Below are 72,089 nucleotides of genomic sequence, written 5' to 3' on the forward strand. Positions count from 1 at the left end.
GGATTCTGCCCTGACTGAACACTTTCAGCTGAATGATGAGGCCTTGCTTAAAACAGCAAAGCTTATAAAATGGTAACCCACTTGTCTACAAAAAAAAGTCTTCTCCTTTCAAGTTCTTGTGGGTTTCTTCTCCTTGTGGTAAAGGTCATATCCACTGGTCCAACCACACTGTAACATGATGTGAAGCCTGTTATTATCACCTTGTTATGATGTGAGGCCTGGGTTGCAACCACTTGTGGTTGGGATGGACTGCTACCTCAGAGACTGTCGTCTGCAATGGAAGATGATGTTGATATTTTTCTTGGGGGCTGGTGGTGTTCTGTGTAGTCAGAGCTAGGTAGTCAACAATTAGTAGCAATTGTCTGATAGTTTTTTGAGTTAGTTAAGAAGCAGCAGGTTAATTAGACAAACTACATAACTGTGACGGGTGGCAACACGGTGGCTCAGTGTTTAGCACTGCTGCCTCACAGCGCAAGGGACCCGGGTTCAATTTCAGCCTGAGGTAACTGGCCGTGCGGAGTTTACAAATTCTGCCCCGTGGGTTTCCACCAGGTACTCCGGATTCCACCCACCATCTAAAGATGTGCAAATCAGGTGGACTGGTCATGCTAACTTGCCCCATTGAGTTCAGGGATGTGCAGGCTAGGTTGCTTAACAATGGGAAAAGCAGGATTACAGGGATAGAGGGGGGAGCATGAGAGTCAGGCTGGTTACTGGATATCTCCAGCTCACTGCTTGCTCCTGCAGACCACCATCTTGGAGGCCCAACACCAATGTCTCAGGACACTCTCTGTGGGCAGCAGCTGCACACACCCCACAGACATTGGCATCTGACACATGCCAGACTCACCACCCGCCCCCCTCTCCATGAACCACTATAATATTAATCAGCCCTTACCACCAACCTCCTGGACCTGAATAGATTCCCCAGTCAAGAAGTACTGTTAAATACTTTTTAACTGGCCCATTATAGCTTTAAGAAACTAATTGACAAAACAGCGCTTCCATGAAATTGCATAAATGAATGAAACTCAGACTGGCAAATAGTAAATAAATCTCACAACCCAGCTGCAGCAGTCAGTTTACTATTCTTTGTTCTGTTATTAAGTACAGGTATAACTTCTCAAGTATTTAGAGCATATTGGCTTAGTACTTTTACTAACATTTATTAAGTTAAAAGACAAAAGGACTAACACCTGTTAATTATGCAAGCAGACTGGACAGACACTCTTAATCCCATCAGGAGTAGCAGCCAACATTTAGCACGTTTTAACCCATCTCCTGTCTCCCAGGACAGAAGCCCTTCAAATCTTTGTGTACTATAGAAAAAACAGTGATACACCATAGGAATGGAATTTTAATATCTGTAAGAACTGTATAAAGGGCTCTTGTAAGAAGTGTATTGTGTGATTCTATTGTCGCCTCGAGCTTGTGTTCTGATCGCTGATTAAAAGAGGCTATTTTCGCACACACTGATTTCGGATGTTATTTGAACACAATCCCAGACTAGAAAAAGGTGGTATACAGAGGAACCTCGATTTTCTGAAGAACACGGGCAGGGAGAATTTTGTTTGATTAATCAATTGCTGGATAATTCAGAACCAGATAGCGCAGTTAGCCAAGCATCAGGACCTTGCGACCTTGTTCAGATTAACCGAAATTTGGTTCATCAAATACTGGGTAATTGTGGGACTTCTGTAATAGCTGATTACATGAGGTGAGGAGAAAAAGGGTGAGCAAATGGGTGGAGGTGGATCCCAGAGAGAGAGAGAAAGACAGTTCACCAGACTAAGGGCTGGTTGATCCTAAGCCGGGGGAAGAAAAGCTGATTATGGGAACTGTGAGTAGGTAAAGATAGGTTGGCAATGCTAAAAGCAGCTCGTGTCATGCTGGGGAGGTTAAAGGATATAGAAGATCGCAGTGTTTCTAAGTGGGAAATGAGGTGCTGTTCTTTCAGCCGGCGCTGAGCTTCAGTGGAACACTGCGGCAAGCCTGAGACAGAGACATTGGCCAGGGAATAGAGTGGGGTGTTAAAATGGCAGGCAATTGGAAGCTCAGGGTCTTTTTTATGGACAAAGTCTAGGTGTTCTGTAAAGTGATTGCTCAGCCTGCATTTCATCTCCTCAGTGTGGAGGAGAGCACATTGTGAGTGGTGAGTACAGTAGACAAGGTAAAGTGAAGGGCAGGTAAATCGCTGCTTCACCTGGTACATGTGTCAAGAACCTTGGACAGTGAGCCGGGAGGGAGTAAGTGGATGGGTGATAACCCTCTGCTCTGGAAGATGTTGGAGAAGTTGTGAAGCACAGTGTCCCAGAGGGAAAAGTCACTACTGAATCCTGCCAAAGGATGGAGGGGAATATGTGGATAATGGTGGCATTCCACTGCAAGTAGCAATACAGCTGCTTATGATCCTTTGCGCGTGGATGTTGGTGTAGTGGAAAGTTCGGGTCAGGAGACACATTCGGTGATATGGGAGGGAGGAGAAGGAGTGAGGGCAGACATGCAGGAAATGGATCAGACATAACTGAGGGCCCCACCAATACAGTCATGGGAAATACTTGGTTGAGGAAAAAGGTGGACATTTCTGAGGCCTCCCCCTTGTGGAAGGTGGTATCGTCAGAACAGACACAACAGAGATGGTGAAACTGAGAGGATGGAATGGAGTCTTTACAAGAAGCAAGGTGTGAGGAAGGTTCTGGTTACATCATCGATGGTTAATAAGTAGGTGGGGAAAGTTGGCAAAGTCTCCCCAGCAAGTGAACAGGCAGCCCTGACAGCATTCTGGGTGGGTTCTATGAGTGAATTGGGTATGTGATGGAAGATGTTTCCAACAGGGTGCAGAGCAGAGATAGAGTCAATGTGAAGCATCAGAGAGAAGGTGGAAGTTAGTCTGGCAGAATAGAGTAGGTCATGATCTTCTTCTAACACTGTTGGGTGCTCCTCAAGATGATTGAGGCTGCACTGACCTGGATGGCAACATTGGAACAGGCTAGCAAGTTCAGACATCATGGGCTCCTCTGCCAGTCCTGGGACATGATGACATGCATCCCCTGAATTACTCTATCCACCAGAACTTGCACACTGGAGCATCAGCTTCATCTTTTCTGGCATGTCCAGAGTAGCTCTGTACTGACAGTTCCTGACAGGGTCCATAAATCAACAGCAGTGCCAGGAATCCTCAGATATCAGGCAATGGGGAGTAAGTTGCAGCTGCAGTGAGTGAGATCAGTGGTTAGCACTGCTGCCTCACAGCTCCAGGGACCTGGGTTCAATTCCAGCCTCAGGCAACTTCTGTGTGGAATTCCCACATACTCCCCATGTCTGCATGGGTTTCCTCTGGGTTCTCTGGTTTCCTCCCACAATCCAAAGATGTGCAGGTTAGGTGAATTGGCCATGCTAAATTGCCCATAGTGTTCAGGGATGTGTAGGTTAGGTGCACTAGTCAGAGGTAAATGTAGAGCAATAGGGTAGGGGAAGGTGTTTGGGTGGGATACACTTTGGAGGGTCACAGTGGACTTGTTGAGCCAAATGACTTGTTTCCACAATGTAGGGATTCTATGATTCTATGATTCTATGATTCTGCAATCGGTCCACCTTCAGATGAGATTGGTGCAATATGGGTGTGGTAGATGGTGATAGAGCAACTTTGAGACAACTGTGAGAGAAAATACACCACTCCTTGTGAAGAGAAACCCTCCATCAAACTCAACTAAAATGATACTGAGCCACGATATGGTAAGATACAGCCTCTGTTTACATCAGACAGATCTAGAGCCAGGTAGCTTGGTAAACCTCATTCTAAACTGATAGGCCTGTAACTATTGCAATGAATATAGAACAGTTTTTTAAGGCAGGGATTAGTGCTGATGGTGTCTCTTTCTCACACACTCTCTACTTCCTCTTCCATCTCTATCAGAAATGGCATTGATGAAGGCATCATACATTCCAGAGGGTCAACATTCCAGAGGGTCAACATTCACATTCTTTCAGTTTGAACTATGTTTTTGAACACAGTTGAAAATATCCAAGTACGTTGCTAATTGCTACCTGAAAGGTATATTGGTTTATAACAATAACCATATATCATGCTCATGTGCCTCCAGTTGATTACCATCAAATCAGTGCCATTTAATTCTTTAGTGGGTAGAGGGGAGATCTAGAATGGGGGAAAAAAATTGTTTCGCTTTGGGAGAACTGCCTGCGATGAAGGGTCAAGCTGAGTTGTGTCTGTGGTCTAGGAGCAAAGGTGCAGCATCCTGAAAAGGGGGTTATTAGAAAATAATGGCTCTCTTGGTCAAGTTGAGCAGGTTAACACCCATCTGTTTAACTTTGAGTCCTTGGCGGAAGTGCCTGGACTGGAGGGTCCCATACGTGTCCTGAGCAAACACATCCACAGTTCATGTCACCGCCTCAGTCCCCCAGCCTTTGAGCCACTGAGCTGGAGGTTGAAGACTCTGAGACATAAGAGATGGGGCAAATTAAGCATGGGGAAGTTTGGAGTGCAATCATAGTTTGTAGAGAGGTACAAGATTAGAAAGGGTTTGCTGTGACCATTTGAGTGCAAGGAACCACCAGGTGAAACTGAGAACAAAAATCTGCTGAATATCCAACTGGGGCGTGGAACACTCAAAGACTGTTCAAATAAACTAGAAACTGTAGGTCTGTTCCTTGTGAGCTCGGTAGGTTTTTTACTGTGTGTTACCAAACTGTGAATCTCATGACAGGTAGTATCACAAGTTTTTAATTTGTGGAGCTCTATTCTTGGCAGATGTTTCAAAATCTTTTCAGAGATTCCTATGGGGTTGAAGTAACTAGCCATTAAGATATGGAAAAAACATCAGATTACAGCCAAGTCTCTAGAAGGCACGCTCTCACATGCGCTGCTGCAGGGGACTCAGTGATGGTTTTGATGGCACTGTATGCAGATGTAAGCAGGCCCAGGGATACGGAAAGGAGAGTGGCCATAACTGGAAGCAAGTGAGCTGAGCAGAGTCCTTGAAGTCGAAATTAAGACCTTAATCACTCCCTGGGAACTCCAACAAGGAGCTGTACACACCTCATTACATTTCCACTGACTCAGCATCAATCAGCAGACATCAATCAGCAACTTACTTCAGAGTGGGTGCGAATTCTTTTAAAAGCTTTTGGAGGGATACTGAGGATATTGTAAGTGCTGTTGAATACTTGTTCGTTTGTGTAAGGTTGACAGAGGACATTAATGTTGAGGTGGAAAACAGCACTGTTCGAGTCAGATTAGGTCACACAAACTGATTACAATCTGCAAATTCTGCACATTCCCAGCATCTGTGTTATCAGCTTACTCACATTTGCACCTTGTACCCCGTTCACCTGAAGTGAGCACGTGCTGCACAGACATGATGCTGAACCTGAAATGACACCAGTAGCAATGAAAATACTACAAACATGATAGAAGATGTATAATTGGAGCCGAGAGTTAAGGAAAGAGTGATTGAGAATCGTGAACATTTTCAGCTAGGCAGATATGACAGGGATGTACGTGTATTATCTGATGAGGCAATGGAAATATTTGAAGAGGTTGAAGTCATAGGTAGGGAATGTCAATGGGTGTTACTAAGGTGAACTTCCAAAAGGCACTTAATCAAAGCCCTTATGAGGGACTGCTGGTTAAAGTTGAAACTCATGCAATCAAAACTGACTGTGGAACTGTCTCAGAATTAGGAAACAGAGAGTAGAGTTAATGGGCAGGTATTCTTAGGATGTGACTAGCCATGACTTATAGGATATTCATTCACAGCTTTGATGATGCAAGGAGAAAGCCAAATATCCAACTTTGCTACTGAACAGAGATAGGTAGAATTGTGAATGATGTAACTAAAAACATAAATTGCATAGATTCAGTTTGCAGATTAAATTAAGGCAGATTACTTTATAAATTGTGAATATAGAGAAACAGTGGATGTTCAGAGATTGAAATATGTCCATACACTGGTCAGATGAAGAAAAGCAAGCTATGCATCGATGTTTGTAGCAAAATAAGTGAAGTGACATGTAGAGCAGGTACTGAAAGCTGACTTTGACTCAGCATAGCTTAAACTGGCAGATTGAATCAACAGCGGAAAATATAGGGTCATCCACTAAGAAAGGTAGGTCTGAATAATCTTAAAACACATTTTATGTACTGCAAGCAATAAAAGTAGTGTCCAGGTACAAGAAAGGATCAGAGGTGAATGCATTGTTAGGAATGTAATAGGTAAAAGGAATTCTCTAAACAATTTCATTCCTGCTATAGAGTTTGCTTTAAATGTTGTGTTTTATAACAGGGTATGTTCTTCCATACTTAGAAAGAAAGGCTTTAAGACAAAAGTTACTGTGTGTCATTTTTGATGATGTTTTGGCTACAAAGAATTAGTTTGTGCTTGTAAATGATAAAAGTCAGACATTGACTCCGCTGGAGATCAGAGACAAATACAGGGACAGATGCCAATACTGATAGGAGCAAATTACTACAGATACTGGAATTTGTACTGAAAACACCCAGTCCTGGAGATCACAGCAGGTCAGACAGCATCTATGGAGAGAGAGCAAGCTAATATATTGAGTCGAGATGACACTCCATCAGAGTCACCTGCTGTGATCTCCAGCACGTATTGTTTTCAGCACCAAAATTGATATGTTGGAGATACCAAAGTCAGTGAGCAAGTTAAAATGTAAAGAGGTTATTTAGAACTAAACCACTATAAGTCATGGATAGACATATGCAAGTGCAGTGTGTTCAATAATTCTGTCTTCCTTCAAAACCGTACTTTATTGATTGGAATTAGTGCATTTGACCATAACTGTTGCACATTGTATTAAATTGCTGTTAGACGATCTAGCTTTGTGAATAGTATTTTCACAGATATTGAAAGATTCTCAGTGAAAAAGATGTCAGCATCTGGTTCAGGGCTGAGGACAATACTATTGTAATGATCCTGAGTGCAGCTACAAATAAATTTCAAGCAACATCAGGCAATCAGATGCAGAGAACAATTAGGGTAACAATGAACACCCACTGAACAGGAGCAGATTGGAATTTGAAATGTGGGTGTCATTTCTATGGCTTGAGAGTTATTGGAGAAGAAAAGTCAAATATACACACCAGTGACCATCTAGAGAGAGAGAGAGAGAGAGACTCATGGACTGTCACCTCTAAAGATGTAAGGGGAAATTCAAACAACTACCCTTCAAAGGGGAAGAGGGAAGTAAAAACAGACTGGACTCTGATCTTGTGAGTCTACAGTGACGATGAGTCCCTCATCTACAACCAGACACCCTACAGATTCTTAAGTAGAGAAGTATTTTGAGTTGTTCCCTTTGAAAAATACACAAGGCCAGGCATTACAAAAACTATTTTGATTTTTTCTGCTAATGAGGCTGAAACAAAAACTCTGGGGTTCTCCCGGTGTATCGATCCCTCCTAACGAAAATCACTCAATTAGATTATCCCAGGCAGTATCTCAACTTTACTAGGATAGTAAAGGGAGCAGTTACAATGATAGTTGATGCACTGATGTTAATCATCGAAGAATATTTAGGTTCTGTAAAATTCCTAGAGGATTATAACCTACCAATGCAGCACCATAACACATAAAGAGAGTGAGGCAAAACAGACCTCACAATAGGACAAATTAGTTTAACATCCGTCATTGTGAAACATTTTAAATTCTGATATAATGGATGTAATAGCTGAGCATTTAAATTGCTTTATGGAACCAAGCAGATTTATCAGGCAATTTGGTTTAAATTGTTTTGATGAGATGACAGTCAGAATACATACAGGATTGGCAAACTGGCAAAAGCCTGAGACCTGGGTTAAGGTAGGCATGTTCAGGATGGTCATCTGTAATTTTTGGAGAGCCAAAGGGATCAGTAATACATGAGTGGGAACAAACTTGCAGCCGTTGTTGTGGGTGTGTTCGCCGAGTTGGGAAGTTGATTTGCAGACATTTCATCCCCTGTCTAGGTGACATCTTCAGTGCTCTGAAGACTCCTGTGAAGCACTGCTGCACTGTCTCTTCTGGAATTTATTTGGTTCCCTTCCTTTTGCTTCCGGTTGTCTGTTCCAATTATTTGTTGTAGTGGCCAGTATAACGGTCCACGTGCTTTTTGATGGAGTGCGTGGATGAGTGCCATGCTGCTGGAAATGCTCTGGCTCTCCTCTGTTTAGCTTGTCCTATGATTGTTGTGTTGTCACAGTTGACTTTGTGGTCCTTGTCATCTGTGCGTGTGAATGTGAGGGCCAGCTGGTCATGGTATTTCGTGGCTAGTTGGTGGATGTAGTTAAACTTGTTGGATTATAACATGTGATATTTAAATTTGGCCATACCAGTCCAACACCAGCATCTCCAATTCGTGGATGCAGATTGTTAGTTGTCTGCCTGTTTGTCCTATATTGTGTTTCAAGCATTCTTTACATGGAATCCTGAAAATTACATTAGTCTTACACATGATAGGTATAAGATCTTATGTCCTGGTGAGTTATCTGAGCGCGGTTGTCGGTTTATGGGCTGTCATGAATCCCAATGATCAGGGAAGTCTGGCTGTCGGTTCTGAGATGTTTTTCATATAAGATAGTGTGGCTAGTGAGTTAGGTCACAGTCTGTCCTCATCAATCACATTGTTTGTCTGTTAGGCATCTGCAGATGAAGTTGCGAGGATATCCATTCTTGGCAAATACTTGGGAGAGGTCTTCTTCTTCTTCTCTTTGTAGGCCGGGAGTGCTGCAGTGTGTTGAGGCCCTTTTGAACAGGGTCCAAATGCAGCTTCGCTTGTGTGTGCTTGGGTGGTTGCTGTTGGAGTTCAGGACCTGCCCCGTGTGTGTGACATTCCTGTACACCTTTGTAGTGCATTCAGTGTTCTGTGTTCTTTGTACCATCACATCCAGAAATGGGAGTTGAGTGTTGACTTCCTCTTCTTTCATAAATCTGATGCCTGTGAGTATGGTGTTGATAATCTGGTGTGTGTTCTCAATTTCTGTTCTTTTAATGGTGACAAGCGTGTCATCTATGTATCTGATTCAGAGTTTGGGTCATCTTATTAGTGGATCCAAACACTCCATACAATCATCATAGGAATTCCTAGACATCAAGAAAATTAGCATAGACAAGGATGAAGCAATGGTCTCATTTCATGTAATGGCACTGTTCACTTCAATTGACAAAACTCTAGCCAGAGAGAGAATAGCCAACATCCTGGACTGGCAGAACAGACAACATCATGGGGAACCTACCAACAAGGACTGCATCCTTAATCTACTAGACTTGTGCTTGCCAGATCTGGCAACTGGAAGCAGCAGAAACGGAACCAAATAAATTCCAAAGTACAGCAGCGCTACATTAGAGGCTCCAATGCACTGAGGATATCACCTCGACGTAATGTCTGCATTACGTAACTTCCCAGCTCAGCGAGCATACCCACAACCACAACAACTGGCACCCGAGCTACAAGTCTTGCAGATTGAATATAAAGTGGGAAAATATGAAGTTACGCAATTTGGCAGGAGTAACAGTAAAACTAAATATCAGGTAACTGACGAAAGACTGCATTTGGGCATTGTCATGGATGAATCATAAAATGGAAGGTAAATGGAATGTTGGCCTTTATGTCAAAGAATGAGCGGATAAAAAATGGAGGTCTTATGAGAACTATTCAAGGCCTGAGTCAGATCACGGCAAGAACCGTATGCAGTTTAGCTTCCCTTACCCGGGGAAAATCACTGGATTGATCCTGGGTCTAGACAAATTGTCTGTTGAGGAGTGCTTGAGTAGGTTGGTTTGATACTCACTACAGTTTAAGAATGAGAGGTATCCTTAGTAAAACGTATATGATTCTTATGGGTTTGACAGGGTGAATGTGAAAAGGTTGATTCCCACGTGGGGAGAGATTAGGACCAGAGGTCATGACCGCAGAATACAGGGTTGCACATTTCAGACACAGGTTAGTAGGAGTTTCTTTTCCCAGAGAGTAATAAATCTGTGAATTTTTTTTACCACAAGGGCTTTCAAGGCTCAGACATTAAACATATTCAAACAGACACAGACAGAGTTTTAATCAGCAAAGGAATCAATGGTTAAAAGGAAATGGATGTTTAGATCAGCCATGTCCTCACTGAATGGGCTGAATGGCCTTCTTCTCCCCCTTTATCAATGAACTAACTATCACATTGTGCTGTATGGAAGCTTGCTGTGCACAAACAGCCTGCCACATTTCCTGTATTGCAATGATGACTACACTTTGAAAGCAGTTTATTAGCAGGACCCTAGTATTTCGGAGAGTTGTAAAAGACATTCAAAAATGCAAGCCTTTCTAGAAGATAATCTCTCCCTCATTTTGATGAATTAAAGCTGAGTAGTCAGTATTGGAGAGTGTTGGAAACCTCATATCAGACACTCACTCTTCAGAGACGATCCTCACCATCCTCCTGTTCCCCACCAAGACCTCTGCTGTACATTGAGAAGTTGATGTGAAATGGAGGGATGCCAGGAATGGACTGAGTTCCTTTACTTGCAACTGACATATAACCAACCAGTGTGAGAGTGGCAGCAGTAAAGGTAGCAAAGCAGCAGAACACTTTTTAGACAGAGCTGGCACAGCAGTGGGCACCTCTCAATCTCTTTTGTCCATAATCACTACATTTAACCAAACCCCAACTCATTTTGAGGTGGTCCATGAAATGTAATTGCGAATCCTTGGATAGTGTTTCTTCCTGTTTGTGGTGACACTTCCCCTTTCTGCTGTTGCTCTGCAATGCCACAACCTGCCGACTGGCTGAGCTGGATTACAGAATCTTGGAATTCCTGCAGCGCAGATAGAAGAGTCCACTCAGCCCATCAAGTCTGCATCAATACTCTGAAGCGCATCCAATCAATACCCACCATATCCCTGTAAATCCACATTTCCCATGGTTAATCCATCTAGCCTAGACATTCCTGGACACTATGGGCAATTTAGCATGGCCAAACCACTTTAGCCTGCACATCATTGGACTGTGGGAGGGGGCCGGAGCTTCCAAAGGAAACCCATGCAGACATGGGAAGAATGTGCAAATTTCATACAGACTGACACCCAAAGGTTGGAATTGAACCCGGGTCCCTGTGAGGCAGCAATGCTAACCACTGAGCCACTGTTCCTGGGAATAGAATCGGTCAGTTCACAGTAGAGTCAGAACATGACTTGGAAGAACCCACGTGATTGACATCTGAACTGGAAGATAAACTGTTAAAGCAAAGATAAATCCTGTTGTGCCACATGAGAACAAATTTCATCTAAGTTCCTTGAGAAAGCTGTGCATAACTTGTTGTCGAACCTTTATTGTACACAGAGTGCATGTCCTTACTCTGTCTGTTGCAATGGTGATTAGCCTGGCTCATAGTCAGCAGGTTGCCTGTGGTGAATCCTGATTGACAGAGTGTTATTATAACTGTCAATATGAGGAATAAGCTAATTTTAGAATTAGCACTCATAATTTAGTGGGGAATTCTGTTTCAGAATGGAATGCAACAGTAAGAAGGACAAACCCAACAGGCAGATTGAGTACTTAACCCATTGCTTTTCTTTAAATGACTGAGAGTAGGAGTCCTGCACAGTAGGTGAGTTGATTACTGAGCCTGCAGCAAATACATCAGCCAGAATTAAAAGACACAAGGAGGAAATGAGTTAAGTTTTTGGAGATATGATAATTCATTTTGTAAACAAACTGGGTGAAGGAGGGACAGAACTTCAGTTGGGTATGGTTAATTTTATTCTCTTGTAGTCACACACCGAAAGATTTATTGAAAGAGAAGTTTAATTAACTTCAATGTCACTTCACGTGGACTCCACAGAAAGAAACCATTGACCTGGATGATATGAAACACCGATTAGAAGATTCAATACAGGCTGGTGTGAAATATCAAGCCAGATCTTACAAACATCTCGCCTTTATAAACAGTCTACAAGGAAACTGTGAAGAGGCAATTCAGAATTTAAAGGAAGCTGAAAGGATTCTGAGGGAGAGACATGAAGATGGATTTGAGAAGAGAATCTTGGTCACCTATGGAAACTATGCCTGGGTTTATTATCACATGGACCGACTGGAGGAGGCTCAGTCCTACCTCGACAAGCTGGAGACAGTCTGTAAACTATTTCCTGAAGCCTCTCGGTTTGCAGCAATGATACCTGAGGTTTACGGGGAGAAGGGCTGGTCATTGTTGACTACAGCCGCTCAACATTATAAAGAGGCCAAAGAATGTTTTACAAAGGCCCTGGAGGAAGATCCTGACAACATTGAGTGGAATGTTGGCTATGCCACTGTACTGTCCCGTCTGGAAGGATTTTCTGGGACCCCAGAGAGTTGGAGGCCCCTGGAATCAGTGACGTGGTTTAGACGTGTGCTGGAGCTGGATCCCAATGATTCTGTATCCATGGTGCTGTTGGCTCTCAAACTACAACAAGGCACTCGCTTTAGTTGAACGAGCATTGAAGAAGTCCCCTGATCTTCCGTATGTGCTTCGATACGCAGCACAATTTTACAGAAATTGCATCAATGTGGAAAAGGCTGTGGAGCTGTTGAAGAGAGGATTAGAAATTAGCCCACACTCCACCTTCATACATCATAAAATAGGCCAATGCTACAGAACCAAATTGTACCAAGTGATCAACTATCCAGGCAGTAAAGATCCTCGCAATCCGGCATTTCAGCAGAAAGCTGAGCTGATTAATAAATGCAAGTACCATTTTGAAAAGTCTTTTGAGAAACACCCATTGACATCTACTAATGCAGGAATTTGACCTTCGAATGAAGAATATGACAAAGCATAGGAAATCAGCAGCCATCTCCTGACACTGAGCAGTATTTGAGAGAGTGGTGCAGTATTTGACACTGTGGAGTATTTGAGTTGATAAGCAAAGCAGGTCAGGCAGCATCCGAGGAGCAGGAAAATCAAAGCAAGAGCTCTTCGTCGGGAATGAGGCTTATTCCTGATGAAAGGCTATGCTTAAACGTCGATTCTCCTGCTCCTCAGATGCTGCCTGACCTGCTGTGCTTTTCCAGCAACACACTCTCGACTCTGATCTCCAGCATCTGCAGTCCTCACTTTCTCCGACTGGAATGTATTCGTCCAGAGAATAAGCAAGCACAATGTTTAGCAGTCGGGCTATTTGAGCTGAATCACAAGAATTCAGAATCAAACACCATCCGACATTTTCTGGCTCAATTATGCCTCAGTGGAACAGAAAAAGTGCCGTGAAAACCTGGAGATGATTGCAGCAAGACAACTTCGCAGGAATCCAGGAGACAGTGAGGCCCTTAGAGTTCGGGGATTCCTACACCAGCTGGATGGGAAGAAGAGTAAAGCGATTGAATGCTTTGAAAAGGCTTTAGAGTTTGATCCTGACAATGATGAATATCTCAATGCTCTTTGTGAATTATGCCTTTCCATCGAGGTCAGAAGCAACCTTCCCAACAAAAACTAAACAATTTGTTGGCAATGCTTTAATTCCCCGGAACTACACACTCTCATTTAGTCAGCTTCATTTTCATTTATGTACGATAGGCAGTTTCTTTGAAGTGAGCAATTTACTCCACACTCTTCAATTTTCACAAACCTCTTATTGCACTAATTCTAAAAATGCTTCATTCAGGAATATTGATTGTAGTTTAACTAACCAAATCACATTTTCTTTTTATTGTTAAAGATTTAGCTTGTGTGTGAACAGAAACAAAATAATGTCACTTATGAGGAAATAGAAAAATTGAACCAAATGGACAGATTTACAATAATTTTTGGGGGGAGTTATATGAATGCAGATATTTAAAACAATCATAAAATAGCCTGGGCCTGAATTAAACTCCAGATGGGTTTTAGGTGTTTGATTAGATTAGATTTCCTACAGTGCAGAAACAGGCCCTTCGGCCCAACCAGTCCACACCGACCCTCCAAAGAGTAACTCACCCAGACCCATTTCCCTCTGACTAATGTACCTAGCACTATGGGCAATTTAGCATGGCCAATTCACCTGACCTACAAATCTTTGTGACTGTGGGAGGAAGCCGGAGCACCCGGAGGAAACCCAAGCAGACACAGGGAGAATGTGCAAACTCCACATAGACAGTCATATGAGATTGGAATCGAACCCGGAACCCTGGTGCTGTGAGGCCACAGTGCTAACCACTGAGTGACGGTGCCATTTGGTGAGAGCATTTCAAAACAAAATATTTTTTCTATTTCCCAACTTGGGCTCAGGTCAGAATTAATATCACAGGATGGCCAGAAGATATTGAGCATGAAGGTTAGAAAAATGTGTTAAGAGCATTAAAATACAATGGCCACATGTACTGAATTTCCGGACAAATTATAATTGTAATTGCATTATCAGCAGTTATATGTCAAAGTAACCAATAAAATTACACAGTGGCTAACATTCCATTTATGTTGTCGATGTGGGTGAATGAAAACAGTTAATGTGGTGCACTCTGCATTAACCCATAATGGGGATTAAATTAACAAAGTAATTTCTAGCAGTCTGTCAGATTTCTAGATCTTGTCACCATTTGGAAAACTACCACACTTGCTTCTAGTCAACACAGAACAACTTGTCTAAAAACTGTGAATGGAAATTGGAGACATCTTAACCAAAGAGGGCATTGCAAAGGGACAAAAGCTTGTGATGATATAAATATTTCAGGATCATTAAAACCTCACCATTACACACACTGATTCCATCAACACAAGCCCCACTTGTCAATGAGGCTTGTCTCCTGGAGCCTAGACCACAATGATTTTCCACCAATGGAGATGGGTTCCTATCGCTACTTACATCTTTAGCATTTATTTAAAATTAATTGTAACTTTGGATTTCTCTCAGTAATCGATTCCCTGCTGCTGATGAGAACAAAAGTGTTTTAAATGATAAAATAATCATTAATTCCCAATGGAAGTAAATAAAATTGACTAAATGTTCCTTTCTTTTCATTCAAAATATGAAAAGAAATTCCAATCACAATATTGATCCCTAACTAAAAGGAAATGCAGCAAATAAGTTGCAACCAGGGGTTTGGGGTTCACATCCATTTTGTTGTTTGTTTCATTTTTATTTTGGAAAGGTTTTGGTGAGCTTACACAATTTTTTGAGGTTTGGCAAAGTAGCTGTGGTTGGCTGGTGAAGGATGGGTTTAGACAGTAGTGTGGTGCCCCATGTGGTTAAATAACCTGCTACAGTCACTGGTCTCCACATAAACAATCAAACCCACAGTGAGAGACTGGTTTGAGATCAGTGCCTATGGGTTTGAGACTAACCAGCGAGTCAATGTCTCTAGGATGTAATTTCAGATACCAGATAGGCAACAAGTACATTTCCAATTAAACTAATTGTTGTAATTTCTGGAAAGTATGCACCATTGTATAGTTGCACAAAATTGCCAAGCAACCATTGAAGTGGTAATCACAACATCATACAATTGTATGTTGCCTCAGCCAGTTATGTATGGCTCTGTACCTTTAGCTTTAAAGTACCTAACAGGTGCTTTAAGGTCTGATCAAAATGAAGACAAGAAGATACAATTGCTTCAAATATCAAATTTATTAGCTCATTCTACTTTATATACAAACTAATGAGCAAATGTTTTCAATTAACTTTATAACTGTGGAAGCCAATGAACCTCTTGCAATAACTGACATTTGCAGCTCTATCTCAGAATCTATGGCCCTAGTCTTGCGATTCCCAGCCCATAGTGAATGTATATTGTGTGGGACAAGGTTTCTGCTTTAATACTGTTCAGAATCTAATGTTACATGCTGTATCACTATTTTGTAGCATTTTCCATACTTTTCCAGGTATTCTATTGTCCTAAAAACAAATTGAAAAACACTTCTGCGTATCTCTGTGTTAATTGCATAATGTTCTAGTTTCTCTCCCAGCCAGGGTCATGCAGTTACCGCCCAGACAAATAAGAACAGACGAAATAGGAGCAGGAGTTGACCATCTGGGTGACCAGCCTGCTCCGCCATTCAATAACATCCACTCCACTCACCCACAACCACTCACCATAACCTTTAATTCCTTCGCTGTTCAAAAATCTTTGCCTTAAAAACATTCAATGAGGTAGCCTCAACTACTTCACTGGGCAGGGAGCTCTGCAGATTCACAGCCCTTTGGATGAAGAAGTTCTTCCTCAACTCAGCCCCTATGTCTCACTCCCCCTTATTTTGAGGCTATGTCCCCTTGTTCTAGTTCGCCAGTGAGTGGAAACAACCTCCCTGTTTCTATCTTACTGATCCCCTTCATAATTTTATATACAGTAGCGCCTCGATATACGAACGACCCCATTCACATACAAATCGGTTCACGCACAGGATTGTACGTAAAGTTTTGCTTCAATGTACGTACAAAATTCAAGGTACGAACGCAAAAAGCCCGTGTGCGACCACGTGGTTTCATTGTTCTGCTTTGCTACGCACTTGTTGGACACAAAAGCTCTCGGGCCCCGCATGATCTCATTCAGTTCGTCTTTGGAGCGTGCGCTGTGAGCAGCCGTCCAAGCATTCTTACACTATTCGAACAATGGGAAAAATGGATTCAGTTCGCAAACTTTTCGGTTCGCGAACCGGGTCCCGGAACGGATTAAGTTCGTAAGTCAAGGTGCTACTGTATTTCTGTAAGATCCTCTCCCACCCCCATCTTTCTTCTCAGGCTGTGTCTACACTAGGCTTGCTTTCCATGTAATTTTCTACTTGATACAATTACTCATTTTCCTGTCCAATTAACCCTTCATGATTAATACTTAACAATCAAATTTTATGCCTGACACTATGCACCACCCTTTGATATCTTCCAACAGATGAACAAAACCCATAACAAGCACATACATATTGTTCAATAGTTGCACGTTGGTCATGTGATAAAGTGAACAGGCCATTACTGTTCAAAAATGTTTGCCTAAAAACATTCAGTGAAGTAGCCTCAATTAGGGGTGGCATAGTGGCTCAGTCGTTAGCACTGCTGCCTTGCAGCACCTGGAACCTGGTTCAATTCCACCCTTGGGCAGCTATTTATATGGAGTTTACACATTCTGCCGTGTCTGTATGGGTTTCGTCCTACAGTTCAACGATGTGCAGGTTAGGTGGATTGACCGTATTAAGTTGGTCATAGTGTCCAGGAATATGTAGGTTAGGTGGATTAGCCATGGGAAAAAAATGCATGGTTACAGGGGCAGGGAATGAGGGTGAGTCTGGATGCGCTGCATGTCAGAGGGTTGGTGTGAACTTGTTGGGCTGAATGTTTCCACTCTTCTAGGGATTCTATTCTATGGATTACACAGAAACGAGAAGTTAACAATGCTACAACAACCAGGTGTCATAAAATGGAGAGTACTGCTGAAGCTTTAATTGAGCAGTCCTTAAACATGTCCCACCAATGATGCACAGTAAGGGATTCCTCAACTGACTGCTTTGTGAATCAATTAATCAGGGCTGTAAGTTATGGCAGTTTCTTGCTGTCAGAGTCCATGGTGTATTGTTGCCAAATGAGAACACGTCTGCAGATGCTGTGCAAGGAAAACACACAATCTCCTAAATGTCACATATGGGGTTCGGGCCTCCTATTCTTTGATTATTAGAGTTTATGTCTAATTGAATCATAGATAGCATTAAGTCTGTCTGTACATAAGTTAATAGGTCATTCTTCTCTCTTATTGTTAAGATAGTATGTGTGCTAGTCACACACATATGATTAGGGCCAATTTTATGAATGATTGTATCATTAAGTTGTAGCATCCTCCATATGCAGGTATCTCTGCTATAGTGTGATGTACATAGTTCAAAGATAGGGGAATGGAAGGCCCTTGTTCACAATCATCCTGTTGTTGGGTTTGGCTGTTATCATCCATCTATTTGCTATAAAATATAGATGTCCATAACAAACAGATGGGATACAGTAATAAACTGGCTCCATATATGTTGCTGTGATGGACTGAAAATCAAAAAGATAGCATTGCATACTGTGGCATTACAATTAGTCTTAAACAAATCAGGATTCAGCACTAAGTCAGCTTGGGAAATTAAATAATCAACTCCAAGACAACAAATGCCCAGATAACAAAGAAGTGGCTCGTTCATGTCAGTGTGTCAAACCACATAGCTCTAAAAAAACACAGTGCACTCAATAGGCTTCAGCGCCATCACAGGCTGTGATACATTTCCCAGACCATGCTATTAGTAAACTTCCAAATATATTGGCCAGAAACCAATTTACCAAATCCCTATGTGCTAATGGTTCAGTCCATACAGCAAATAATTTATTTTTCTTTTTTTCCCAACACAATCAGTTCCTAAAACTGAGGGGATTCTAAATCTCTTGGTTATATATGTTGTTTTCTCCATGTTTGATTAGATGAGATTCCCCTACAGTGTAGAAACAAGACCTCCAGCCCAAACCGACCCTCTGAAGAGTGAGCCACCCCCCTCTGACTAATGCACCTACCACCATGGGCAATTTTAGCACCGGACTTGCACACCTTTGGACTGTGGGAGGAAACCGGAGCAAACCCACACAGACGTGGGGAGAATGTACAAACTCCACACAGACAGACAGTCAGCCGAGGCTGGAATTGAACCTGGGGCCCTGGTGCTGTGAGGCTGCAGTGCTAACCATTGAGCCACCATGCCACCCATTGTGAGCATGTAGGTGTAGGACACAGTGAAGAACAACAAGTGCGTAAATCTTTATTTATATTTCAATAAATAGGTTTAATAGCTTCCCTAGTTAACTGCCAATCTTGGTAATCTTATTTTGTAGGGTCTCAACATTCATAGAATTGAATGCATCTGTTCCTGCTCCCAACTAGGCAGCAAACATTTCATTTTGTGCTTTCTCCTGCTTACATTTATTTTCCTAAGGTTCCCTTAGTCCACTCTTCTGTACCACCTCAACCTTCTTTCACATTCTCCAACTGTTCTAAGACATTCCAAATTCACCAACTACTTTAAAGGTTGGCACATGTACAACTGCTGAAGGTAAGTAACACATTAGATGGGTCACCTAACGGACCCTTCCACATACCACTCTGTAACCCTCCCCTCATCCCCAGGGTCCACTTGTTCCAATTTTTGAAGATGAGAATCTTGGGGAAATTGCGTTATAGCTTAGCATGGCTCAGTGAAATAAAAATCATGTTTGGGAATAACCTGTTTGCAGAAGGTGGGATGATTCCAGATAAGATTTTCAGTTTATGTAAACTTGTGTGATTTGGCCCAGCACCAATACAGAGGGAATGATCAGCAGTTGGGAACAAAAGTTATCTGCAGTACAGCAGTTAGTCGTGTTAGAATACTCATGAGAAGGAACAGAGAGTCCAAAAACCAAACAACAATCAGAGAAAATGAAATCAATGAGGCTATTGTGACATGATGATATTACATGATTAATTTGAGCAGTCATGAGATAACAAGAATTCCGCAGACTAGATTACAGCCAGGGTATAAGTCAATAGAGTTTACTGAAGGGATATGGTTATTCGTGTCTTTAATCTGTTAAGCTATGATGAGATCAGTGTGGCATGTGGCTACTGTGGCACAAGTATATATAAATATGCTGTATTTGATTGGGACTGTTAAGAGTATCTTACAGACTGCATCCTGAGATGTCTCCCATGCTATTGCTAAAGAGTTCCAAACAAAGATCGAATTGTACCATTGAACATGGGACTCAAGACTTCTCTTTGACAATTTCATGTAACATAGCTTCTTGTCACCAATATCAATTTTGTTGTTATAAAGGCAATTTCTCTATAGTAATGATGAGTCAATGCCTCATCAATTAAACTATTCTTTTTTAATTCTCAAAGCCGCAATGACCACTTTGTCAAGTAGGTGTACATCTGTGACCCGTTCTTCTGCACATTTACATCACATGTTCCCTCGTGTTCGTAATGCCAGGATGGGAGGGTTTGAACTGTGTGGAGAGGCTGAATAGGCCGAGGATTGTTTCTGTGGAGTGTCGAAAATGTGGGTGATCTTTCAGAGGTTGATAAAATAATAAGGGGCGTGGATAGGGTGAATAGCCAAGAATGTTTTCCTGAGGTGGAGGAGTTCAAAACTAGAGAACATGGTTTAAGGTGAGAGGGCAAGAATTGGAAAAGGATCTGAGGGGTAATCTTTTCATGAAGAGGGTAGTGTGTGTGGAGCGAATTGCCAGAGAAAGTGGGAGAGACTGGTACAATTACAACATTTGAAAAGCATCTGGATGGGCATATGAATAGAAAGGATTTTAATGAATATGGGCCAAATGCTGGCAAATGGGGCTAGGTCAGATTGGGATGCCTGGTCAGCATGGATGATTTGGACCGAAAGGTCTGTTTCCTTGTTGTATGACTCTATAACTCTATGACTTCAGATGTAACAATCCCTTCTGCACACTTACATCAGTACCCCAAGATCATGCCATTACTCCTCGAATTTTAACTGATCTTTTGGAAGCTCAAAGATCCGTGGATCGTGCCTGTGTGTTGTAAGACTTCCAGCTACATTGTTGTGTTCTTGATACCTGCTCAAGAAACAAAATCCACTGTGGGCCCTCGGACTTCAGTGTTGTTACGAGGAGAGATTATATAAATCAGGTCTGTTTCCACAAGAATTTAGAAGGTTAGGGGGTGATCTGGTCAAAGCCTTCATGATGTTTAGCAGGAAAAGTTAGGGCAGATAGAGATAATTTTTTTTCTACTGATTGCAGATTCTAGAACTCATGAGCACAGCTCAAAAGGTGAGGAAAGGCCATTCCTGATGAACATAAGGGAGCATTTCTACACACAAAGAGTAGCTGAGCTTTGAAACTCTCTTCCACAAATGGCAATTGATGCTGGATCCCTTGCTCATCTTAAATCTTAGATGGATACATTTTTATTAGGCAGAAATATTAAGAGAAATGGTGCAAATGTAGGTACATGGAGTTAGGCCACAATCATGGAATAGTGGAACAGGCTGGAGAGGCGGATTAGCCTACTCCTCTTCCTATGTTCCTAGTCTTGATAAGGACCTGATGGTGAAATGGCATCAAGAGAATGGTGTACTGTTTGTGTTCCTTCTGTAAGGAGGGAGTTGTATCGACACTGGAAGAGCTCTCTTATCAAGTCCTACATTTGTAACACTGTGTTTCTTACCCTACAACATTTAATAAGCTCAGCAGAACTATCACAGGACACTGCGCTTATCTTAACTGCCTTTCCAATTTCACTCCCAGGTCAGACATTAACTCACTTTTTCCTTATTCTTTCATGGGAAGTGTATATCACTGATTAGGTTGGTATTGGATGCCCATGTCCAAATGTCCTTGGACTGTAACCTATCCCTCTGCCATCTCTGGATCTGATTCTAAATTCTAACATTACAAATATTATTGGAATATCTTGCTTTTCACTCTCCATCCTCTCTAATTCTTCAATCTCATAGAAATATCTTTGCAGCCTTTCAGTTCACTGATTTCACCAAATTCTGCAGTTCCACCTGTGTGATAAACTTCAGGATGAGGAGTAGTGCTTGCAATGAGTGCGGGGACCAGTGGGCTGTTGGGTAAGTACATTTCCCTCCAAAAGCACTTACCTCAAGAGTCAGGGTCCTCCATTTGCAGCAGCAGGAATGGTGAGAGTGAGGAGCTGAGTGGGAGCAGTTGGCTTACGCTCTGAGAAGGTGAGTGAACTGATTTTGCTGCAGCATAGAATTCACTGTGAATCATAGACGCCCTACAGTATGGAAACAGGCCCTTCGACCCAACAAGTCCCTCTGATTGGCCAAATCACCTAACCTGCACATCTTTGGATTGTGGGAGGAAACCGTGCAGACACGGGGAGAATGTGCAAACTAAACAAAGACAGTCACCCAAGGCTGGAATTGAACCCAGGTCCCCGGTGCTGTGAGGCAGCAGTGTTAACCACTGAGCCACCAAGCTAACCAGCAGCAGCAGAAGCGATGGGAGCGGTTGAATTGCACTCTGGGAAGGTGAGTGAACTAATATATTTGGGCAGCAGCTGAACTCAAGACACTACAGGTGCAGTGTCTCCCACCCGCCCTCCTCATCTAACCAAAACAAAACTCTGTGGTGTGTTGATAATTTAAACCTTTTCTATTTCCTTTTTATCATGTGATTGGTAAAAAAAAGTTCCTTTCTTTTTTTCTCACTTATCTATTATTTGATATTACAGGTGGAAAGCATGTTTAACGAATTGGTCACACCACAGATGAGGATTGCTGAGGGAGAAAGGGAAGGGGTGACCAACAGGCAGAGAAAGAGCAGGAAGGCAGTGCAGATGTCACCTGCGGTCATCTCCCTCCAAAACAGGTATACCATTTTGAATACTGTTAGGGGAGATGGCTCATTAGGGGAAATCAGGTTCATGGCACCGTGCCTGGTTTTGCTGTACTGAAAGGTGGGAAAAAGAGTGGAAAGGCCATAGTCATAGGGGATTCATTTGTAGGGGGAGTAGATAGGTGATTCTGTGGTCGAAAATGAGACTCCCGAATGGCATGTTGCCTCCCATGTGCACGGGTCAGGAATGTCTCAGATCGACTGGAGAAAATTCTGAAGGGGGAGGGTGAGCTGCCAGCTGTCGTGGTCCATATAGGCACCAATGATATAGGTACAAAATGGGATGAGGTCCTGCAAGCAGAATTTAGGGAGTTAGGAGCCAAGTTAAAAAGTAGGACCTCAGGGGTAGTAATCTCAGGATTGCTGCCAGTGCCATGTGCTAGTCAAGAGTAGAAATTAAAAAAAAAGGCAGGATGAATGTATGGCTCGAGAGTTGTGCTGGAGGGAGGGATTGGTTCTGGGGGAGGTAGGACTATCCCAAACTGGATGGTCTACACCCAGGCTGGACTGGAACCAATGTCCTAGGGGCTGCTTTTGCTAACACTGTCGGAGAGAGTTTAAACTAATGTGGCAGGAGATGGGAACCAAATGAGGAGATTCATGAACAGTAAGGAGGTAGAAACGGAAACCTGTAGGTAACAAAGTTAGTGCGACTGAGGGAAGAATATGCAAGGAGCAGATGATGAACAACTGGTTGTCTGAGATGCATTTGGCTTAATACGAGAAGTGTAGTAGGTAAGGCAGCTGAACTTCGGGCTTAGATTAGTAGCTGGGAGTATGATGTTATTGCTATTGCTGAGACTTGGTCGAGGGAAGGGCATGATTTGCAACTAAATATCCCAGGATTTCGATGCTTCAGTTGGGATAGAGAGGGAGGTAAACGGGGTAGAGGAGTTGCATTACTGGTGAGAGATGATATCACAGCTGTGCTGAAGGAGGGCATTCTGGAGGACTTGAGCAGTGAGGCAATTTGGACAGAGCTCAGAAATAGGAAGGGTGCAGTAACAATGATGTAGCTGTACTACAGGGCTCCCAACAGTGAGCTTGAGAGAGAGGTAAAAATACCTAAACAGATTATGCAAAGATGTAGGAGCAACAAGGTGGTGGTGATAAGAGATTTTAATTTTTCCAACATTGACTGGGATTCACTAAGTGTTAGTGGTGGAGATGGAGCAGAATTTGTAAGGAGCATCCAGGAGGGTTTCATAGAGCAGTATGTAAATAGTCCAACTCAGGAAGGGGCCATACTGGAACTGATGTTGGGGAATGAGCCTGGCCAAGTAATTGAAGTTTCATTAGGGGATTACTTTGGGAATAGAGATCACAATTCCATAAGTGTTAGAATACTCATGGACAAAGATGAGCGTGGTTCTAAAGGAAGTGTGCTCAACTGGGGGAAAGCCAACAATATCAAAATTCAGCAGGAGCTGGGGAATATGGATTGTGAGCTGCTGTTTGAAGATAATTCCACATTTGATATGGGGGAGGCTTTTAAAGAGAGGTTGATTAGAGTGCAGAACAGATATGTCCCTGTGAAAATGAGGGATAGAATTGGCAAGATTAGGGAACCTTGGATGACAGGTGAAATGATGAGAGTAGCTAAGAAGAAAAAAGAAGCATACATAAGGCCCAGGTGACTGAAAACAGACGAAGATTTGCAAGAATATCGAGAAAGTAGGACCAATCTGAAATGAGACATTAAGAGGGTTAAAATGGGTCATGAAATATCTTTAGCAAATAGGGTTAAGGAAAATCCCAAAGCCTTTTATTTGTATATAAGGTGCAAGTGGTTAACTCGAGAATGGGTTGATCTACTCAAGGAGAAAGCAGGAAGGTTATGCGTGGAGTCAGAGAAAATGGGTGAGATTCTTAACGAGTACTTTGCGTTGGTGTCCTTCACCGAGGAGAGGGACATGACAGATATTAAGGTTAAGGATAGATGTTTATTCCTCTAGGTCAAGTTGGCATAAGGAGGGGGGAAGCATTAGGTATTCAAAAAGACATTAAGGTGGACAAGTCCCCAGGTCCAGATGGGATCTATCCCCCATTACTGAGAGAAGCAAGAGAGGAAATAGCTGGGGTCTTAACAGCATCCTTGAACACGGGTGAGGTCCCGGAGAACTGGAGAATTGCTAATGTTGTCCCCTTGCTTAAGAAGGATAACAGGGATAATCCAGATAATTATAGACCAGTGAACCTGACATCAGTGGTAGGGAAGCTGCTGGAGGAGATACTGAGGGGTAGGATCTATGTACGTTTGGAAGAAAGTGGGCTCATCAGTGAGAGACAACAGGGTTTTATGCAGGGAAGGTCATGCCTTACCAATTTAGTAGAATTATTTGAGGAAGTGACAAAGTTGATTGAAGGAAGGGCTGTAGATATCATATACATGGACTTAAGTCAGGTGTTTGATAAGGCTGATGCAGAAAGTAAAGTCACATGGGGTCCAGGTTGTACTAGCTAGATGGCTAAATGACTGGCTGGGCAGCAGGAAACAGAGAGTAATAGTGGAAAGGAGTTTCTCAAAATGGAAAACTGTGACCAGTGGTGTTCCACAGGGATCCATGCTGGGACCACAGTTGTTTGTTACATACATAAATGAACTGGAGGAAAGCATAGATGGTCTGATTAGCAAGTTTGTAGATGACATTGAGTTTGGTGGAGTAGCAAATAGTGAAGGGGGCTGTCAAAGAATGGAGTAGAACATAGACAGATTGGAGAGTTGGGTGGAGAAATGGCAAATGGAGTTCAATCTGGGCAAATGTAAAGTGATGCATTTTGGAAGATCCAATTCAAGAGTAAACTATACGATAAATGGAAAAGCCCTGAGGAAAGTTGATGTCCAGAGAGATTTGGATGTCCATTGTACCCTGAAGGTGGCAACGCAGGTTGATAGGGTGGTCAAGAAGGCATTGGGGAAGCTTTCCTTCATCAGACGAGATATTGAGTACAAGAGTTGGCAAGTCATGTTATAAAGTTGAGTAGTAGTTTGGTTTGACTGCATTTGGAATACTGCATACAGTTCAGGTTGCCATATTACCAAAAGGACGTGAATGCTTTGGTGAGGGTGCAGAGGAGGTTCATCATAATGTTGCCTGGTATGGAGGACGCTAGCCATGAAGAGAGGTTGAGTAGTTTTGGATTCTTTTCATTAGAAAGATGGAGGTTGGGGATGGTGGAGGGCGCGGGTAGGGGTGGGGTGGGGGTGGGGGGGTGGTGGGCACGGAGTGATGGTGTCCTGATTGAGGTCTACAAATTATGAGAGATGTAGACAGGGTGGATAGCATAAAGCTTTTCCCAGAGTAGGGGACTCAATTACTAGGGGTCACAAGTTCAAGCTGTGAGGGGAAAAGTTTAATTTTAATGCATGGAAAATTCTTTACACAGAGGGTGGTGAGTGCCTGGAACAGGTTGCCAGTGGAAGTGGTGGAGACAGACATGATAGCATCATTTAAGGTGTATCTAAACAGATAGATAAATGGACAGGGAGCAGAGGCATACAGTTCCTTAGTAAATAAGCGACAGGTTTAGATAGAGGATCTGGATCAATGCAGGCCTAAGGATCTGTTTCTCTGCTGTAAGTTTCTTTGTTCTTTGCTTCTGGCACTGCCCGAGATGGTCTAGGTGCAGAATGACCTGTCACACAGGCTGTGCTGGATGCTGGAGGAGCAGCACGGCCCCATTACAGCATCACTGCCTCCTGATAGACCCCACTGTGTTACAGAGCCAGACCCTGTTCTCTGTCTAATTCTCATTCATATTCAACAGTAATCAGGGAAGGCTGAGTGATTTTTGAAACCTGAACCTGAACAGTGAACTGGCTTCAATTCCGTGTTGCTGATGCATTTCTATAAGGATTATCTGATTACAGTGCAATGTGAAGGGCGTGTTTGGTCTGTGTACGTGAGCTTATGTGTGGGTGCGTCTTTGGAAAGTGAGCACCTTTCATTCTGATCATCCAGTTCCTCAGACAACAGAAGGAAAAGTAAACCAACAGCCAACGTATCCTCTGAGATCACCATGGGGTAAGTGAGATCTTCATGTGTCCATACCGTGTACAGAAAAGAGAAAGTGTGTCCCCAAATTTAGGATGTAAAGCATTCCATGATATAAATCAAAGAAAAGCTAGGAGAATTCTTTAATTGTTTATCTCTTACCCAAATCATTGAATCATATTATCTAGACAGTATCTCAACCTCACTAGGATAAGAAAGGGAGCAGTTGCAGAGATCATTGATGCGCTGATGGTAATAATCTAACAATTTTGGTTCTATAGAAGTCCGACAGGATTAAAAGCTACCGATATAGCACCATAATACAAAAGAGAGTGAGACAAAACTGACTTAAGAGTTGGACAAATTAGCTTAACATCCATCATTGTGGAAATTTTATATTCTGATATAATGGATGTAACAGTAGAACATCTACATTGCAAAATGCAACCAAGCAGGCGGGAAAATCATACTCAACAAATTGGTTTAAATTGATTTGAGGAAGTAACTATCAGAATTCATAGGGGATTGGCAAACTGGTAGCAGCCTGAAAGGTAGGGTAAGGGAGGCAGTTTCAGGATGGTAATCTGTAATTATTGATGAGCCAAACGGGTCAGTATGAAGCGAGTGCAAAAACATTATTTAAGGAATATAATGTGGGAAGTTATGCAATTTGGCAGGAATAATAATAAAACTAAACTTCATCAAGTAAATGAAGAAAGACTGCATTTGGGGGTCTTCGTGGATGAATCATAAAATGGAAGGCAAATGGAATATTGGGGATTCTGTCTGGGCCCATCGCTTTCCTTGAGTTGAATCCCAGGAAGACCAATCTGATGTCTGCAGCAGTGACTGAGAGAACATTCACGTCTGGGGCTTTCAGGACAGGTGACACCACAGACCGTCACTGGCATTCTGCTCGAACTGAAAGCATTGAGCATGTCAGGGGCTGGGGTTACATGTTTGTCCGCTCTCTTGCTCTGCTTCATTTTGTATCCCATTACATCCTGGAGGTTTTGGCACAGGCAGCGGGTAACCACATGATTGGTTTGGGTCTCTAACTTGGTCTTATACTGCCTCTTGGCATCTCTGATGGCTTTGTGGAGACCACATCTGGATTTCCTGTATAGATCTGGGTTGTCCAACTTGAAACCTCTTGTCACTTGTCTTCAGAAGGCAATGGATTTCCCAGTTCGTCCAAGGTTTCCAGTTGGGGAAAGCAGAGTTTTAATCAGCAAAGGAACCAAAGGTTAAAGGGAAAAGGCAGGAATGTGGATGATCAAATCAGCCATGTCCTCACTGAATGGGCTAAATGGCCTTCTTCTCCCCCTTTGTCAATGGACTAACTATCATTGTGCTATATGGAAGCTTGCTGTGCACAAACAGCCTGCCACATTTCCTGTCTTGCAATAATGACTACACTTAGAAAGCAGTTTATTGGCAGGACACAAGTATTTCAGCATCCTGAGGGCTGTGAAAGACATTCAAAAACGCAAGTCTTTCTAGAAGATATTCTTTCCCATAATTTGACGAATTAAAGCTGAGTAGACAAGTTTGGAAAGTGTTGGAAACCTCACATCACAGCTCCACTCTTCAGGGACCATCCTCACAAACCTCCCGCTCCACCCCCACGCCCCCAATAATCATTACATTTAACCAAACCCCAACTCATTTCGAGGTGGACCATGAAATATAATTGCAAATCCTTGGGTAGTGTTTCTTCCTGTTTGTGGTGACACTTCCCCTTCCTGCTGTTGCTCTGCAATGCCACAACTGCCGACTGGCTGAGCTGGATTACAGAATCATAGAATTCCTGCAGTGCAGAAAGAGTCCACTCAGCCCATCAAGTCTGCACCAACCCTCTGAAGAGCATCCCACCCAGACCCACCATATCCCTGTAAATCCACATTTAGCATGGCCAATCCACTTAACTTGCACATCTTTGGATTGTGGGAGGAAACCGGAACATCCAGAGGAAACCCGTGCAGACACAGGGAGAAAGTGCAAACTCCATAGAGACAGTTGCCTGAGGCAGGAATCGCGGCCTTTTCTGTGGTGCAAATGCAAATGTTATTTTCCATTTGTTAGCCATCATTTCCCGGTGATCTCCCCTCCACTGCCTCAAAACACATTGTCCCAGGCCCCACACTGCTTGGTTCTACCAGCTCCCCAAGATCCACAAGCCCAACTATGCTGGCCAACCCATTGTCTTGGCATGTTCCTGCCCCACTGAACTCATCTCGTCCTACTTCGACTCCGTGCCTTCCCACCTACATCCACAACACCAACCACGCCCTCCATCTCTTCAAAATCCTCCAGTTCCCCAGCCCCCAGCGCTTTCTCTTCACTATGGAATGTAGCCTTATACATGTCCATACCCCACAAGGTGGCCTCCAGGTCCTCCGCTTCTTCCTCTCCAGCAGAGCCATCCAATCCCCCTCCATCAACACCCTCCTCCACCTCGCCAAACTGCTCCTCACTCTCAACAACGTTTCCTTTAACTCCTCCCATTTCCTCCAAATTCAGCAGGGGGTTGAGCCCCAGCTAGCCCTGCCTGGTTGTCGGCTGTGTCGAGCAATCCCTCTTCAGTACCTACATAGGCACTGTGCCCCAACTCTTCTTTGTATCACTGAGAGCGGGTGGCCCTGTATAACTGCACATGAGGGAAGTAAACCATTGAACCTGCAGCAAAAATATCAGCTAGAGTTAAAAATAAAAGGATGAGCTAAGGCAAGTTTTTGAACTCATTGGATGGAGGGGAGACAGTACTTCAGTTGATACGAGATGAATTTTGATTACTGTTATTTTCTTGCAGTGACACACAGGAAGATTTGTTGAAAGTGAATCTCGATTGGCTTCAGTGTCACTTCACGTGGACTCCACAGAAAGAAACCATTGACCTGGATGATATGAAACAAAGATTAGAAGATTCAATAGAGGCTGGTGTGAAATATCAAGCCAGGTCTTACAACCATCTCGCCTTTATAAACTGTCTGCAAGGAAACTGTGAAGAGGCAATTCAGAATTTAAAGGAAGCTGAAAAGATTCTGAGGGAGAGACATGAAGATGAATTTGAAAAGAGAATCTTGGTCACCTATGGAAACTATGCCTGGGTTTATTATCACATGGACCGACTGGAGGAGGCTCAGTCCTACCTCGACAAACTGGAGACCGTCTGTAAACTATTTCCTGAAGCCTCTCGGTTTACAGCAATGATACCTGAGGTTTACGGGGAGAAGGGCTGGTCACTGTTGACTACAGCCGCTCAACATTATGAAGAGGCAAAGGAATGTTTTACAAAGGCCCTGGAGGAAGATCCTGACAACATTGAGTGGAATGTTGGCTATGCCACTGTAATGTTCCGTCTGGAAGGATTTTCTGGGACCCCAGAGAGCTGGAGGCCCCTGGAATCAGTGACTTGGTTTAGACGTGTGCTGGAGCTGGATCCTGATGATTCTGTATCCATGGTGCTGTTGGCTCTCAAACTACAACAAAGCCGGAGAAACGATGAAGCATTCGCTTTAGTTGAACGAGCATTGAAGAAGTCCCCTGATCTTCTGTATGTGCTTCGATACGCAGCACAATTTTACAGAAATTGCAACAATGTGGAAAAGGCTATGGAGCTGTTGAAGAGAGGATTAGAAATTAGCCCACACTCCACCTTCATACATCATAAAATAGGCCAATGCTACAGAACCAAATTGTACCAAGTGATCAACTATCCAGGCAGTAAAGATCCTCGCAATCCAGCATTTCAGCAGAAAGCTGAGCTGATTAATAAATGCAAGTACCATTTTGAAAAGTCTTTTGAGAAACGAATGCTGACATCTACTAAATGCCACCTTGATTTTGCTCAAATTTGCTTATTAAATGAAGAATATGACAAAGCACAGGAAATCTACAGTCACCTCCTGACACTGGAAGGTATTCGTCCAGAGAATAAGCAAGCGATATGTTTAGCAGTCGGGTTATTTGAGCTAAAGTACAAGAATTCAGAATCAAACGCCATCCGACATTTTCTGGTGGGAATGAAAGTCGATTATGCTTCAGTGGAACGGAAAAGGTGCCGTGAAAACCTGGAGATGATTGCAGCAAGACAACTTCGCAGGAATCCTGGAGACAGTGAGACCCTTGGAGTTCGGGGATTCCTCCACCAGCTGGATGGGGAGAAGAATAAAGCGATTAAATGCTTTGAAAAGGCTTTAGAGATTGATCCTGATAATGACGAATATCTCAGTGCTCTTTGTGAATTACGCCTTTCCATCGAGGTCAGAAGCAACCTTCCCAACAAAAACTAAACAACTTTGTGAAGTGCATCAACTCCTCTGAGTTATAAACAGATTTATTTCATTCACAGAGAAATTCAGGAGGTCTGGCAGCATCTGTGAAGAGAAGACATAGTTAATATTTCGAGTCCAGTGATCCTTTTATCTTCACAGATGCAGTCAAACCCACTGAGTTTCTCAAGTAATTTCTGTCTTTGTTTTAGAACTCCAATATCTGCACTTCTTTATTTTGCATTTTCATTAATAAACGTTTCACAAATTCTTTGAAGTGCTCACTTTATTCCTATATGTTTAATTTTCTCAAGGCTCTAAATGCAATAATTCTAAGGGTGCTTCAGCAATATTGATCACACTGTCGAACTAATCAAATTATTATCATTTCTTTATTGTTAGAGATTTGAGTTTGAATTGGTAAAAATATAATGTTGGGCATAGGAGAACAGAGTTTATTTAACCAGTTGGACCAATCCACCATAATTTTTTTTATATGTGTTACGTGAACTTGTTTAAAGCAATAATAAACGAATATGAGCCTGATTTTAATTCCAGTTGGGTTCTGGGTGTGAAGGGAGGGCATTCCAAAACTACAGAATTTCTCTAGTTCCTGCCTTGGGTTCAGGAGATCGTTAATACCAGGGTCAGAGAATGTTGGGGAAAATGATATCGAATTTGGTTCACAATTTAATTGGCCTGTGGCACAGCGAAGACCTTGAAAGTCCTAACATTTAAAAAAAATTATCAGAAAAACTGCTAGATCAAAAGGTTACCTATGTAACAGGTTACTTTGGAAGAGTAAAGTCCATGACTCAGGTGACTAGGAGCAGAATACATCACTCATATCATTCCCACAATCCAATTGGAATAATCAACGTCTCTAGGCGTTCCTTTGTCCTACCCACCTATTTGGATTGTTTATTAGCTCCGCTGCCACAAAACCTCTCACCAGTGGGTGACTATAACTTCAGTGATCTCACCCTTCTGTTCTTTAGTGTGGTGTACTATCTGAGTAAAGATCTTATGGGCACTAATCATTTATAATCAGACCTGATCCAATCTCTCCAGCAGGAGTTTTATTCCTGTCGTATATTACTAAGTATTTCTCAACTGTAACGTTTAATTTGTCACATGCATCAACGAGAGTCACTTCCTTTCTGTGATCATCAGTCAGTTTGATTTGACCTATTCGTGCGGGGATGTGAGGACAATTATTGAAAGTGATGCTGGGAACATTAGGGATTACTGCTCCATCCCTGTATTCCTTAAGTGATGCTATGACACAATATTTACCCTCCTCACTGCAGACAACTCCAGTGACATTGGTTGTCAGGCTCCGAACCTTGCTTGTCCTGAATCCACAGAGTGCACCTTTATTCAAGTAGACTGGATACAGGCGTGCAATGATCTGATCGGTTTGGTCACAGTTGCTCAGACTGGTCCCCGTCAATCTCACTTCCTTGTCGACTATATTTGGCAGAATGTCCCTATTCCATCCTGTCCTGCCCCATGAAAATAGCTAGGCCATAGGTCAGGTCTCCTTTCCTGGGAATATCCGGGGCTGGTCTGGGTTGCCTTTGTACCTCCCCATTCCCAGTATCAGGACTCTCCCAAGTCCAGTGCAGATAAAACATGGACAGGGAAGGCACCACTCCAGCAGTTGATATGCACTGGACACCAATGCCCTCTTTCTAATTCCTTCCCTGAGTCATGAGTGAAGCAGCCTATTTCTGTGCACCTGTTTTTGGAAGATCCTTACCAATCCTCTGTGATCCCGGCACTGACATAACCAAGGGTGGAACTCCCATTGGGTTTCCAGCACATTGTGAATTGGTTACAACTGTTATAGACCAGTGATGTTATAGACCCCCTCAAAACATTTCAAGAAAGTAACCCAGACCCTAACTTTGCTTGTTGTTTTAAACAGGTGTACAGCGGATATTTCAGGAGGGACGCAGTTGATCAAACCACTTCGTTTCAAACAAAACAGAATTTATATCCAAGATTACCGAATGAAACACAAACAAAAAGAGATCAGCATACTGAATAGCAACCTATCTGAAAACCCAACAGATCATCTCAGATTAGTGATGCTGTTCCAAATACTTGCAACGGTCCTCATAAACACTCGTAGGCACAAAATTTAAAACCAAACACAGGGTCTTACAGGAAAGAGGTCAGAGTGAGGGAGGGTCAGCATGGACCTGCTTCTCTTGGGTCCAGCAGCTACACAACTGCCTGACTACTTTCAGGGAATAACCAGACAAAACAAACCAAACCAGAGAAAAGCTGCGCTGGGAGAACTGGCCACTCTCCTTTTGTTGTACAAGTGTATTTTTCTAAAAGCTTGAAAGCCTTTTGCCTCAGGCAGTATCTGTTTGCTCTAATCAAATGGGCCCTAAAACCCTTCAAACGTAGACTTTTCTAAATCTGTGCCTTTTACAACCTCTGTGAAAAAAGACAAGGACATCATAACCCAGTTAAAGGAGCAGCATCATCACACAACCAAAAGGGACCATTTCGGCCAGGTGACCCTACAGAACCCATCAAATCCTATGGATTAACTACAGATACTCTGGGTGCCTGGGTATGACCACACAGCACAACAACTGTACACACACCAATACCTGTGCGGATGGAGAAGAATACATTGAACACAGTTCTTCTGTTTTCTTGTCAATCTCTTTGAGATAGGCTACCTGACAGAAAACAACTGCAGTTTCTGTGTGTAACTCAGTTTAATCTCTGAGTCCCTTCATCATTTTAATGTACAGAAAGTTTGAAAGTCTAAAATTCCATTAAATTTCAGAATACAAATACCATCACCTATCTTATTTTAAAATTCAAATCAGTGCCATCACCATACAGATCTAATAGAGTCATAAAGGTGTACAACATGGAAACAGACCCTTCAGTCCAACTTGTCCATGCTGGCCAGATATCCTAACCTTGTCCTATTTGCAGCACTTGACCCATATACCCATCCAGATACCTTTTAAATGTTGTAATTGTACTAGCCTCCGCCAATTCCCCTGACAGCTCATTCCACACATGCACCACTGTCTGCATGAAAAAGCTGCCCCTTAAGTCCCTTTTATACTTTCCCCGCTCACTCTAAATTTATGCACTCTCATTCTGGTCTCACTCACCCCAAGGAAAAGACTTTGTCTATTTATCTGATCCATGCCCATCATGATTTTATAAACTGCTATAAGGTCACCCCTCAACCTCCAACACTCCAGAGAAAACAGGGCCAGCCTTTCCTGATAACTCAAATCCTCCAACCCTGGCAACATCCTTGTAAACCTTTTCAGAACCCTTTCACGTGTTACAACGTCCTTCCGATAGGAGGGAGACCAGAACTGCACACAATATTCCAGCAGTGGCCTAACCAATGTCCTGTACAGCCGGAACATGACATCCCAACTCCTGTACTCAATACTCTAACCAATAAAGGAAAGCATTCCAAATGCCGCCTTCACTATCCTATTTACCTGCAACTCTCTTTCAAGGAGCTATGAACCTGCACTCCAAGGTCACTTTGTTCAGCAACACTCCCCAGGATCTTGCCATAAGTGTATAAGTCCTGCTCTGATTTGCTTTTCCAAAATGCAGCATCTTGTATTTATCTGAATTAAACTCCATCTGCCACTCCTCAGCCCATTTGATCAAGATCTCATTGTACTCTGAGCTAACCCTCTTCGCTGTCTACTACACCTCCAATTTTGGCGTCATCTGCAAACTTACTAACTGTACCTTTTATGCTCACATCCAAATTATTTCTATAGATGACAAAACATAGTGGACCCAGCACTGATCCTTGTGGCACTCCATTGGTCACGGGCCTCCAGTCTGGAAAACAACCCTCCACCACCCGCCCACTGGCTTATACCTTCAAGCCAGTTCTGTATCCAAATGGCTAGTTCTCCCTGTATTCCATGAGATCCAATCTTGCTAACCAGTCTCCTATGGGGAACCTTTTCGAACACCTTACTGAAATCCACATAGATCACATCTACCACTCTGCCCTCATTAATTCTCTTTGTTACTTCTTCAAAAATCTCAATCAAGTTTGTGAGACATGATTTCCCACGCACAAAGCCATGCTGGCTATCCCTAATCAGTCCTTGCTTTTCCAAATACATGTAAATCCTGTCCTTCAGGATTCTTCCAACAATTTGCACACCACCGATGTCATGCTCACTGGTCTATGATTCCATAGTTTTTCCTTACCACCTTTCTTAAACAGTGGCACCACGTTAGCCAACCTCCAGTCTTCTGGCACTTCACCTGTGTCTGTCGATGATACAAATATCTCAGCAAAGGGCCCAACAATCATTTCCCTAGCGTTCCACATATTTCTAGGGTACACCTGATCAGGTCCTGCGGATTTCTCTACTTTTATGCGTTTCAAGACATTCAGCATTTCCTCCTCTGTAATATGGACATTTTTCAAGATGTCACCATTTATTTTCCCTTATTCTATATCTTCCATGTCCTTCTCCACAGTAAACACTGATGCAAGATACTTGTTCAGCATCTCCCCCATCTCCTGCAGTTCTACACAAAGGCTGCCTTGCTGATCTTTGAGGGGCCCTATTCTCTCCCTAGTTACCCTTTTATCCTTAATGTATTTATACAATGTTTTTGGATTATACTTAACCCTATTTGCCAAACCTATCTCATGATCCCCTCTGGATCAGGAGAGAGCAATCAGTGAAGTGGGCTTGTTTGATATCAGTGGCCCACCCTCCCTTTTCCTTTCTCCTCCTCCTGTAGCAGAAACTCTTGAGGTGAATTTCTAGGGGGAGGTGACTGTCTGTCTCTCTCTCTCTCTCCCTATCTGTTCAGGGAAGAACTCTGAAGGGTGTGGGGGTGGGGGGGAGGGGGGAAGTGGGAGGGAGCTGGTGGGCAGAGCAGAGCATTGGGAAGGAAGCATGCCCATTGGTTCAATTCATAGGTTGCCTTTGGCCTGAGACTCCTTCTCTGGGGCATCAATCTGTACACGAGCTGGGTGACAATGTATGGGTTGGCCCTTGAACAACTTGAGCTGATTTAAGCCGTTCCTGTTTGCCTACTTTCAGCTGTAATTTGTAGACTGAAGGACTCAATTTTTCAATGATCTGATTGGACCCGGCACTCTCTGGATGCAGGAACGTTCTGGGTTCAAGCACCCGAAGCACCATTCTGTCCCCTATTTTATCGGCCACGGGGTTCATGTGTTCCTCCCACAGAAGCTTCTGAGTTTGTCTTGCCTTCCCTAATCTGGGTGCTGCCACAATACTGGTCCCTAAATCTTCTATTGGCTTAATAGGTTCAACCTTTTCTGTCTGTCCTGTCCCTTTATGCCATACTATCCCAGTATGTGCTTCTTCGTTGGCCAGTGCATGTGCTATTTTATTGGGGTCTTACAGTGGGCTTTCACATTCTCTGGAATGGTTATGCCACCTTAAGCTGCTGTGAACACATACTTTGACAGATCACTGCCTTTCTCCTGAAAAGCTCCTGTTATTTTACCACAAAAGCTACAGCTGCCAATTCTGCTCATTGTGCCCCCAGATTTGTGGGTACATTGACTTCCCCTTCTCTCATCCCTCACTTCGACTTATGCATATGAAAACCTAACCCTGTACACCTATTACATAAGAGGAGTCGTCAATGAATGTTTTTGGAATTTCCTTGTCAGTATCACAAATCTCCCCGTCAATATCACTCCCCTGGTTCAGTTGTGGTTCAAAAGGACTTGTTAGGGTTTATGGTACTGAAATTGACCATTCATGAAGCTGAAGTGTGATCTCCAAGCCCAGATCCCCATATTCTGTATGAGTTATGTATCTGGTGCTCACCTTCCAGGGCCTGAGGGGTGCAATTCCTTCTTCCAGGATGGGAGCCCTGTTGAGGACACTCCTCGGCAAAGTGTCCTACCTTGCCACACACACAAAGTGGGGATTGTCACCTCGACTTGCCCTTCGTTCAACAAAGCACTGAGCTGCTGGAATGGACCCCTTCCTTTGTCCGGCCCCTCATTCCTCCAAGCCACAGGAACTATCTGCTGGGCTGTTTTTCTTTTCAACATTGCCCTTTCCCATCTCCTTGCTGTCTGATGTAGTAGCCATGCTTCTGTGTGAGCAATCTCCATTGGGATGGGGATGGTCACATGCTGCCTGAGCCTGTGGTGGGTTATGGGAGATCAGGCTTCAGAGTCAAATGGATTTCCTTTCCTTTTGGGTTCTCCCTTTGGCGAGCTGGCCCATAGAAAGCATTGAAAGCAGCAAACAAATCAATTTCAAAGGCTGTAGGGTCTTCTCCGTTCCTCTGTCAAATTTGGTGAAGATCCTCACCCTGATTTTACCCAGTGTATCTTTAATGGCTGTTTTCAGACCTTCTCAAGTCCCTCTGCTGTGTTTTTGAGTTTCCGGGAGAGCTGATCAGACACTCGTGTCACAGACCAACAAAACAAGTTTCTTTTCCCCCCTCTTCATCAGATCTCTGTTCGAGGTGGACCTGATGCATTTGGTGAAGAATTCTTCTACTGGATCACCTACTCTCTCAGCATGTCCCACAACTGGTTGACACTAAACGGCGTGTTGTAATACAGGGATCTGTGGGAATATTCAGCAGTCCTCACTTTGCTGGATCTAATGGCAACCATGGAGTTCATTGGCAAGCTGTCGGGGGCAATGTACTTTTCAGGGGATGTGGATGGGGTGTTGGATCCATTCGCTGGAGGTGGGTCTGCGGTCAATAGCTCATACCGATCTGCGTGACTTGTGTCTCACCCAGATTGCCAGACAGCCTCAGCGAGGGCATCCCGATCAGATTCATTCTCACCCCTTTTGTCCGACAAAGCACAAACTTTGCCCCACTCGCTTTTAGCTGCGCTTTTAATCGCTGAATCTCCCAGAAGCATTTTTATATGGTCTACTGCCTTTCCTTGCTTGGTCCTTATAGACATCTGCTATACTGCCCGTGCCCCGCTCTGTAGATCTTCACACTGGTCTCACAGTTGAGTGATTTGTTGCTGGTCCTGCTGTCTTAATAATCCTGCCCTTTCTTTCTGATGACCCAAGCTGTCAATCATATTTTGGTGATCCTCCATGCAGGCAACATATCCTGAACACTTTTGCCCACTTCTCCCCCACCACTTTGGTCAATTCTTCAATTCTTCAATTAGCTGCAGCTTCCTCACCCTGCAGAATTTGGACACTCTGATGGCAAGCTGTCAACTTTAGTTACAGCCCTCGCTATTGCAGTCCCTTTTCTCACTCTATCCTTTACTTTACCTTTAACATGGTCTCCCTGCAAACTATCCCTCGGCCCCTGGACTCTGGACGGTAGATGAGGAGATGTTGGTGTTGGACTGGGTGGACAAAGTCAACACCAGGTTATAGTCCAACAGGCTTATTCAAAATCACAAGCTTTCACAGCACTGCCCCTTCAGGTCAAGTGAGAGAGACACACGCAGGCACAGAATTTACAGGCAGAGAAGTCAAAAGGTCATAGACATCGGGTGAGTGGGGTGTCAAATAATCAATCTCTGCAGATGATCAAAAGTGTCTGACAGTGTGAATAAAGTGTCAACAGCTGAATAACAAGTGAAGGAATGACCTATAATCCAATTAAATGAGGCAGAGAGATCATTACAAAAAATTAAAAATGCGTTTGTGCTGGAAACAAACCAAATGGCTGGAAAAACACGATAGGTCTAAAAGTCTCATGGCGAGGGTCTAACCAAAGTGATAAGTAATCCAAAACTGTACGAATTAATTAAAGTAGAGAGATCATATCAATTTATCTAAGTGATGGTGTCTAAACAGGACAGTAAGGAAGATTTTACAGATACATAACAGTGTGGTGGGGTCACATGTGGTACAACATGATCAAAGTTGAGGCTGTCTCCATGGGTACGGACCTGGCTGTCAGTTCCTGCTTGGTGATTCAGCATCATTGTGTATTTCGAAGGCTGCCTTGGAGCGTGCTCACCCAAAGATCAGAGACTGAATGTCCTCAACCACCGAAGTGTTCCCTGAATGGGGAGAGAATATTCTTGTCTGGGCGATTGTTGTGCAGTGTCCATTCATCCCTGGTTATAATATCTGCATGATCTTGCCAATATACCATGCCTCGGGGCAAACTTGCCTGCAGTGTTTAAAACAGACAACATTGGCCAAGTCACATGAGTATCTGCTGTGTGTGTGGTGGGTAGTGTTCCCACGTGTGATGGTACTATCCACGTCGGTGACTTGACATGCCTTGCATTGGTTGATATGGCAGAGTTGTGTGGTGTTGTGGTTGATGTTGCCGTGAATGATGGCCAGTTTGCTGCGAACGATGGTCTGTTTAAAGTTTGGTGGTTGTTTGAAGGTTAAAAATGGATGCATAGGGATGATCTTGGCAAAATGCTCATTGTCATCAATGACATGTTGAAAACTGCAAAAACCACGGCGTAGTTTCTCTGCTCCAGGGCAGTACTGAACAACAAAGGGTATGCTATCAGTTGTATCCCGTGTCTGTCTCCTGAGAAGGTGTTTGCGGTTTTTCATGGTGCATCATACCCCATCCTTATGAGGGCGTCCTTCTTAATCTTTAGGTGTCCACCACATCCCTCCTCATCTGAGCAGATCCTTTGTATGTGCAGGGCTTGTCCGTAATATGTTTACAGTGTGCAGCATCGTGAGGTTATCAGTGGGCCTGCGTGGGAGTGTCGCACTGAGGTGTCCGTCCTTGATGGAGATGCATGTGTCCAAGAATGAGACTGATTCTGAAGAGTAGTCCTTAAAAGTCTGATGGTCAGATGAAACTTGTCGATGTCTCTATGTAGTCATTTCAGTGATTCCTCACCATGAATCCAAAGGAAGAAAATATCATGGGCGGCACGGTGGCACAGTGGTTAGCACTGCTGCCTCACAGCGCCTGAAGACCCGGGTTCAATTCCCGACTCAGGCGACTGACTGTGTGGAGTTTGCACGTTCTCCCCGTGTCTGCGTGGGTTTCCTCCGGGTGCTCCGGTTTCCTCCCACAGTCCAAAGATGTGCGGGTCAGGTGAATTGGCCATGCTAAATTGCCCGTAGTGTTAGGTAAGGGGTAATGTAGGGGTATGGGTGGGTTTCGCTTCGGCGGGTCGGTGTGGACTTGTTGGGCCGAAGGGCCTGTTTCCACACTGTAAGTCTAATCATCGATGTATCTGGTGCATACCATGGGTTAGACGTCCTGTGCAGCAAAGAGTCTTGTGTGTGAAAATGTTGGCACACTGGGGTGCACATTTGGTCCCCATGGCTGTTCTATGTGTCTGGATGAAGAACTGGTTGTCGAAGGTGAAGACGTTGTGATCGAGGATAAAGCAGATGAGTTGTAGGATGGTGCTTGGAGATTGGCAGTTGTTGGTGTTGAGTACTGAGGCTGTTGCAGCGATGCCATCATCGTGGGGGATGCTGGCTCAGAGTGCGGAAACATTTTGTGTACTGAGGAATGTTCCTGGTTCGACTGGTCTGTGGGTGCTGAGTTTCTGTAAGAAATCTGTAGTGATGCGATAGGAGGCCTGCAATTCCCCTGTGCAATGGGTTTCAAGATGCCCTTGACATAGCCAGAGAGGTTCTCAAACAGGGTCCCATTGCCTGATATGATTGGACATCCAAGTGTTTTGGCATTTGTATCTTTGAAGATACTGCCTTCTTTCTCAACCAATTTCACCCCATCGAGCTTGGGCCTAAGACTTTTACTACAATCAGTGGTGACTGAACTAGCTGCTTCTCATAAGAGACCTGAACTGACGATGTACCCTTAATTTATTAAGGTTCCCGGTATTCGCTCTCAGTCTAGCTAAGGTCTTGGAGTCCAGAATTAATTTTGTTAAAGACTGGTTCTGTGATCACTGAAAAGGCTACACCGGCATTGACCTTCATTAGAACTGGGTGACTATTATTTTGATTGGTTCTAATTTGAATGCTGCTAAGCAATTTAGCTGTTCCAAACCAGATGCAAGTGGATTATCCAGAGTGTGCACTCTCCTGGATACTGGCCTATGAGTTCTCTTACTCAGTTTAGATCTAGTGGGATTTGTTGATGTCTCAAGCCCACATACCGACAGCAACTACAATGGCCCACCGGTCTAAATTCTTGAGAAAATTCTAACCATTTGGCTGAAACTTGTCTTTGTTTTGGGGTTTTGTTGTGGGTTGACCGATAGTCCCAATGTTCAGGATATGTGCTGAGTGAGGTTACGCAATTGCCTTCCATTAAGTGGTGTTCCCCAAGCTCAGTCAGACTGGCAGGGGAGTCTAGTTCCGTCGGAATATCCTGCAACTCATATGCTCCACTTCCCACAATTTCTACTGACAAAACCAGTTGTAGTGTCTGTTTGAAGTCCAGTTTGGTTTCAGCTAGCAGGTGGTTTTGCATGGTTGCATCATTAATCTGACTCTCTTCGCCACTGAAATAACTCCACAGAGGCTGGTATCCTCTCACCAAATCACCCTTTATTTACATGTGCAATGTTTTTGACACTGTGCCAGCTACCCCCAGAGCCAGCTCTCAGTGAACAGAACCTCCGACACTCCTTTCTTTATCTGTCAGCCAAGACTCCCTGATTGGACCAGATTAACAGCCCCAATCAGGGAACTCATATTCTATGGAGTCCACCTTGGCTGACCTTGTTACAATCACTACAGTCCATGTTTAAAACAAGACTGCTAATGAGGGAAGGTGCTGAGTGCGTCTATGGAATCCACCTGAACATCAGTGAGCAGGTTATTACCAAACAAATGCTTTTGCTGACACCTTCCATGCTTTTAATGATGATAAAGAGCAGGCTAATTCTATGAGTTTTAAAATTGTGATGGAAAAGGATAGGCCAGATCTAACAGCTGAAATTCTAAATTGGAGGAAGGCCAATTTTGATGGTATTAGGCACAAACTTTCAAAAGTTGATTAGAGATGGTTTGAAGGTTTAAGGCAGAGGGAGATAGTGGAGGATTACTTTTCAGACTGGAGAGCTGTGACCAGTGGAGTGCCACAAGGATCAGTGCTGGGTCTAGTGCTTTTCATCATTTATATAAACATAGAAATATAGTGAGTAAGTTTGCAAATGACACCAAAATTGGAGGTGTAGAGGACAGTGAAGAAGGTTACCTTAGAGTATATTTGGATCTTGATCAGATGGGCCAGTGGGCTGAGGAGTGACAGATGGAGTTTAATTTCAATACATATGAGGTGCTGCATTTTGGAAAAGCAAATCAGAGCAGGACATATATTTAATGGTAATTCCTGGGTAGTGTTACTGACCAAAGAGACCTTGGAGTGCAGGTTCGTAGTCCTTGAAAGGTTGGTATGCTTTCCCTTATTGGGGATGAAGGTCGGTAAGGACCTGGAAACAATCATTATTACATAAGAGGTAGCATTGGGCAAACTAATGGAGCCAAGGATAAACAAGTCTCCTGGCCTTGATGGAATGCATTCCAAAGTACTAAAAGAGATGGCAGGAGAAATAGCAAGTGCACTTGTGGCAATTTTCCAAATTTCGCCATCTCTCCGGCAGGTTAACAGACGTCACTGTTTAAAACGGGTGGTAGACAAAAGTTGGAGAATGATAGACCAGTTAGCTTAACCTCTGTAATGGGGAAGACGCTTGAGTCTATTATCAAGAAAGAAATAGCAAGGTATCCAGATAGAAATTGTCTTGTTGGCCTGATGCAGCATGGGTTCATGAAGGGCAGATCATCCTTAGCAAGTCTTTTGGAATTCTGTGAAGACATTATGTGCACATTGGACAATGGGGACCCAGTGGATGTGGTGTACCTAGATTTACAAAAGGCCTTTGACAAGATACCACACAAGAGGCTGCTGCATAAAATAAGGATGCATGGTGTTATGGGTAAAGTATTAGCATAGGCAGAGGGTTGGTTAGCCAACAGAAAGTAAAGAGTGGGGATAAATGAGTTATTATGAGTTGTTCTGGCTGGCAATCAGTGACTAGTGTTGTGCCTCAGGAATCAGTGTTGGGGCCACAATTATTGGGGCCACACCCTGAGAAAAGGAACAGGAAGTGTCATCACCACAGGAAATAACATCACCACAGGAAATGACATCACCAACCCAAAGAAACCCAAACATTTAAATAGAAAGCAGAAATTTTTAGCATTGCTTCACATGAGGCCCACTGAAGATGTTACCTAGTAAGGTAAAGAAACGTCTGGAAATGAACCTTTCAGCTCAGCATCTGAAATGATGTACTGGCACTGGAGGGGGTGCAGAGGAAGTTCACCTGGTTGATTCTGGAGTTGAGGGGGGTGGCTTATGAGGAGAGACTGAGTAGACCGGAACTATATTCAGTAGAATTTAGAAGAATGAGGGAATATCTTATAGAAATGTATAAAATTATGAAGGGAATAGATGAGATAGACATAGATTACCAAATGTTTTCACTGGCAGGTGAAATTAGGACAAGAGGGCATAGTGTCAAGACTAGAGGAAGCAGATTTAGGACTGAATTGAGAAGGAACTTTCACACCCAGAGTGTTGTAAACCTATTACTTCAGAAACTGTTTTTAAAGCTAAAATATATATTGTCTTGAACACTAAAGGAATTCAGGGTTATGGTGAGAGAGTGGGTAAGTGGAGCTGAGACCGCAAGAAGATCAGCAATGATCTTATTGAATGGTGGAGCATGCTCAAAAGGCAACGTAGCCTCCTGCTGCTCCTATTTCTTATGTTCTTATATTCTACGTTCAATACATTGAGTATAGGAGTTGAGAGGAGGTATGACTATACAGAATATTCATTTGGCCACTTTTGGAATATTGTGTGCAATTCTGGTCTCCCTCCTATAGGAAAGATTTTGCAAAACTTGAAAAGGTTCAGAAAAGATTTACAAGGGTGTTGCCAGTGTTGGAGTGTTTGAGATATAGGGAGAGGCTGAATAGACTGGGGCTATTTTCCCTGGAGTGTCAGAGGCTGAGGGGAGACCTTATAGAGGTTTATTAAATCATGAGGAGCATGGATAGGATAAGTAGACAAAGTCTTTTCCCTGGGGTGTGGGAGTCCAAAAATAAAGGCCATAAGTTTAGGGTGAGAGGAAAAAGATTTAAAAGGGACCTAAGGAGCAACGTTTTCACACAGACGGTGGTGCATGTATGGAATGAGCTGCCAGAAGAAGTGGTGGAGATTGATATAATTACAACATTTATAAAGCATCTGTATGGGCATATGAATAGGAAGGGTTTAGAGGGATATGGGTCAAGTGCTGGCAAATGGAACTGGATTAAATTAGGATATCTGGTCAGCATGGAGGAGTTGGACTGAAGGGTCTGTTTCTGTGCTGTACACCTCTATGACTCTATGATGGGCTGGTAATTGAATTTGTGCCCTTCTTGTGTACCATACCAAACTTGGGCAATTTTTCACATCGTTGGATAAATTTGTGTGTTGGAGCAGTACTGGAACATCTTGGCTTGGGGTAAGGCAAGTTCAGGAACACAATTCTTCGATCCTGTTGTTGGACTGTTGTCAGGGCCACAGCCTTTGAAGTATCCCGTGCCTCCAAGCATTTCTTGTTATGAAATGGAGTCAATCACATTGGCTGAAGACTGGCCTCTGTGATGTTGGGGACCTCTGAATGTGTTGGCTGGGGAAGGGCTTCAAGAGTGAGAGGAAGCATCAGAGGAGGTGAATAAGGTGGAGGATCCTGAAGTGGGCCAGGAAGATTGACAAAGAGAGAAAGACAGGGCAATGACCCACAGCCTGGAGTGGCCAGAGATACCCTGTATTTACCCGTTACTGTAATGACTGGAGCTGGATTGAGGCTTTCCCTATTCCTGTTAATTTATCACTTGCACAGTTACCTGCCAGCCCACTGTTTGCTGTATGCTGCATTCCTCAAGGGTTGTGTCATTTGTCTATTTGATTTATTTGTTCAGTAAGCTGCTGGTGTTTCCTTTTAACTGTGGTTCTGATCTCCTCAACTCTACAAATGTTAAAGGGCACATGCAAAGCTTGCACTGGACCAATGACAGTGTGAAAGCAGCAATGATACAGTCACAGATCCCACCACTACACTCTCCTGGGTGTCGGTGCTAAAATGGTCTATATATCAATGCGAGGAGAGTCCATCAGAGAGTGGATTCCATGATGCAGACTATCAGGTTTTCCCACAGCCACAAACGCCTCCTTCAGTTCCTGTATCCCTGCTACCCTTGCAGTGCTGCAGAGTGTAATGAACTTTCACTGTTTCCTAGCAATTCTCGAGTGGCCACTCTGAAACATTTCCATTACTTTGGGCAGTTCCACATAGGTCACTATTTCAGGCAAGCCTTGATTTTGCAATTCTTCTCTGGATAGGAAGCAGAAACCAACCCAGTGCTACTTAATTTCATTTCCTGGGTTTGGTTTCTATTACACTCTAACATGAGAAAGATAACACAAGGAATGCACAAAGATTCCAGCTCACCCATCCTTGGCTCACTCTCTGGCGAGTATCTGACCCACTGCTCTCTTTTAAAACTACCTGCAGTAATTTATCCTTCTTAAAGCACCTTCCCCTCCAGCCCATAGCACATCAACTACTTTTGGCCTCCGACTCCACACCGCAGTCAGTTCTCCACACCTTCCTGGCTTTTTGTACTTGGCTGTTGCTATGGGAATAGGCTAAAAATCACACAACACCAGGCTATAGTCCAACAGGTTTATTTGGAAGCACCAGCTTTCAGAGCGCTGTTCCTTCATCGGGTAGCTCCTGAAAGCTAGTGACTCCACGTAAACCTGTTGGACTATAACTTGGTGTCGTGTGATTGTTAACTTTGTCCACCCCAGTCCAACGCTGGCTCCTCCGCATCATTGCTAATGGGAATAGGCTGCTGTAAATTTGGGGCAGCCTTGTCATTGCCCTGACATAGCAGTGATCCAAGCATTGTCCATGCTGCTTGATGTGTGAATGTTCCACAGGGAATGGGATTTAAGCACCACTTTGAGAGAGCATGGCACTCCGAGAACCCGCTTCCTCTAAAAGGCAGTCAGTGCTGTTAAACAGGAGCTACACTGAACCACAGCCATGTTGTCACTGCAAATCTGAGGAAGGGAAATGAAACATCAGGCACAAAGCAGGTCCCAAAATAACAAAAAATCCAATGACCTGCACAGTCAAGAATCATTAATCAAATCAATCAAGGCATGATGTGGCCTGTTCATCACAACAACCTTTCATTCTGTGCAATGCAGCACACTCCCATCTCTGAACCCCCAGCACCCCCCAGTACCTCATCCTGAGCTTGCCTGTTCTGATTCCCTGCTTGCAGAAACCTCATTTGTCCAGCTGCACCAGCCCTGGGAGCAGAGCAAACAACAGCACAGCGATAATGAACAGGTCCCAGTAATTACCATGACAGTCACAGCTCCCCCCCAGCTCACATCATGGCACTTAGTGTTCCTTGTAGACAATATCTCATGACAGGATCAGTAGGTGCTGAAGGTATAGGCATGAGTGAGCTGTAGCCACATGAGGTGGATCATTCATGTGACAGTGAGGCCACAAACAGCTTCTGGTGTCGGGGACTTGGTTGTGGAATTTAATTTTGTTTTTTTATTCATCTGTGTGACTTGTGCATCGCTGGCTGGCCAGCATTGATAGCCCATCCCGAATTGGCCTTGAGAAGGTGGTGGGGAGCTGCCTTCTTGAATCGCTGCGGTCCACTTGCTGTGGGTTTCTTTGTTGTGACTTTCTGGTGATTGATACAACTGAAGAGCTTGCTCGGCCATTTCAGAGGACAGCTGAGAATCAACGACATTGCTGTGGCTCTGGAATCACGTGTAGGCCAGACCAGGTAAGGATGGCAGATTTCCTTTCCAAAAGGACATTAGTGAACCAGATGGGTTTTTCCAACAATTCACAATGGTTTCATGGTCATTAGTTGATTCTTAATTCCAGATTTTTTAAAAATTGAATTCAAAATCCACCATCTGCCATGGCAGAACTTGAACCCAGATCCCCAGAACATTATTCTGGGTTTATAGGCCAGCAATAATACCACTAGACCATTGCCTTCCCTTAATGGGGTGATATATGAGTGAACACTGATTACAATACTCACTGAGATGCTGAGAACACTTCTTGTCTCATGTAGGTACCTTCCAGGTAGCTTCATGTAGGTAGCTGTCCCAGCTACCTTCCCCCAGCCCCGCGCCCCTCCCATTTATCTCTCAGCCCCCTTGGAACACCCTCCCCATTTATCTCTCAGCCCCCTTGGGCCAGCCATCCATTTATCTCTCAGCCCCCTTGGGCCACCCTCCCATTTATCTCTCAGCCCCCTTGGGCCACCCTCCCATTTATCTCTCAGCCCCCTTGGAACACCCTCCCCATTTATCTCTCAGCCCCCTTGGGCCAGCCTTCCATTTATCTCTCAGCCCCCTTGGGCCACCCTCCCATTTATCTCTCAGCCCCCTTGGGCCACCCTCCCATTTATCTCTCAGCCCCCTTGGGCCACCCCTCCTCATTCACGATGAACAGCTTACGCTCGAAATGACTCTTCCACTCCTTGGTTGCTGCCTGACAGGGTGTGCATTTCCAGCACCACACTCTGCAACTCTGATCTCCAGCATCTACAGTCCTCACTTTCTCCCTGTCTCACGTCACTGTCAAGGAGCCTGGAGGAGTTCAGCTCCAAATTGACAGAGAGGTTTCCATGGGGTTCATACCTCTCCACTTAAATGATCTGTGTCTCGTAAACCCAGAGGGCACTGCCCCTGCTGCCCAATACCCACTGCAGTTGGAGAAGCAACATGCCCCAATTACTTGGTCACGGACTTCTGATAAGGACCAGCAGTACGATGGAGTCAAATCTTGTACTCTGTAAATCATCTGTAAGTCATGGGCAGGCTCTTAACTCTGGAAGGCATTGAAATTCAGAAGTGATGACTCACTGTTTTGGTTTCAATTTCATGTCCCAACTACAAGTTTGAAAAGATCACTTGTCTTGGCAAGTTATGAAGGGTGTGGTTAGTGTGCATGTGTATATATATGTTGAACCACCTTAAATAACATCATTCGGATCATCCAGCTCCTCAGCTCCTCAGAAGGAAAGTGAACAAGCAGCCGGCATATTCCACCATGGGGTAAGTGAGATCTTCATGTGTCCATACCATGTACACTATAGTCAGCTGGAACTCAGTGCTCCCCCTCCTGGCTCTGAGTCATTGTGATGTGAGCTCGAATCAGGAGAAATGAGAAGGAACTGCATTTGGGTAAGCAAAGGAAAAATGGCCAATCCTGATCATGGTATTGCATGATGGGGCGGTTGGAAACGCATACTTTATGAGTTCCCTGTTCCATTTATCATGGCAAGGAACACAGTTAATTATTCTTCCACCCGCTGCCCCCTCCCAAATTAAGAATCATATGCTAAGTTCATGCAACATGGCCACTTAATTTAATCTTTTAAATGCTGGTGTTTCTGATGAGTTTGTTCACCCTATACCTGCAAGACCAGTGAATCAATCCTGAGGATTGATGACAGCATTTTAATGTACTCAATTTGATAGGATCTGAGCAAAGCTTTGCACAACTGAACCATCAATTCCTTACTTCTGGATTCCAGACCCAACAGTCTGTTTGCTCCTCTGGCCCACATACTGTGAGGAGCAACAGTCACAGTGCGATTGCAGCTCCCACCTTTCTGCACACCTTCAGTCAGGTCGGAGTGGACCTGCAGTCAAGCCATTCTCATAGCTCTGGGTCATCAGTGTTTTTGTGAATGAGTGCGTGGGTGAATGAGTAAGTGAGTATGCTCAGGTGTAAGTGGCCAGGATGGCTGAGGTAAGTACATAACTGTAAACTGTGACGGGTTAAGAGGATAGTTGCTGGTGAAGGCAGCAGATGGATAGTTGTGTCTGGTTAGGTCAGATTGGAAATGGCAAATGCAGTCAAGGTAAAACATCAGTGAGTCAGGGGAGAGACAGGAAGCATGCAGTATTTTCAGGAGGCTGGAGTTAGACCTCTTAACCTGGTGTAATATTTGAATGTGGGTGTACTGCTCTGTAATCTTTCAACTCAGCCCAGTGCACAGTGTGAAACAAATGTAGCCTCTGTCCAGATCTGTGGGGTACATCATTAACCACATCCCACTATTCATAGGTCAGTGCATTTGGCCTTACGTTCTCTCCCCTAATTCCATCAAATGACCAACTTCTATTGCAAGGTTGTCTCCAGTTCATGTTTTTGCTAATCATCTCTTACATGGATCTTTATTACAAACTTTCTGGAAATCTGTTTGAAATGTCCGTAAACAGTCCCCTGTTCAATGTTGTCATAATCTCCTCAGAGACTGCTAATCTTTAAGATGAATTTTGAACACCCAGGCTGCATTGACACTCAGGAGAAAGTTAACTAGAAAAGAACTACCTAAGAAGCTATCGGATCTGATTAGGAGAACGCAACCATAAATGTTTGGCAATCAATGATGTAAGTGAATTTGAGTGAATTAAAATCTTGTCAATTGAAAAAAATGTATAAATGGCAGGTACTATACAAAGGATATAAACCAAAATTCACTTTAAATTTATGATTGACAGTTAATAGCACAATTTATTGAATGATATGATACTATTGCACTGATCAAAATCATCACTGCCTTATCTAGCATTCCCAAAGGTTTAGAAAGTAATTCCAAAGACCATATTCAAAAAGACAAATTGCACCTATAAATATGGTGGATTTATGAAATATTTTAATCTCTTGCAGTGACACACAGGAAGATTTGTTGAAAGTGAATCTCGACCAGCTTCAATGTCACTTCACGTGGACTCCACAGAAAGAAACCATCGACTTGGATGATATGAAACAAAGATGAGAAGATTCAATACAGGCTGGTGTGAAATATCAAGCCAGGTCTTACAACCATCTCGCCTTTATACACTGCCTGTTAGGAAACTGTGAAGAGGCAATTCAGAATTTAAAGGAAGCTGAAAGGATTCTGAGGGAGCGACATGGAGATGAATTTGAGAAGAGAATCTTGGTCACCTATGGAAACTATGCCTGGGTTTATTATCACATGGACCAACTGGAGGAGGCTCAGTCCTACCTCGACAAGCTGGAGACAGTCTGTAAACTATTTCCTGAAGCCTCTCGGTTTACAGCAATGATACCTGAGGTTTACGGGGAGAAGGGCTGGTCACTGTTGACTACAGCCCCTCAATATTATGAAGAGGCCAAAGAATGTTTTACAAAGGCCCTGGAGGAAGATCCTGACAACATTGAGTGGAATGTTGGCTATGCCACGGCACTGTCCCGTCTGGAATGGTTTTCTGCTGTCCCAGAGAGTCATGAACCCATTGATTCAATAAAACAGTTTAGACATGTGCTGGAGCTAGATCCTGATCATGCTGAAGCCATGGTGCAGTTAGCTTTAAAACTACGGGAGTTCAACCAAAAGGAGGAAGCATCCACATTAGTTGAGCGAGCGTTGCAGAAGTCCCCTGGTCATCCATATGTGCTTCGATACGCAGCAATGTTTTACAGGAAAGAAGGCGATGTAGGAAATGCTGTCAAGCTGTTAGAGAAAGCATTAAAAATTACACCAAACTCATCATTTTTATACTATCAAATAGGTCAGTGCCAGCAAAATAAATTATTTGCACTGCTGAAAGGTCCAGGCAGCAAAATTCAAGAGAAAGGAGCATTGATTAAACAATGCAAGCAGTATTTTGGGAAGGCAGTTGAACTGAAGCCATCCTTTATATCTGCAAAATTGGCTTTTGCAGCTATCTGCTCAATAAATAAAGAATATTGTGAAGCTAAGGAGATCTATAGTAATCTACTGAAATTGCAATCAATTCGTCCAGAAGATAAGCAAGAAATATATTATAAGGCTGGGCTATTTGAACTTCATTCTAAAGAAGAATCAAAAGCTATCATACTTTTGCTAGAAGGATTTTTCATCAAATGTAACTCATATCTAAAAAAATGCTTTCAGACCAACTTGGAGAAGATCGCAAAGAGACGACTTCAAAATAACCCAGGTGATATTAAGGCTTTGTGCATTCTTGGGGTCATGTATCTGCTGGATGGGGAAGTGTCTGGAATTCATCAACACTTTGCGAGGATCAATCTCCAAGAACTTTTCAATGAACAACAGTGATCTGCTCTCCTTGTATTACATCTTTCTGCTCGCATCAACAAGGACTTGCTAAGCAAACACATTTGAAAGATGGGTGATTTGCTTTGATTTATTACTGTCACATACCTAGGTACAGAGAAAAGTTTTGTTTTGTGTGCAGTACAGGCAGATCATAACATACAAAGATCACAGGGTGATTGAACAGAGCAAGGAATATAAAGTTATGACTGCAAAAAGGTGCATAGACAACAAGATAAGAGAACATTGTTAGTAATTTTTACAGATTTAAAATTGAGTTTTAAAAGTGCAGAATAATTTTAAGAAATGCAAGAGTAAGATCTGCTGTAGAGGGCTCGCAAAAAGTTACCCTGCAACAGCGGCGTCCTAGATGAGTATTCTCTGATAAGTGCTTTGATTGGGTATATTTTCATTTATGTTCTGTGAGCTGTTTCTTTAAAATTAACTATTTACTCATGCTTAAAAATGTAAACCAATATTCAAATGTACATGAAATACTGCTTTATAATGATGGAGAGTTCTTTATTCAAGAAGCAATACTTTCAGGTGGATTTTCCACTGGCCATACAATCATCATTCCAGTAGAGATGGAACATGTATATGGGGACCCGAAGGAGAACATTACGATGGAATTTCCTGGGAAGTTTAATTTTTCCTCTGGGGAATCCCTCTATGCCTGGACCTTCCATTTTTCAAATTTCCATTTAAATCCGAATCTACGAACTGGCTGATGAAGTTAGGTAAAGTAAATACTTTGGAAAATGTTAGAGTTTTTAAATATATAGATCACCTCCTGAGTAACTATAACACAACTCCACAACTATACTACCCACAGAAACCTTCAGCCTCCCTTAGACACTAACCCAACCTCAGCACCCCCCCACCCCCATTCCCACCCCTATAGAGCCAACTTCCCCTTTCCCTGTAAGTTCCACAGGATCCAAAGTGACAACCCTAACCCCGTATCCAGCCAACCCTGAACTGACCCCCTTCAATACTCGCTCCCACCACTCACTCCCACCGCCCATTCCCCTATACCAGACTGGGCTGGACCCAAACCAGAGCCACCATGTCCACCCTGGAGCAGACTGGACCCAGTTTTCCCAGGATTGACTATCCCCACCCCCGCAGACTAGTTGCTGCCATCCCCTGTTGCTGGAACCAACCTTCCCTCCCTCAGACACAATTTTTTCCATCTACCCTCACAACATCCCTTACCTAGCCACTGTATATCCAATGTAATTTGTTCCCCGGTACCTCACCAAACTGGTACACCACCCTGTGGGCATCCTTCTTAGGTGGCACCCTGACACTCTAGCCATCTGGTGCACTACTTAGTTGGCACCCTATCTTCTATTCATCTGCCATGCTACCCAGCAAGTGTCCTGCTTACTTGCACCTTATCCACCTGCCACCTAACCATCTGGTTCCCTCCCTTTCCAGCATCCTCATATGCTTATTGTTTGACAGAAATTGTTAAAGTGACTGTCAGGACCTTTACATTTCAAAATGTGGCAACTTACCATTGTGAAAAGGGAGAGTGATTTGCTTTCTTCTGACAGTTCTATGCGACAAAAGAACCAACAGAATGGAAGTATGCTTCCATACTTCTAAGGCGGCCCCGAGAGGAAACCCCTCTCTCAAAGGCAGAGCACTCTTTCAGAAAAAAAAGAAGGGCCCAAGTGGCAATCTGTATGAGACTGCCATTCCTCAAACAGCCCAATACAGCAGAAGGACCATCACTCTCAGTGACAGTCTCAGTATGTGACTGCTCCTCTTTCGATGGTGATGATGGTGTATTCACAATATCCAATCCAGCCTCTGGAGACTGGATTAAAGCCCCTCTTCACTTGCTGCCTCTTCACAAAAAATGATTCCCATTGTGTGAACAGGCCACCAATCAATGCAGACCCCTCAAATGAACCAACAGCTTAATTCTGTGTCCCTGAGAATTTGCTGAGGGGCGATGGGACATCCCCTTCAGAGCGTTCACTCCGATCTCAGCCTCTGTCACTCGGAGTCTCCCTGTCCTGGACATTGTCAGCTTCACCAAGCCTTCAGCAAACCATCTGAGGCCCTGATTGGCCAACACAGAGCAGCTGGGACAATCCCCGAGGAAAGGCCATTTACTGCAGACTGTCGCTGTCTGGGAGAATGAAAAAGCAGGAACTTGGGGGGGTGGGGGGCGAAGGATAGAAGATAGATAAATGGGTTTGAAGGAATATAACACAATGGCTGCAGACATTGATCTTGCAATGTAGTTGTAATTGTAATATCAGAAATTGTATGGTCAAAATAGCCAATAAAAGTACACTGTGGCTAACATTCCATTTATGTTGTCGATGTGGGTGAATGAAAACAGTTAATCGTGTGAGCACTGCATTAACCTATAATGGGGATTAAATTAGAAAAATCATTTCTAGCAGTTTGTCATGTTTCCAGACAATTGCCACCATTTGGAAAACTGCCACAGTTCCTTCTGGTCAACACAGGGCAACTTGTCTAAAAGCTGTGAGTGGAAATTAGAGCCATCTTAGCCAAAGAGGACTCTGTAAAGGGACAAAAGCTGTGATGATCTAAAGGGTACAGAATCATTAAAACCTCACCATTACACACACTGATTCCATCAACACAAGTCCCACTTCTCATTGAGGCTTGTCTCCTGGAACCTAGACTACAAGGATTCTCCCTGATGTAGGTGGATTCCTATCTCTGTTTTCATCTTTAGCATTTCTTTGAAGATAAAGTGAAATAAATTGAAGCTTTGGATTCCCCTCAGCAATAGATGCCCTGTTGCTGATGAGGACCAGAGGATTTAACATGTAAAATGATCATCAATTCTCAAATGGAACTAGAGACAAATTTGTCATAAAATTGAACAAATGTTTCATTTTATTCAAAATATGAAAAGAAATCCAATAAAATTGCAAGTCCCAAATTAAAGAAGCTGCAGCAAATAATTTGCTAAAAGAGTTTGGAGTTCATACCCATTTTACAGGCTGCTTCACTTTATTTACTTGGCTGTTCTTATCCTCCCTTTCTTGTTCTATTTCTCCCAGTGCTTTCTCTACCTTTCTCCCAGTCTTCCTCTCACCAGACTTTTCTTACCACTTGTGTGAAAAGTGCTTCTGACTTAACTTTCACCAAGATAGATTCTAATTTTAAAACTCTTCTCCTCTGTTCCAAATCACCCTGCCACACGATCTGGCTTATCAGATCAATTCTATTGAATACTGTTTTCATTTTTATTCCTAAGTTAAACCTTTCCTCAACTTACTGAACTCAAGTGCATGTCAAACAAGTTAAATCAACTTGTCCTTGTAATTAAATCTTTCACCCCCTGGAATCATTCTTCATTCAGGATCTTACTGTGAGATAGAATGGATGGTGATGGGGTTCGTGTGGATGAAATATAAAGGTAGTGACAGCTTACTCCAGACGTAAAAGATGTTGGTGACATGACATGAGAGGACTGCTTGCTCTTTGAATCTCCTCTTTCAAGGAGGAATTTTCTGGTATTGGAGTTACTTCAGAGAAGTTTCACTTGGCAGCTTCATGAGAGAACAGAGTTGTCACATGAGGATCAAGTTGAACAGGTTGGGTCTGCACTCATTGGAGTTTAGATGATTAAGAGGTAATCTTATGAAAACACTATTCTGAGGAATAGTGATAGGGTAGATGCTGAAAGATGGCTCATCTCATGGGGAAATCTAGAACCGGGGGCACCATTTAAGGATAAAGATTCCCAGTTTAAATGAAGATGAAGAGGCATTTCTTCTTCAGGAAGATCATTGTCTTTCAGAGAGTGATGGAGAACTGGATGATTGAATATAATAATTGGATCTACAAGGGAGGGAACAAAGTGAAGTGACAGCCAGGATCAGATCAGCCGTCTTCTTATTGCATGATGGAGCAGGTTTCAAGGACCAAATAGCCTACTCTTTTGCTTTATTCCTCTGGTTTAGGTTTAAACTGATGTAATTACAGTAGACCCCCCCCCACCCCACCCCACCAACCCCCCCCTCCCCCGCCCCCCGTACCCACGGGGGATACGTTCTAAGACCTACTGCGGAAGCCTGAAACCAAGGATAGGAGTGAACCCATTCATGTAAATGGGAAACTTACCTTCCCAGCAGCCCCCTGGTTCTGGAAGGTTCCCTATAATATGTTTGCGATGCAGTAAACCATAGGTAACTGAAACCACAGAAAATGATTCTGCAGTTATGGAGGCTCGTCCTGTATTTGGAAATTCGACTCCCAGGCATTTCAATGGTACTATGCCTGCTATGTTCCATGTCAACAAACTATCAGGAGAGGTTCTGAATCAGCTGATAGACACCTCATTAACTTGTGATGGAGCCTAATGTTTGATCTGGATGCTGTCAGGTATACATGAATACAGTCAAACTGGTAGACTGATAAATTCACTTTAGGTTCCCATGTTCCACATGAGACAATGTGAGGAAGTTGATGATTATTTCCTGTATTATGCATTCAGGAAATGGTGCTTGAGGGTCCAAATGCTACTTCTCTCATTGCTGACTGCACGTTGATGTCAACTATTATGGTCCCCATACAGATGCATTCTTTTAAAAAGAAGTGAACCATCAGTTATAAGAAAATGACAAGGTTTCCCATTTTAAGCCATTTCTTTTAACAAATTTATACACAACTAACACTACAATAAAGAAAAGATACTCACACATTAACTAACAAATGCAATCAAAATATGTCTCATGTTTTTTTTATTTTAAACCATCATTCCTGCAGATCTGTGACATCAAAGATGACATCCTGACTTACTCCCAGGTTTCTAGCAAGGCTATTTCTCCTTGCCATGCCAAATTCCCAGTGTTCACTGAAAATTGTTTTGCCTGAATGAAGTATTCCAGACACGGCTTTCCCAACGTGGGCAAACTTAGAAATTTCTTATCCCTTATATCTTCAAAATTTCTGTCTTTGCCTCTTCTCTTTCAACAGAAGACAGACTCTCATCAGAATACTGCTTCATAACTCACACAAAAATTAGTATTGTAGTCTTCACAGCTGTAGCTGCTTTACGGTCTCTCTCTCTCCTATGTACAAATATCAGCAATTGCTTATTCCGTGTTCATGGATGAAAATTATCACTTGATTTTCATAAGGTTTTGGTGTCTTTGCCCAAGGCAACCAGATCAAATGAGTTTTCTCTGGGCAGAAGTTTACAAAGACCACAGCATTCTCTTGCCCTGAGTACATTGTTTCACCTTAAGTTAAAAGCAACATTTTATGACAAACTCTCTTGTCAAATCCCACATTTGTAACACTGAGTTTCTCAATCAACAGCATTTAATTGCTCAACAGAACTGTCCCAGGACTCTTCACTTATTTAGTTGTCCTAACTGCTTTTCCAATTTCATTTCCAGGCCAGAGATTTGCTCCATTTGTCCTTATTCCTTCACAAGATGTGTATGTCTCTGGCTAGGTAAGTATTTCATACCCATCTCCAAATCCCCCTGGTATCTCTGCCACCTCTGGATCTTATCACTGATTTCTAACCTGACAGATGTTTTCTGTCTTGCTGTTCCTTCACCACACTGTCTGGCTCTTCAAACTCGTAAAAAGTATCTCTACAGCCTTTCAGTTCAGTTTGATTTCACCAAATTCTGCAGTTCCACCTGTATGAAAAGTTTCAGTCCTCAACTGAACTTTACTTTGGACCTTATTTTCTTCACTGTGGAAACCTGGTATGAAACACACATGATAATGTTCATGTTACCACTGTCCAAACAGCAGACTTGACTGATGTTGGTCCTTGAGTCTCATCATCTGACGGAATGGGGGCACCGATCGGGTGATGAGAGGAAACTAAGCAAACTGTGGAGCACCGATTGCTGTCAAGCAGTGACCTTCAAGGTGACACTGGGAAAGGATGGGCCGGGGCGGAGGAGATGTGGAGATGATTGGGAGGTCAGTGAACATGGGTAGGCAATGTAATGGAGCATGTTAATAGAGCAGTCAGTCCTGCACCACTAATCCAGAATCTGGTTTCCAGCATCTGCAGTCATTGTTTTTACCCAGTCATATATATGGTGGGTTAGAAATTGGCACTTTTTAAACAAATGCATTCAGGATGTCTCACTGCAACTTGACGTGATGTTGGGGAGACCACATCTAGAGTGATATGAACAGTTTTGGTTGTCTTATTTAAGGAAAGGTATTGTTTCATTGGAGGCAGTTCAGAAAAAAAGTTCACTTGGATGATCCCAGTGTGGAAGGATTGTCTTCGAGCAAAGGATGAACAGGTTAATAGTCAACTCACTGGATATGGAAGAATGTAAGGTGATCTCATTGAGACACTTCAGATTCTTAACAGGATAAATGCTGAGATCATATGGAAGAATCTTGGAAAAGAGAGCATAGTCTCAAATTAAACACACCCCAATTTAAGACTGAGATGAGGAATTTCTTCTCTCAGAGGTTTGAGTGTTTTTGGAACTCCATACCATAGAGAGTTGTGGGGCAGAGTGGTTGAGTATGTGTAAGGTTGGGAGAGATCAGTAGGGGAATCAAGTGTTATGGGGAAAAATCAGGAAAGTGGGCATATGGAATGCTGGATCCGCCATGACCCTAGTGAAAGGTGGAGCCAGCTTAAGGGGCCAAATAGCCTACTCCTGTTCCTATACCTTATGGTCTTATGGACTGTGGGTTTATTGCCTGACTGTGCCCAATGATAGGTAGAGACTATAAGCAAATGTATTGCTTTGTCTTCATTTACTTGACAACAGAGTAATCCAAGCAAGACCCTTGTTCAACTGCTCACCAGGTTCTGAGTAGGGAGGTGGGCTAGGGAGTGAAAGTAGGGAAGTGAGGGTAGGGGAATGGGGATATGGTGTGAGAGTAGAGGAGTGGGGATAATGGACTGAATGTAGGGGAGTGGGGAGAGGGCATAAGGGATTACAGTCCAGGGGCATTTGGAGATGGGTATGAAATAGGGGAGTAAGGAGTGAGGGTAGAGGAGAGCGGGAAATGTGAGTAAGGATAGGGGACTGGGAGTAAGGGAGTGGGACTAATGGAGTAGGGGAGTGGGGGTAGGGCAGTGGGTTTAAAGGACTGGGGGTTGAGCAATGTCATGGGTTACACAGCCTGTTCCTCTTGAAGCTCTTCTGTCCTCAAAGCAAGAGCCTCACTGAATCAAAGAAATGTGATTGATGTTGTTGTGTCAATTGTGAAGAAGGGAAACCCCCTGACAGACAGATCACTCGCTGAGAGCACAAAGGTCTGAATGATTTGCTTCTCACTTCATCAACATGTCCCCGAGTGGGACTCAAACCCAGAACCAAGAGATAGGGACATTATCACTGTCGTACAAAAACTTCCCTTAAACATACTTAATTTATAAGCAACTGTTCAGACATGTTGAAGCACATATCCAGGGCAATTGAGATTTGAATAGGGACTTTCTTTTGGGTTGTTAAGGACAACACCACTGCAGCATAAGAGCCCTTATCCTCATAGTTTATCTTTGCTGAGTCTGAGAACCTGTCTAATTGTTTGTGTTAGATTATAAACCACCAGCCATTCTGAACGAGTAGAAGACATTTGTCTTAAACAAGGTATAACTTACTGCAAAGCTAGGAGTCACACAGTGGCAGGTTAGGTGAATTGCTCATGAAAAATTGCTCATAAATTGTTCCAGGGATGTGCAGGCTAGCTGGATTAGTCGTGGCAAATGCAGGGATTACAGGGATAGGGTAAGGTTTGGTTAAGGTGGTATCCTCTTTGGAGGGTCAATAGGCAACAAAATATAGGTGCTGGAGTAGGCCCTTCGGCCCTTCGAGCCAGCACCACCATTCATTATGATCATGACTGATCATCCACAATCAGTATCCTGTTCCTGCCTTATCCCCATAACCCTTGATTCCACTAACTTTAAGACCTCTGTCCATCTCTTTCTTGAAAGTATCCAGATACTTGACCTCCACAGCCTTCTGGGGCAGAGCATTCCATACACCCACCACTCTCTGGGTGAAGAAGCCACCACTCTCTGGGTGATCTCTGGGTGTGGACTTCCCATTCATCCTGATGAGTTTTACAGATTTTGCCTGAAACATCGATTTTCCTGCTCCTCGGATGCTGCCTGACCCGCTGTGCTTTTCCAGCACCACTGATCTTGACTCTGATCTCCAACATCTACAGTCCTCACTTTTGCCCCGATGGGTCAAATGGCCTACTTCTACACTGTAGGGATTCTATGACAGCTATAGATACAATTGACATTAACTAGTTATCCTAATTGCATAGAAACATAGAAACGAGCAGGAGTGGGTCATCAGCCCTGAAGAGCTATGTTGTTTAGTGTGACCACGTCTGATCATCAAGCCCAATGGCCTAATCTCATCCTCCCTCCATGCCCCTCGAGCTCTTAAGTCACAAGAGCCATGTCTATCTCCTTCTTGAGAACACATTGTTTTGGTCTCAACCCACTTTCTGTGGTAGTAAATTCCACAGGCTCACCATTCTCTGGGTGAAGAAATTTCTCCTCATCTCAGTCCTAAAAGGCTTATCCTTAAACCATGAACCTCGGATCTGGGCTCACGATCAGGAACATCCTTCCTGCATCTGACCTGTCTAGATCCTGCTAGAATTTTACAGATTTTTATAAGATTCCCCCCTCACCTCTGTCCTTGGTGAAGAAATTTATCCTTATCTCAGTCCGAAATGGTCTGGCTTAAACTGTGATCTCTGGGTGTGGACTTCCCATTTATTGGGAACATCCTGTGTTTACCCTGTCTGATCCCGTTAGAATTTTATAGGTTTCTATGAGATCCTGTCTCATTCTTCTGAATCCAAGTGAATATAATCCTAACCGATCCAGACTTTCTTAATATGTCACAGCTGCCATCTCAGGATTCAGTCTGGTAAATCTTTGTTGCGTTCTGTCAAGAGCAGTACATGTTTCCTCTGATAAAGAGACCAAAACTGTACATCAGACTCCAGGTGAGGTCTCACAATGCTGCCACAGATGCCTTCTTAACAACCTGCTCAGACATGTTGTGACAGACCTCTGGGAGAGCTGGGACTTGAAACCAGACCTCCTTGCCCAGAGGTAGGGACATTGTGTTACAGAAGCTATGGACCTACACAGCTGCAGTAAGACATCCTTGCTCCTATACTGAAATCCTCTCACCATGAAGGTCAATACACTATTTGCCTTATTGACTGCCGTCTTACTTTCAGTCACCTCCCTCTTTCTCAGTCACTATTCAGATAATAATCTGTCTTCTTGTTTTTGCTTCCGAAGTGGATACCCTCACATTTGTCCACATTATACTGCAACTGCTATTCATTTGCCCACTCACTCAGCTTCTTCAAATCACACTGGAACATCTCTGCACATTCTTCATCGTTTACCCACCCATATAGCTTTGAGTTGCATGAAAAATTGCAGATATCACATTTAGTTCACTTATCTTAATCACTAATATCTGGGCCCCAAGCACTAATCACATCTTTACCGCACTAATCACTGGCTGTCACTCAGAAAATGACTAGTTTATTTCTAATCTATGTTTCTCATCTGCCAACCAATTCTCTTTCTGTGTTAGTACATTACTCCAATTACATGCACTTAAATGTATATGATAACCTCTCCTGTGGCATGTTATCAAAAGCTTTCTGCAAGACCAATTAAACTGCATCCACTGGCACCATTTCTGCTAGTTACATCATCAAAGAAATTCAGTAGATTTGACAAGTGCAATTTTCCTTTCACAAATCAGTGCTGACTGTCTGATCCTGTCCCTGCTTTCCAACCAATGCATCCATTATTTCTAGGGATATTTCCGGAAGTATTTTGGGAATTTAGATTATCAAGCTCTTGACCTTTAATCAATTTCCTCAAGTTCATATCTCAACTAATACAGATTTCCTTCAGTTCCTCTATCTCACGATATCTGTGGTTCTCACCACTTATAGGGCCCTTTTATGAAGACAGAACCAAATTATATATTTATTCATATGCCACGCCTTTATTTACCACTATATCCTTCCCTTTTTCTGTACTTTGTCTTCACTAAACATCTTTTCTACACATACCCAGAGCTGCTTTTGCAATCAATTTGTATGTTCCCTGAAAGCTTACTCTAACAATCTACTGCTCTTCTTAATTGATCAATTTGCTAAAATGTAAATTGCTACCAATCTTCAGGGTTACTACTTTTTTGGGGTAATTTATATCCCCCTTGCTTAGATCTAATATTAACCCAAATTTCCCTATAAAAAACCAAAAGAGCTGTGTATGCCATAAACAGAAACAAAAACAGAAACAGCTGGAAAAGCTCAGGAGGCCTGGCTGCACCTGCGGAGTTCTGAGGAAGGGTCACTTGCCCCAGAAACATTAACTCTGATTTCTCTCCACAGATGCTGCCAAACCTGCTGAGCTTTTCCAGCCATTTCTGTTTCTGTTGGCCCAAATTTCCCTTGTTGGCCATTTTATAGCAAAGTTAGATGAGAGTAAAGTAAGTGATGGAGTGAAAAAACAGAAAGGAAGTTAGGAAAGCAAAAACGAGAGTGTGAAAGAATATCGGCACCTTAATGAATGTGAGCCCTTGGATGTTTTTAGTCAATCCATTAAGACTGACAGCGTAACTAAGGAGAGAGTCAGGTCCTTTAAAGACAAAAAGCTTCTGTTCAGAGGTGAAAGATTCCTAATGAATGCTTGGTTAGTCTTCACAAAAGGGTGAATGATGCAGATATTGTAGACAAGGGGGAGGATTGTGACGTACTGGATGTGATAATTACAGGGAGAGAGGAAATATTAATATGATTCTCATTGTTGACAATGGGCCAAATGCTGGTTGTTACTCAGTCTTGGCAATTCTATCCCGTATTGATAACAGTGACATTACAATCCAACATTCCTCTGCTCCCATTTGTCTGCTGGTCTCTTTCTTTTGGACTTAATTTCTAAAAATCTAATTGCTTCATTGCAGTCACATGACTCACAACACTATTTTTCTTAATACTTTCCAAACAACCTGTTCAGATATGTTATGGCACACTTCTGGAGCATTTGGAACTGGCATCTGGCCCTCCTGACCCAGAGGTGGGAACGCTGCCAAGGCAGTGGATGCAGAATCTCCAACTATTTTTAAGTCAGAGACAGATAGATTCTTGATGGTCATAGAGGTGAAAGATTATCAGGGCTTTGCAGGAATGTAGAGTTGAGATTAAAATTAGAGCAGCCATGATCTTATTGAATGGTGAAGCAGGTTTGTAGGGCCTAGTGGCCCAGGTCTGTTCCTTGTTCATATGCTCATGCTCGTGGTTTCTAAATGAAGAGCCTGAGGAACATGGTAGAGGCAATGTTGAGATTAATCAAGCAGATTGTGCTTGTTATGTGTTTCTGTATTAGTAACAGGTCTGTGTGGATAATAGGAACCATGGACTTCTGTGAAATTATACTCCTATTTGCCCATGTTCTGAAATCTATCTCCATAGAGAAAGACATGGGTGGGTCGTATTGTTTAGCAGTTTCAGTTTCACAGTCAAAGAAGGTACTGAAGGAATAACATGGAGCACTGTTCAGCATCAGCTCACCAGTGGAACATAGAACATTACAGTACAGGCCCTTCGGCCATTAATGTCGCACCGACCTGTGAAACCAGTCTAAAGACCATCTCACCTACACTATTCCATTTTCATCCATATGTTTATCCAATTACCATTTAAATGCCCTTAAAGTGAGCTTAGGTTGAGACAGGAATTTGACATTTTACCAACATTATGGGGTAAAATTAATTGAAATGATTTTACATCAGACTGTTAGACATGTAGAGTGTTGAATAAAAAGATCATTTTCAGAAATAATTTGGTACAAATTACATAGCAGGATTATTTGTCACAGTGACACAACAGACAAGTCTTTACTGTTGTCAGAAGAAATAATGGAAGGAAATTTGTACATATTATGCCAGGCACTCTTAAATCAACCTTAATGTCCACTCAGATATTCCATAAAATACAATGTTGAACTTTAATTCCACACTGTCATAATGTTGAATCAAATATTCTGTAAACGTTCTCAAGCAGATATGATGAGAAACGACTATCCGGAGTTATGAACTAACGTGAATTGTGGCTCAGCCTGATGAATGGACTTAATCTCATTCAGAACTGTAATTCCCAGGGTAACAGAAAACACATAACATTGCAGAATGCAATTGACTATCCCTGATGTGAATTTGGTTGCAGTGGTCACTGAGCTGGTCAGTAGACGGTGGGATTGAAAATGTATTACAGTCACTCCTGCCCAGGACCATCATTCCAGTGCAGCTTAATCCTGCTCTCTGCTCCAAAAACTGTTCAATCTCCGTGTCTCCCATTCCCTCCTCATTAATAGGTGGCATATATTCATTTGTGAAATAAATACACTTTTAAAGTACAAATTACTAATACTGTGGTCCCAATAGTATATGTCTGTTCATGATATGATAGTGAAGAAGGCATTTAATATGCTTTGCTTCAGGAAATCAGGAGGACAAAATGGGGACATGAGATAGCTTTGGCAAATAGAATGAAGGAGAATCCAAAGGGGTTTTACAAATATATTAAGGACAAAAAGGTAACTAGGGAGAGAATAGGGCCCCTCAAAGATCAGCAAGGCAGCCTTTGTGTGGAGCCACAGAAAATGGGGGAGATACTAAATGAATATTTTGCATCAGTATTTACTGTAGAAAAGGATATGGAAGATATAGACTGTAGCGAAATAGATGGTGACATCTTGCAAAATGTCCAGATTACAGAGGAGGAAGTGCTGGATGTCTTGAAATGCATAAAGGTGGATAAATCCCCAGGACCTGATCAGGTGTGCCCGAGACCTCTGTGGGGAGCTAGAGAAGTGATTGCTGGGCCTCTTGCTGAGATATTTGTATCATTGATAGTCACAGGTGAGGTGCCGGAAGACTGGAGGTTGGCAAACGTGATGCCACTGTTTAAGAAGGGTGGTAAAGACAAGCCAGGGAACTATAGACCAGTGAGTCTGACCTCGGCGGTGGGCAAGTTGTTGGAGGGAATCCTGAGGGACAGGATATACATGTATTTGGAAAAGCAAAGACTGATTCGGGATAGTCAACATGGTTTTGTGCGTGGGAAATCATGTCTCACAAACTTGATTGAGTTTTTTGAAGAAGTAACAAAGAAGATTGATGAGGGCAGAGCAGTACATGTGATCTATATGGACTTCAGTAAGGCATTCGACACAGTTTCCCATGGGAGACTGATTAGCAAGGTTAGATCTCATGGAATACAGGGAGAACTAGCCATTTGGATACAGAATTGGCTCAAAGATAGAAGACAGAGGGTCGTGGTGGAGGGTTGTTTTTCAGACTGGAGGCCTGTGACCAGTGGAGTGCCACAAGGATCAGTGCTGGGCCCTCTACTTTTTGTCATTTACATAAATGATTTGGATGCGAGCATAAAAGGTACAGTTAGTAAGTTTGCAGATGACACCAAAATTGGAGGTGTAGTGGACAGTGAAGAGGGTTACCTCAGATTACAGCAGGATCTTGGACCAGATGGGCCAATGGGCTGAGAAGTGGCAGATGGAGTTTAACTCAGATAAATGCGAGGTGCTGCATTTTGGGAAAGCAAATCTTAGCAGGACTTATATACTTAATGGTAAGTCCTAGGGAGTGTTGCTGAACAAAGAGACCTTGGAGTGCAGGTTCATAGCTCCTTGAAAGTGGAGTCGCAGGTAGATAAGATAGTGAAGAAGACGTTTGGTATGCTTTCCTTTATTGGTCAGCATATTGAGTACAGGAGTTGAGAGGTCATGTTGCGGCTGTACAGGACATTGGTTAGGCCACTGTTGGAATATTGCGTGTAATTCTGGTCTCCTTCCTATCGGAAAGATGTTGTGAAACTTGAAAGGGTTCAGAAAAGATTTACAAAGATGTTGTCAGGGTTGGAGGATTTGAGCTACAGGGAGAGGCTGAACAGGCTGGAAATGTGTTGCTGGTTAAAGCACAGCAGGTTAGGCAGCATCCAAGGAATAGGAAATTCGACATTTCGGGCAAAAGCCCTTCATCAGGAATGGGCTTATACCTGAAACATCGAATTTCCTATTCCTTGAATGCTGCCTAACCTGCTGTGCTTTAACCAGCAACACATTTTCAACTGTGATCTCCAGCATCTGCAGACCTCATTTTTTACCTGAACAGGCTGGGGCTGTTTTCCCTGGAGCGTCGGAGGCTGAGGGGAGACCTTATAGAGGTTTACAAAATTATGAGGGGCACGGATAGGATAAACAGACAAAGTCTTTTCCCTGGGGTAGGGGAGTCCAGAACTAGACAGCATAGATTAGATTAGATTACATTACTTACAGTGTGGAAACAGGCCATTCGGCCCAACAAGTCCACACCGACCCGCCAAAGCGCAACCTACCCATACCCCTACACATACCCCTTACCTAACACTACGGGCAATTTAGCATGGCCAATTCACCTGACCCGCACATCTTTGGACTGTGGGAGGAAACCGGAGCACCCGGAGGAAACCCACGCAGACACGGGGAGAACGTGCAAACTCCACACAGTCAGTCGCCTGAGGCGGGAATTGAACCCAGGTCCCTGGCGCTGTGAGGCAGCAGTGCTAACCACTGTGCCACCGTGCCACTAAGGTTTAGGGTGAGAGGGGAAAGATAAAAGAGAGACCTGAGGGGCAACTTTTTCACACAGAGGGTGGTATGTGAATGGAATGAGCTGCCAGAGGAAGTGGTGGAGGCTGGTACAATTGCAACATTTAAGAGGCATTTGGATGGGTATATGAATGGGAAGGTTTGGAGGGAAATGGGCCGGGTGCTGGCAGGTGGGACTAGATTGGGTTGGGATATCTGGTCAGCATGGATGGGTTGGACCCAACGGTCTGTTTCCATGCTGTAAATCTCTATGACTCTATAATAGAATCGCTACAATGTGGAAACAGGCTCCTCAGCCCAATAAGTCCACACCGACCCTCGGGAAAGTACCCCACCCAGACCCATTCCCCTATTACTCTACATTTGCCCCCGACTACTGCACGGAACCTTCACATCCTTAAACACTATAGGTAATTTAGCATGGCCAATTCACCTAACCTGCATATCTTGGGATTGTGGGAGGAAATCCCACAGGGAGAATGTGCAAACTCCACACAGACAGTCATCAGAGGCTGGAATCGAATCCAGGTCCCTGGCGCTGTGAGGCTGCAGTGCTAACCACTGAGCCACTGCACCGCCCCATGGGCAGCTTATTGTTCAGAGCATTGAGTATAGGAGTTGGGAGTCATGTTGCGACTATACAGCACATTGCTTAGGTCACCTTTGGAATATTGCATACAGTTTTGGCCTCCCCCCTATCGGAAGGATGTTGTGAAACTTGAAAGCGTTCAGAAAAGATTTATAGGACTGTTGCCAGGGTTGAAGGGTTTGAGCTACAGGGACAGGCTGAATAAGCTGGGGCTGTTTTCTCTGAAGTGTTGGAAGCTAAGGAATGGCCTTATACAAGTTCATAAAATCATGAGGGGCATGGACAGAGTAAATAGACAAGGTCTTTTACCTGAGTTGGAGGAGTCCAGGACGAGAGGGCATAGGTTCAACGTGCGAGGGGAAAGACTTGAAAGGGAATGAAGGAGCAACCTTTTCACTCAGAGGGTAGTACCTGTATGAAAGGAACCTCCAGAGGAAGTGGTGCATGCTGGGACAACTACAACATTTAAAAGGCAGCTGGATGGGTATACGAATAGGAAGGGATTGGAGGGATATGGGCCAAGTGCTGGCAAATGGGACTAGATTAATTTAGGATACCTGGTTGGCACGGTGGTTTTTCCGTGCTGTACATCTCTATGACTCAATGACTGTATGTTTGAGAATAACAAGTAAATTTTAATAAGCCTTGTATTTATAAAGCCATCCATCAAAGTGTATTTAAAGTATAATAACTGTTGTTATGCGGGCAGTAGAAGTGAGAATTTGCACAAAGTAAATTGCACACTGTGACAATGACCGGGTATTCTATTTTAGTGAAGTTGATGAAGTGATGATATTGGTCAGGGCAATGGGACAAACTCCATTATAAATTCTTCTTCCAATAGCACCTTGGATCCATTGCATTTACCTAACAGGCCAGGGGGAGCCCCATTTAAATGACTGACCCAGAAGGTTATGCCGTAACCATGTGCACTTCCCTCAGTAGTACACTGCAGTAAAAAAATGTGCAAGTTTCAGAAGAGAGACATGAACTCACAACCTTCTCTCAGGCTGAAGCACGTAAGCTCATGAAGGCTGCTGGTGACTAATTGGAACTAAAAAGTGTTGGAAATAACCTTGATTTCATAGTGCTGTGGTGTTGTCAACATAGTACTTTGGTTCAAAAACAGATGTTGCTGGAAAAGTTCAGCAGGTCTAGCAGCATCTGTGAAGAGAAATCAGAGTTAACATTTCAGGTCTGGTGACCCTTCCTCAGAACCAAGGTTGTTGTAGATTTCAGTTTTGAATGTTGTGGGGCAGTTTATACAGCAAATGAAAGGGAGGGACAATGAATGCTGGCCCAGCCAAATGATGCCCTCATTCCATGACCAAATTAAGAAAACACTATTTGATATTTAGTTGATTGAAGAAATTGAGAAATATCAAATGTTCCCAGTTACACAAATTGTTTTTTTTATATATTAATGATAACTTTCTCCATCTCTGGCCTCTAGTGCACCCACACTTCCCTCACTTCACTATTGTTAGACATGTCTTGTCGCTCTTCATTAAGTCCTGGGATTTCCTCCATTAACCCTTCTCTTCTTCAGTTTTCTCTCCTCTTTTGAAACGTCCCTTAAAATCTAACCTTTTGACCAATCATTTGGTCTCATGTCCTCATACCCCATTCTGAGTTTGGGTGTCAAATTATTGTTTCACTAAGTTAAAAGTGCTATAGAATTACAGGTTGTTGTTGTAAGCTCTCAATGAGCCATTCTGTGGGCTCTTTGTTGAAACTGTGAAGTATTAGTCTCTAACTTTTTTTATTCCTTTCTGGGCTGAGGGCATTGCTGGTTGGGCCAGTATTTATTACCCCGCTTTAATTGCCCAGAGGACAGATAAGAGTCAACCACATTGCTATGGGTCTGGAGTCACGCGTAGGCCAGACCAGGTAAGGATGACAGTTTCCATCTCCACAGGACATTAGTGAACCAGATGGTTATTTTTTTTAACTGACAATGGATTCACGGTCATCATTAGATTCTTAATTCCAGATTTTTTATTGAATTCAAATTCTACATCAGTCATAGCAGATTTCAAACCTGGGTCACCAGAACATTACCTGGGTCCCTGGATTAACAGTCCAGCGATAATACCATGAGGCTGTCACCTCCTATCATTACATCTCAGAGTGCCTGCAGAATCTGGAATATAATTCTGTAATCAAAACTCTCAGAGGCTCAGGAAACAAAATCAAACCTTATGGTTTTCAGTGCCTCAGCTGTGTATCCATCACGTGAAGGCCCTTTCTTTGTCTCTAGTGGCCTCCTGCCAATGATTACTTTGATCTAATGCTCTTAGTGCAAGTCAGTCTCTAGAGACAAGCCAGTGCTTTGTAAGAACTAGAGACATCTGGGATCACATGTCACTGAGTAAGAAAAAAACAATATTTCTACCACTGGGTTAGAAAATGCTCTGGAAATAATTTGAACTTCTCATTGTAGATTCCCCACAGATTTGCAAACTAGATCCTCCGGAATATAACAGATCCTCTCTAATGCCGCAGAAAAATCACTCTGAAAATATTATTGGGCAGGAATCTGATAAATTGATGAATAACATTGCGTTGAATCGATTGGGTAATGGTAATGCATAGCTTCATATTTAGTTGGCTCTTTGAAAGCTGTTTGCTGTTACTAAACTAACAGCAGTGCTTTGGTAACCCTGATGATGATCTGAACCCACACAGTCAGAAAAACATTTATTTCTGGGTACAAGTAACATTGAACGAAAAGCTCTTAATGAAGGTTGGACCAGAATCATTCCGATATTATGTAGATTGTAAATCAGCAATGATACCCAGAGATTAGGATTCCCTGGAAAGATGACATAATGGATGTCACCCCATGCTATTTGTATGAACGTACAGATGCACATGTTATTTAGGAACAGAAACAGGCCATTCAGCCCATCAAACCCATTCTTCCATTTAGTAAGAGCAATGCTAATTCTGATTGTGGCCTCAACAGCTTTGTACCTATCCAATACTGTTTGACTCCCTAATTAGTCAAGAAACTATCTACTCTGTTTTAAAGATATTCAGTAAGTGTGCCTATATTTAGCTGATATCTTTTTATCTAATCCAGGGTTTTTGGAGAAACATTGGAACGGGAATAATCTATTTAGCCTAATGAGTCTACTCTTTCAATCAGTTATATCCAGCAGATTGTCCATCTTGATAACACTTCTCCACACACTATCTCCATTTCTCTGGATGTAATTAGCCTCCAGAAGTTTTTCAATTTTTGTCTAAAACATGCTGAAGATTGAGCTTCCATAGTCGTCTGCCATAGGGAATTCCAAAGATTCACCATTCTCTAACTAAAGAATCTGCTACCCATCGCAGTCTTAAATGGCCGACCCCTTGTCCTGAGATTATGCCCCTTGGTTTTAGACTCACCAACTATGAGAAACATTGTATCTACACACCAACATGTCCTACCCTGTCAGAGCTTTATAGGTTTCAATGAAGTAACCCTTCATTCTTCAAAACTGTTAGGAATACAGACCCATTCTCCTCAATCTCTCTTCATAAAATAATTCCACCACCACAGAGAACAATCTGGTGAACCTCTATCGAACTTCCTCCATGGCAATTATATCTCTACTTAGATAAAGAGGCCAAAACTGTAACCATTACTCCAGGAGCAATTATATCTCTCCTTAGATAAAGAGGCCAAAACTGTAACCATTACTCCAGGAGCGATCTCACCAAGGCTCTAGACAACCACCACTCAAGTTCCCTTGTGCAGGAGGTGAACAAACCATTTGCCTTTCTAATTACTTGTTGCATCTTTATGTTAGTTTTTGGGAGACTCATGAACAAGTACATCCAAAACCCTTTGGACAGCTGCACTTTCCATTTTTTCATCATTTAAGAAATATTATTTGCCTTTCTGATTTTTGCACCAAAATGAATAACAGATTTGAAATTACTCCATAGGGGCCAGTATCCTATGACCAAGTCACCTTTTATTTGCGTGTGGAGAGTCCTTGATACTGATCCAGCTCCCTCAGAACCAGCTCTCAGAGTGAACAGAACCTCTGACATTCCTGTTTTTTTTTTCCCCAGCTCTCAGAGTGAACGTTAATTCTGACACTCCTGTTTATTTTTATTTTCTTTCTTCTTTGTATATTTTTTTAAACCCCCACACTACCACCTAACTGTGGTAGTGCTTATCTTTTTTCCCCAGCACCCATGGTGTGTGCGCAGGTGTGAGACACAAATCTTTATTTAATTTCCACCACCAGGAAGAAAGGAGACACCCGAGTGGCCTGTGACAAGCAGCGCCCTTCACATCAAAGGGCAATGCTGTGTGATCAAAACAGTGAAGGGGAGGGCAAGGACTAAATCAAAATAGAGTTGGAGGGGGAAATGATGCACTCCACTCCCTGCGGCGCCCACCTCTCCCTGAACAACTCCAGGGTGTTGGTGGACACCGCGTGCTCCTTCTCAAAGGACACCCGGGCCCTAACGTAACCGCAGAAGAGGGGCAGGCAGTCGGCCCTCACGACCCCCTCCACGGCCCGCTGCCTGGACCTGTTTATGGCCAGTTTGGCCAGGCCCAGGAGCAGACCCGCAAGGAGGGCTTCAGACCTGCCCTCCCTCCTCCATACCGGGTGCCCGAAGATCAGGAGTTTGGTTGCACTTCAGTCCCACAAGCAGAGGAGAAGGTTTTTGAGAAAATCAAAGAGGGAGTGCAAACACCCACACCCAATATACACATGGTCCACAGACTCCACAGCGCCTCAGAACAAGCAGTTGGGCTGGGAGTCCGTGAACCACCGCAATCTGCGGTTGCAGGAGACTGCTGCATGCAGCACGCTCCAACCCAGATCCGAGAGAAAGGGGGAGGACTCCCGCGTAAAGGGCCCTCCACTGGGAATCCCCACCGCCCGGTGGCAAATGGGCACGCCAGGGCGTGTCCGGACGGTGGATGAGGGAGAAGAGGTGGACGGTGTGCAGCAGCAGTCTATACAGAGCCCGCCTTTTCATCCCCTGAAAGGAAACAAAATTAAAATTTCAGAGGCGGCTCAGGTTGTGTGGCACAGGCTTCCGCGGGAAGTACAGGACCCTGGGGCCAATGTGAAATTCCATCCGGGCTGGGGTGAACGCGGATGGGATCCTACCGCACACCTGAGCGTCCAACTGGTGCACTACGTCGGGTCCGAGCACTGCCGTTTTAAGGCGTCGGATGGCAGTGGCCACATACCGGACGTCTACCGCTGCTCGGCTCGCTATGTCCTGCGGCAGCATCCAGCCCAGGCCCCCGGCACCCAGCACGTCCCCGACCCTGGTCACCCTCGCCACCACGGCCCTCCCCTCCGACAGTCACTTGAACCCGCAAGCACGGAGGTGCGGATTCCTGAACAACCGCTCCCTGACGACAGCCGCTACTCCTGCCGGAGGGTAGGCGCGGCGCAATTTGACCATGTTCCAGACAGTGATCAGGTGCTGGTAAAAGACAGGCAGCACCTTGAGGGCGACCTCCAAACCGTCACGGTCGACGAACAGGAGCTGCGTGTCGTAGTTGAGGTTACGCACCTGGCAGAAAAAATACGTCGCCAGGGCGCACCACCTAGGAGGAGGCTCGACGTAAAGGTATCGCAGCAAGGTCTGAAGGCGGAAGGTCGCGACCTGGGTGCGGACGCACACCAGCGACTGACCGCCCTCCTCAATGGGGAGACTCAGAACCTGCGCAGCGACCCAGTGCATCTTTTTGTCTCAGAAGAAGTCGACCAACGTTCTCTGGATGTCAGCGACAAAGCCAGGAGGAGGGACCAAAGTGATCAGCCGGTACCACAGCATGGCAGCCACCAGCACTCGGCTCCTGTAAGATAGCACTCGGAGCAGTCCTGTCCAGCGGCCTAGGCAAGCCGAGACTTTGGCCTCCAGCTCCTGCTAGTTGGCCGGCCAGGATTCCTTGGCCGGGCTGAGGTAGACCCCCAGGTAGAGGAGTGGGTGGTACTCCAGCTGAACCCCCGAAACTCCTCCGGCAGGGAGTCCACCCGCCACGGACCGACCAGTAGCCCGGAACATTTGGCCCAGTTGATCCTGGCAGAAGACGCTGCTGAGTATACGGCC

General features: G+C 43.5%; 1 protein-coding gene and 2 pseudogenes across 1 annotated transcript; all 3 read left to right on the forward strand.

Annotated features, from left to right (window-relative positions):
• The first annotated feature begins 9,498 nt into the window (after nucleotides 1–9,498).
• On the forward strand, nucleotides 9,499–12,789 carry LOC132826128 (interferon-induced protein with tetratricopeptide repeats 1-like; annotated as a pseudogene).
• A 468-nt stretch (nucleotides 12,790–13,257) lies between these two features.
• On the forward strand, nucleotides 13,258–30,692 carry LOC132826129 (interferon-induced protein with tetratricopeptide repeats 5-like). The gene is made up of 4 exons (XM_060841777.1): nucleotides 13,258–13,420; nucleotides 16,502–16,628; nucleotides 21,441–21,560; nucleotides 29,161–30,692. The coding sequence occupies exons 1-4, from the start codon at nucleotides 13,258–13,260 to the stop codon at nucleotides 30,641–30,643; spliced, it is 1,893 nt and encodes a 630-aa protein (XP_060697760.1). The 3' UTR covers nucleotides 30,644–30,692.
• A 17,025-nt stretch (nucleotides 30,693–47,717) lies between these two features.
• LOC132826131 (interferon-induced protein with tetratricopeptide repeats 5-like) lies at nucleotides 47,718–50,742 on the forward strand (annotated as a pseudogene).
• Nucleotides 50,743–72,089: the final 21,347 nt, after the last annotated feature.

The sequence above is a fragment of the Hemiscyllium ocellatum genome, chromosome 22 (assembly GCF_020745735.1).
Source record: "Hemiscyllium ocellatum isolate sHemOce1 chromosome 22, sHemOce1.pat.X.cur, whole genome shotgun sequence".
Lineage (NCBI taxonomy): Eukaryota > Metazoa > Chordata > Chondrichthyes > Orectolobiformes > Hemiscylliidae > Hemiscyllium > Hemiscyllium ocellatum.

What these genes read in the sequence shown, in the direction of transcription:
- LOC132826129 (XM_060841777.1), top strand. Translation starts at nt 13,258, where the DNA reads ATGATTGCAGCAAGACAACTTCGCAGGAATCCAGGAGACAGTGAGGCC. An exon ending in TGAATATCTCAATGCTCTTT is followed by an intron (nt 13,421 to 16,501) that starts GTGAATTATGCC and finishes GATCTCATTCAG; the next exon opens with TTCGTCTTTGGAGCGTGCGC. An exon ending in TCCCGGAACGGATTAAGTTC is followed by an intron (nt 16,629 to 21,440) that starts GTAAGTCAAGGT and finishes TCAATCTCATAG; the next exon opens with AAATATCTTTGCAGCCTTTC.